The sequence below is a fragment of the Balearica regulorum genome, chromosome 15, assembly GCF_011004875.1.
Source record: "Balearica regulorum gibbericeps isolate bBalReg1 chromosome 15, bBalReg1.pri, whole genome shotgun sequence".
NCBI classification, from domain to species: Eukaryota; Metazoa; Chordata; class Aves; order Gruiformes; family Gruidae; genus Balearica; species Balearica regulorum.
In genome coordinates this window covers 6,313,584-6,385,672 of record NC_046198.1, presented here as the reverse complement: position 1 = coordinate 6,385,672, position 72,089 = coordinate 6,313,584, and the positions used below count along the sequence as shown (strand labels likewise).

The 72,089-nt window shown below is 40.6% G+C and overlaps 1 long non-coding RNA gene across 1 annotated transcript; it reads left to right on the top strand.

Moving 5' to 3' along the window:
* Nucleotides 1-22,932: 22,932 nt before the first annotated feature.
* Nucleotides 22,933-41,393, top strand: LOC142604058 (uncharacterized). Its single transcript, XR_012837958.1, has 3 exons — nt 22,933-23,532; nt 24,318-24,435; nt 41,278-41,393. It is a non-coding gene; the product is annotated as an uncharacterized LOC142604058 (long non-coding RNA).
* Nucleotides 41,394-72,089: the final 30,696 nt, after the last annotated feature.

Here is a 72,089-nt window from a genome sequence, read left to right as displayed (position 1 = left end):
AGCACTTCTGAGACAGTGAGTGTCAGCAGTGGGGCATGGCCAGCAGAACTAAGCTCTGCTCCTGGGAGAATCTGCAATTATAAGAAGGAAGCAACACAAATGGTGTTAGAAGGAAGTAATGATCATCTTCAGGGGGGATAATCTTTCAAAAAATATCCATGGAATTATAAAATTCATCATTAACTCTCCAATGACAGTTGATAATAGCATTGCTTTCATTGGACAGATTATGAAGATCTGAAAAAAAGAGATTTAATATATATTACACAATTTCTAGCAGGTTAAAGGCTGCATGAAAATCTTTTCATTATTAGAAATAATCTAGGCAAGCAACACCTCCTCCTCCCAATTTCTAGCACCGCTCAAGTGCCTACACAGTCCTATTCTTTTCTAGCCATTATGGACGTATTAGGTAAAGGTACACTTCAGAAATAGGAAGCTATATTTAAGGAATCATGTCTCATTTCCTAGCTCTCTGTAGGTTTTCAAAGACAGCATTGCTTATATTTAGTAGCAGTTTTACCAAGAAAAAGAGAAATACTTCTTTGAAGAGAGGTTGTCTTCTCCAAATGTTTTTCAAAATCATTTTCAGTCTTCAAATAATATAAAACCATGCTATGAAGCCATAGCAGTAAATACCCTTGCAAAGGAGTAAATGATGGCTGGAAGGGGCCAAAGGCTAAGGCAGTTCAAAGAGTTAATTAGTTATTAAGTTCACTTCTGTATTTAAAGTGGAGATGACCTGATGGAAGTGATTGCACCAATTCCTTTGCTAGTATGAATTTGCATTGTTGTGCTGAACATTGAGGCTATTGGCATCTGCGTACACACCGGCAGTTTTTCTCTAGAGAGGCAGCCTAAATATTGCATAAGATGCCTCCTTATGTCAGACAGCAAGAAATGCCGGCAGAAGCGGGAGATGGTCTAATTACTGGGCTCTGAGTTGAATCATGTGTGACACTAGCGTGAACTTAAGAGGTTCCATCTGGTTCATGTAACTGTGAAACCCTGGCTGACGGTTGCACGTGCCTTTGAGTGCAGCCCCAAGAAGGTGAAAGAAGGGCAACAGGGATGCTCGGGGATTGGAGGACTTGGATATGCAACGGGCTGAGGGCCAGGATATGCAGTGGAAAGAAAAATCAAGTGAAAACGCTAAGGGCTCTGTGCAGCTGGTGGAGACACAGGCACAAGCTCATTGCTGCTTGTTTTTTGGTTATGTACAAACGGCGCAGTGATGTATAACTTCAGGCAGATCTGCATTTAACAAAGACATAGAAATAATTTTTCTAGCCCTTATTTGGGTTTTTATTTCATGTTGCCAAATTTATTTCTCTCCTAACCTCAGCAATCCACCAAAGGCCATTTTATAAATGCTATTTGAAGAAGCTCTTTCAGAGAAGTGCCTATTACAACATTTTGCTTTTCACTTGTGAAAACGAGGAAAGGATGGACTTTGGGGCACTTAGAACTCCTTCAGTATCATTGATAGTGAGTCTGTGGATTGCAATAGATACACACACACCACCACGCACTAAATATCTTGTCTGCAAAACATTAGAATTTGAAGCCTACACATAAGATCTACTTAAGATTTCATTGCCTTATTATTATGAAATAAAATACTGAGATTCCCTGACATGTATATATTTGGTGAGAAATTCACATTTGTGAGCGAATATAAACTGTAGATATCCAGAACTGGATGTCCCATTAGTCAAAGCAAGCAGCAAGTTGTTAATAAATACATTATGTGTATTCAGGATTCAGTGATGCAGACTTAATATAGCGTAGTAGTGGCACTTCAGATTTTCTATAATAGCTAAGACATCCGGATGGGGCTGGGACATATGACACAGGAACTAGGGATACCCATGTCCCATTAGGGAAGCCAGTGGTACGCCATGAGTACTGCAGTGCACTAACCACAGCTGAGTCAAAGCCACTATGTTTGTTATAAAATTATCTGAAAGATCTTTAACTCTAGCTTTGTTGATGAATTTTGGTAAAAGAAACACCTGCTAGAATTTTTATTAGTTGTGCTTGTTTTGTACAGTGTTAGAGGTGGCTGAATATGATGGGGTTTGTGTCCCAGGGGCCTTCTTCCTGGTTGTTCAGAACTGAATTTTGTGAACTCTAAGAAACGGAATTTTTCCCATCCCATTCAGATAGATGTTTTCTATAGGAGAGCAGGTTGGAGACCTCTAAAGATTTCTTCAAACTTTTTTTTTTTTCTGTGATTCTGAAGTGATGATGTTATGTGTATTGATATCATAACTGTTGAAGTTTTGTTATGTGACGCTACTGAATGATGTCTACTTGAACACATACTTACAATAAAGCCAGTCATGTAAATCCCTATCTGATGCCTGCTACTTGAGCTTTCTAATGGCATGTTAAAATAAAGTAAAAAGATTCTCTGTTAGAGGTCAAGAGAATGTTGTAGGCCGAGATAAGGTCAGGAAAGATCTAGTATAAGAACTGTTTTCTAACACAGATAAGGATTTTGTAAGAAGTGATTTGTGATGTTTATCTTTTCATCTCAGTTGAGTTAAAGATGTTAGAATTATTTTGGCTAAGTTAGTGGTTTATGTTATTTTTGACAGCTGGAACTGAATTGATCCCCCCCCGCCAATAGGAGATAAAGCCTTCAAACAACTCTCCACCTGTTATTTTCATGGTAAAGGAATCCAGGCTTTGACACAAAGCGAAGTGTTAATTATAAAATAATGTTGTCATATTCCAGCCATGAAAGTCATTAAATTAACTTGCAACATCATAACTTGGGGATGTAGTTCGTTCCTGAGGCTGCCAATGGAGTGATCTATCTTCTTGTTATTGCTGCAAGATAGAAACATTATTAGCTTTACTTAGGATAGTTAACACCTAATGTGGCGCGATGCACAAACCCTGAATTCTGTGAGAAGGTGATGATACTGGTATTCAGGAACATTCTCTGGAGTGGGTTTTTGTTGCAGGCTGATTTCATGTTACAGTATTTAATCATTTATAATATGCGATCTCTTACACCATTGTTTTTTAAGCTATGAAAGATAATCGTATCCCAAAGAAGGGATTTATCTCTCTTTACTCTTCAAGCAAAATTATAATGTGAATTTCTGCTGGCTGGTTTCAGGCAATAGATTATTTTAAATCCTAAATAGAGAAAGAGATTTTATTTTCATTGTGAGAGCAGTCAGGATAAATTAGTTGGGAGAGGAAAACCTCAATAAATGATGCTTTTTCAAGGATAATAATCTTTGAGAATATTCAGGATGAGCAAAGAATTATTGACTGAGCAGACTGTTATTGCTTTGGGTTTTGGGTTTTTGGGGTTTTTTTGGTCGACTTTTTTTTTGGGGGGGGGTGAGTATAAAAATATTTCTAGCATTAGATGTCTGTGAACATCTTTAAGACAGACACCTGTTCCTGTTAACACAGAGTGATAACTTTATCTGTCTTTCACTCTGCCCTAAAACTGCCCCTGAAGCCATCATTAACAAGTCAACTTCTTGGAGCTCTTACTGCTCAGAAGGGCAAACCTCATGAGGTGGTCGAACAACTCCTGCCAGGGGCTTTGTGCCCTGCAACTTCTCATTGCCCCACAAAATCTCAACGTAACAGAAAAGCAGCAGAGAATTCCTAGAATAACAGCATGGACAATTGTCTGGGTACCATAGAAACTACCACTGCAGGGAAGAGCTTTCCTTCCTTTGGCTTTGCCATTCAAATACTGCAAATGTAGAGACTTTGTAAAGAAAAAAATTTTTTAAGTGTTATTTTCATGTCATATAATTGTCCATTTGCTGCAGCTTTTGTTTTCTTCCTGTGTGGGATCAGCTCTATGCAATTAACTCTAATGTCCAAAACTTATGTCTCTTATGCTATGCGATAAAATTTCATATCAGAACCTTTCATAGTGTGTTACTTCCCGTCATTTGGTCTTCAGGCAGTCAGAAGACTTGACCTTCAGGGCTTTTCTAGTCACGTGAGGCAAAGCAAGCTGTCTTGTTGGCAGCCCGAGGTGGCCATGAGCTCTGTACCTTCCTCTTTGCTGAATTGCAGTCGTTTTTGCGTTAGATAGCAGGTGTGAGAGAGTCTCAGAGGATGTGATGCCAACCCTTTGTTCCTGGCACAGGGAGTGCCTTTAATAGAAATGTCCTATTTTGTACGCAACGGGATGACTAGCAAAGCTCCTCAACAGCCTGGTAGCTGTCTCCCTTAGCAAAAATCTGTTAATAGGGGTGCAGGGAAACATGCCATCCAGACAGATGGGAATGACTCTAGGCTCCTGAAACGCTGTTCGTGTCCAGTAAGTGTGTTTATTAAGGGAAGGATTCCCAGGCCAGACAGCTGTCCACAGTGTGCTCCCACACCTGTGCTGAGAGGGACATGTTAGAGAGAATCCAGGGCATGTTTCAACAAGACAAATTGCTTCCCAAAAAGAAACCATGGGGTTATGCTTCAGGTCAGCAAGCTCATGATTGGGTGAAGAAATCTGTTAGATGAGCCTTTAATTTGCTGTAGAAGGAACTCCCACACAAATGATAGTTGTCTGATACTTTGCATTGCCCGCTGCCTGATTTCCCCAGGCTATTTGAATTAGCCTAGTCAGTGTTGGATGAGGGATCACCAAGGAATGCTTTTAAGCTGCAGTTGGTGGCTTTCTAGCTAAAATCCTTCAGCAGTGGAGTTAATATGCAGTTGCTATATCAGGATGGTGGGGGGGAGATGGACTGATCAACTCGTGAAACATCTCAGATCTTGTCTTTCAACGGCTTGTAATTTTCACAATGTGCAGAATTTTTTTTAACCCAATATCCTGAGCTAATTTTGAAAGAAAAGTTCTGCCTTTCTAGATTTCCTCCCACATTTCATTTAAATAAGTTATTCTTCACCTTTTGTTCCAGGCTGCCGTGCTCTGTTAAATGCTACTTCAGAAATGACTGCCTTTTACTGATGGGTGAAATAATCTCTGTGCAAAGTCTGGAAATTATTTTCAGTCAAGGAGGTATTTTAAGCTTCTTTGAAGTGAGAAGTGCAAGATAAGGGGGATAGGCTGTGCGTGGGACTATGAAGTAAGTATTATATATTCTTTATTGGCTTCTGATATTTGGTGCTTTATGAGGTTTTGGGCATGTCAATTTCTTATTATTGCCATTTTTTTCAGAAAAGGTGTCACATTATTTTGCCACAACATCTGGAAGAGGTTGAATGGAACAAATATGGTCATGGAATCATGAACCTATTTTTTACTAGCTCAGTGGGACAGGCATGGGTGGTTCCCTGTGTGATCTTCCTTTGAACACGTCTTCTCAGATAAATCTAGCAGGTTAAATTGGAGTAGTGGGCATGCTATATTAACATCCCCCTCAGACACCAACATGTCTTGCTGTTGCACTGAAGGCTGCTTTTTTTTTCTTTGGGTCCTTCACCAGACAGGCATGTAGATGTAGATGTTGCTGTTCGTGACAATCAGAAGACAGTTACATGTCTTTGAAAAAGACCTAGTGATGCAAACATCTAGTTCACCAAATTATGAGTGTATGGGCTTCCACTTCCATATTAATCAACTGGACTCTGCATCTTACTCTAATGAATGATTAATTTTTATTTGCTCTCCAGTGGCCGTGAAGGGATGGATGTAGGTGCCTATGCCCAGAAGAGTGTTTGCTGCCCCACGGGTCAGAGTAGCTGTTCTGACACCTCCATCTCCATCCAGGCTGGGAATGAGGGCTGCCATCTGTTTTTCTCTGCCACTTAGAAGACCATGTAGTTTCTGGACTTACATTAAGAGTGACAGAAACACTGATTTCCTAGCACTGCTCATTTCTGCTATGTCTGTTTTGTGAAAATCCTGACTTGAGGACTGCTCACAGGGGAAGGAGGAAGGGGAGGGCCATGGTCTGTGAAATCAGTGGGGTCTCAGCAGGTCTCACGCAGAAGCAGCACGGGTCTGAATGTCGCTGTGCTCGGTAACTGCTAGCTGAGATAGCTGTATCAATCTGGTCATGGGTTTCAGAGATGGCAGTCATAACCCAGGGATTTATACACCTATGCTCATGAAAAGTAATTTTGCAGTGTGTTTCATTTGCAGCTCTTGTATTCTTAACTCTAATGCTGAGTGAAACACAATGATTTTCAAACAATATAATTCACATGTCCCTGCAAAATCTACGCTCTATTTGCTCTGATTATGGTGCTCGTCTCTTTATCTGGTCTGGACATATGCTAAAAAAATTGCACCAATTCGGTCCTCTTGATAAAGCTAGTGTTCATAAAGTCTTAATTAAATTAAAATGTACTCTTGGTATCGCCTTTAATGCTCCTGTAACCTGTATGACTTTAATCATCTGTGCTGTTTACTGCCAGTTCAGTTATCGGGTATAATAAGTGAGCCTAATGCTTTAATGTTTGTTACTGCCCTACTTTCAAAATCCCTTATAGATGCAAGTTGTATACAATTTAAATAAGAAAAGCTGCATGTAGTCATCACCACTGTTATCTAGAGGAAGAAAATGCCATTTCCTTTATTTAACCTACCAGCCGGTATCCCCCAAGTACATTTCTTAGAGTTAAAACCGATAGCATTCCAGTTTCTAGGTTGCAGTTGCTCATTAGCTTTGGAAGTATACTTGCAAACTGTGCAAGCATACTGTGCACTCTCCAGTCTTGCTCAAAGCAGCCTTACTACTAGTGTCAGTCTTAGCCAGAATGCATATCAGAAAAGTTGGCAGTTTTGCAGTAAAATGGACCAGAAGGAAAGCCAGGCCTTTCTTTTTTTGTGTTCCTCTGAGTATTGGTGTTACACGTTTGTCTTGAAAGAGAGGCTCCTTCTAACACAGTGCAACTTCTGTTTGATCCTACTGCAAATATCTTGCATCTTCTCTTACTCTCCACTCCTGTTATCTCTGTGTCTGTTTTGTTTTGGGGCCTTGATGCTGTGTTTTAAGGCTTGACAACTTATAACCACGCAGCTTGTTATAATAGCCTGTAGAAAAAGCATTCTTGATTCATGTGTATCAAAGCACACGACTAAACCCTCACTGTATATTTTGCTGATGTCTGGTATTAAACTTCTTTATGCTTTAGTCACACATTAAAAAGTGAGGCATTTATTTTCATAACTGAATTCAGTGTCCTAGCACTACACTTTGTAAAAGGAAAGATAACGGAGGAAAGCTAACATTTCTATTGACTTGCTGTGGCGTGTGATCTGCCGGTTGAAAGAATTTAGAGTTTTTTTGTTTATAAAGGGAATGTCTAGAGGGAGGGAAAGAGGATTGTTAAAAGCAAAAAATGCAGCTACTTGATACTCATTTCAAGTCTTTGTCCAGCCTGGTATGAAGTTTAGAGAAAAAGATCTCTTGCCCTCCTTGTATTAAGTTGACTTCACATGTGAATACATTGTACGCTTATGGCAGTTGCATGCACCTTAATGTAATTTTTGGGCTTTGTAGTTTATCTTGGCAGAACTCTTGGGTGGGTACCTATTTCCCTGTTTTTTATTATTTCTAGTTTTTTATAATTTTAATTTCCTACTGTATCACTGAACTTCCAGTTTAGTTTCTAGCCGTGAAAATATAAGAACAGTTAAAACTATTCCAGCGGTTTTTATCTTGATCTAAGGCTCTTGGAAATATCCTTTAGAAGTGCTGAACACAGCACTTTTTCTGATTTGAAGTCAGTGATTCAACATTCGTACCTGACATGTTGATTAATAGCCACTTGTAGAACTTCCAAATACACGTTTGGGTACAATGTGTAATTTGCCTGAAAGGGGCTCCGGGAACTTCTGAATCAACGTGCAAAGCTGAAGGGATGGGACAGTGCCCTTTGCTCAATTTACCAGATCTTCTGCACACTTTCTAGCACTTCCTCACTGCGTTTGAAAGCTTTTTAGCCTTGACGTATTTGCTTTGCCTAGCTCCCGGAGCTGCTAACTAGTGTTTAGTCAGCGGAAAAGGGCAGATGGGAAGGACACAGGGAAAACCAGGGCTGTTATACCTTGGCAAAGCAGCTGGGTCAGCTGGGGTGGAATTTAGTTGCCTTCTCTGCCTTCTCTTCTTTTTGCCACTCTAGCTCGGACCTCATCCCTTCCTTTCCTTTCCTTTCTATGTGATAACTGCCTAGAGCGTGGCATTAGCCTTCCCAATTTCTGACAGCTCTTTCCTGTTTGAACTCGTGTAACACGCTCAGGCGGTGGCTTCAGCTGCTGTTTGGTCGCTGTGGAATAGTGAGTAGCACGCTGCTTCTGCAGTGTGACCTCCTGTCTGGGCCCTTGGAGCACATGAAAACTGGACAGTCTTGACTATAGTTATTTCCCATGCCATGATTCACAGTTCAGCCTACTTAGCCCACTCATTGGCACTTGACAGATGCCACAGGAAAGCACATCCCGACATTGGCTCAGAGCTGTCCCCTCCAAAGGGTTGATAGATCACAGGGCTCCAGCTTTAGCTAAACCTCCTCAGAGACTCGTGCTAGAGAAGAGCTCTGGCTTTCGAAGCTCAAATGGTAATTCAGGAGTATCAAAACTTTGGGATCAGATGGAATCATTTCTGTAGCAGCAGGTACTAGTGGTGGATGCACCAAAAAAAAAAAAAAAAACTAGCATGGAAACGAGAAACATGTGAATTACCATGGAGATGAATACAAACCTGGTAAGGGCATTTTCAGCAGATCTGTCTCCTTGGCAAATTCATCAAAATGAAAACTTTTTGTGGAAACATATCAGCTGACAGGAGGAAGAGCTCAGAACAGACGCTAGCTCAGAGCCCAGGATATTCAAAGTGAGCTATGGAGGAACTAGATTCAGAATATCATCTGAATATCATCTCCAGATCCTTCTCTCTCTCTCTCTGGCTTCCTTTCCTTTTAAGTAAAACATGTTGAAAGCTTTTGAAATCTTGACGTTTTGGGTGGAGTTCATGTTTCCTGATCCAGCTCATCTTCTTGGGAATATTGATAGAAAAACTTCATGTTATCAGTCATTAGCCCTGTCGTTAAATCAAAGGTCTTATCCCCTCGTGTAAATGAATAGTAGTCAGGAGGGGGAAGGGAAGATTCTGCTAGATCACATACATGGGAAATAGAACATAAACCTTTTTAGTTTAACCTGGATCATGCCTAATCATCCTTCTTTTTAAAAAGTATAATAGCAATCTTTAGCATGGGAAATTCCATCCTATCCTGTGCAGTGTCCAGCCCTCTGAGATCAGTGAAGTGAGGGAGGCAGAAACCGAGTGGATATTAGCTCCTTTATATACAAGCTATTTTCTCCCAGTTCCCCTTCTTGTTCTTACCCGAACATGTGTACTGCATGTGGCTGCATCTGACATCCCACAGTGACCAGACTAAAGCCCAAATCACGGGTAGTCTATGCGTGCATTGACTCCCTTATAAAAAGGGACGTAACAGCCATCATTCTTGATTAAAGACACGGAACATGTCGAGAAGCATGTACTTCTGGCAGTGGCAAGGTATTTTCTTTACCAGCTCTTTTAGGGCTCTAATTGAATGTCAGGTAAGAGAAATTGATAATTTAATTAGGTCTCCAACTATTTGGATTGTAAGAAGATAATAATTTTTCATAATGGATTTAAGGGGTTAGTAATACATGCTTACCCCTAATTCTTTGCATAAAAACTCTCAATAATCATTCGGCAGTTTCGCCCTTCAGTGAGCATTTTCATGGGTAATGGAAGCAAGAGGTGTTTTGCCACGTAACATTATCTTTAGTAGCTCATCAGTAATAGTGAACAAGATCTTTCCGTGGTGTTGTGAGCATTTGGGACGATACTCTTCAGAGGGAACTCTGCTGACTAGAAAAAATGGGGTGGGGGGGGGGCAAAAAGCCACCTCTTCAGCTCAGCTAATCTCTGCTCTGGTCAGCTCCATCTGCAGACAAGATGCTGCTTAGAAATCTTGTACGTCTTGTGTTAACAGCACAAAATGCCTCACGTCCTGATAGGGTTAAATGCAACTAAACCACTATTTACTCCCCCGTGGGTTAGTAGGTAGGTAACTGCATTGCTCTTCTGGCCGTGTGTGTTAATCCAGGTATCTGCTGGCACCAGTCTTTCCCAGCGGGTAAACAGTTTAATTCAGCCTCTTTGATTTGCATTATTGCTACCGGTAATTGTTTTGGTCAGGCTTTTGTGAGGGTGGCTGAAAAATCAAATCCTGCCTACTTTGAGGTTTTACAAGTATTGCTTGCCTCCAAGGCAGAGCACATGAAGTTGTGTTAAGCACAAACATCAGAGTACCTGGGTTCCTTCTGGAAATGAATAGGAAACATAGGAACGGAGGAAGCTGTGGGTTTGTCTTTGCTGCAGAGCTCAGAGGAAAGAAAACAGATGAGATGGAAGGGAAGATAGTTGTTTAGGGGAAAAAACTCTCAAAGACTGGGGAGAAAAAGCTAAACCCTCTGGTTTGAAATAATCCTCAAAAAATTTCCAATCTTTTGAACAATTAGTTGAAATGAACTGATTTTTCAGAGGCTTTCCAGATTCAACTCAAGTGATTGAAATGTCAGAGGAAGACAAGGGAATCCACTTTCACCTGGGAGAAAAACTTTGAAAAGTAGTAGAAAGCTCTTGCGTTTGCTTATCCTCAGACAGCAACAGAACAATACTGACAGAAAAGAACATGCTGTAGAAATCTGAGGGTAAAAAATTTACAGCTTTGTGAAGCTGAAGAAGCCTCCAGCCATAAAGGGCTCTGAGCATCCAATGCCAAGTCCTTTTACAGCTCCCGGGAGTGAAGTGCTGCAGGAGTCCTGTTCTCTTGCCATGCTCCAGGGAGAGACAGGCTGCAAAGAAAAAAAAAAAAATCGTGGCAGCTGATAACTTGCATTTAATCTGGGATCTAATAGTAGTGAGAGAACAGCGCTGGATACCAATACAGGCCCCTCTGGGATGACAAATGGCTTTTCTGTGTCCTTTCCGAAAGGTGATGTCTTTATGAGAGAAGTAGGCAGAGGTGCTGCTAAGGGAGCAAGTGAAGTGACGCTTAAGGGAAAAGAAGCTAAACACAGCCATTACGTTCTTTGGTCTTGACTGCTTATTGAGTATACGCGGGGTAGGGAGAAGAGAGATTAACTAAAAATTGAATCTCCAAAGAAATTTTCTTCAATTTGTTCAGCTACATTACTGCATTGTTCGCTTGTTCTGGAGACAGATAAAGAGAGGAGATGGGTTTGTTCCAAACTGAGTTTGATAAAACTTTTTTTTTTTTTTTTTGAGGAAATGTAAATTTAGCAATTTGTAGGGCTTTGGACTGAATGTTGTTAAGTCACCTGGCCAGGGTCAGGTGAATGAAAGTAAGCGTCTCCCCTCCTGCACAGATGTCAATTAAATGCTTCATTTCCAGAAAGCTGAAGTCTTCCCTTAGGAAGAAAATCTTTATTTTCATACTTTTTAAACTCATTTTTTGACTGTCACTTCTGAAATGGTATCTTTCAGGAAAATATGGATAAGTAATGAAAAAAAAAATTGTAAAATTTTTGTCCCATCCTTCTTCACAACACAAACGCATACAGAACCAGAAACACTTCCTTCTGAAGGCAAATGAAAAATTTTATTTTAGACCAAAATAATGTATTTCTTTTTTTCAACTGAATAATGTGGAAAATATTGATTTCTTTTCAACCTTTTCCATGTTTTGTTTTCTTCACTTTGCCTTTTTTTTTTTTTTTTTAAGATGAACTGCCATATAAAATAAATCACAGCTCCTTCAGCTCTCATTCCAAGTTTTAAGGTTAGCTGGGAGACATTTTATTGTCAAGTAAGTCTATGTTCACTAAGATTGAAGTCCTCTGGAAATAGGCATTGAAGTTCTTGGACTCTGTTACTTTAGATAGGTAGTACTGCTTGAAAGAAATAATCCCAGATAATGGAAAGGCAAAATTCATGATATATAAGGAGGGGGAAAAAAAGAAACTGTAAGATAAAACAAGACATAGTCTCCATATTTAATTTGAGGTTTGATTTTTATTTCCTCTCCTTGTGGAAGAAAAGCCTAGTTCTGTTGGTTGAACTGGGTTTCTTAACAGCAAAAAACCAAACCCTGGTTTCTTATGAGTTTGCTTTGGAGTTTGTGCAGGGATCCCTTAATGTCTAAGAAAGACTCGTGCTCATGCCGCAGCACGTAGTGTAATAGGGATTCTCCCGGTACCTAGCCATGTGCTTTGACAATATTTATAGAAATTCAGCGCTTTGAGACCTCTACCAGATTTGGTGACACAAACAACTGGTTTCATATCGAGGGGTGCGCACAACTTTCTTAAGAAACCAGGCAGATACCTCCAAATTGAGGAATATCAATTTTGGAAAGTTGCGAATGTTGAATGATGTGGGAAGTGAAACCCTAGCAGTTAAAAGCAGAAGAGCTCTAAGGCTGCACCACCTTCAGGTACAAATCTAAGTCAGTATCACTTTAAATTATTCTTTGCAGAACCCTCTTTCTTCCTCTCTGCAAGAAGCCCAGGAAGGCTAGTTCCCTAGCTGTAACCTTCATTAAGTGCAGTAAATTTTAAGAAGTGTAAATCCATCCCTGGAAAATTTACTATTTGTCTAACTTTGTGCAGAATTCCACTGAGCAGGATTGATGACAATTTTTCTTGTAGGAGCATTTAAAAATGTGTGTCTTTTCTGTCACCAGTTTTTTTGGTGAGGAATATCTCTCAATAAGTAGCCTGTCTGTGTGGTGGGTGGTCGGGTTTTTTTTTTTTTTAATACACTTACTTGTCCTCTTTGAAAAAGCCACAGAAATTCTGGATTAAAGGCTACGCTTTACTTCCCTGGCATCCCCAGCTAGGAAGAGACAAGCCTTTCTGGGCGGTGAGCATTGTAGAAGATATGAGCTAAGCACTGTCAGGACCACAGCATATTGCTTTGACTGGATTTTGCTTAGATAAATCTGTAGCAGCGTCTCTACATTTGTGTCCATGTGTGCATATGTTTGAGTGAGCAGTAAGAAAAAAAAAAAATCCAAAAGACTGCTCACATTCCTTCCCCTGGAGAGGGGTAATGGCAGATGTTAGTTATTTGTCCTATTGGAAGGGATGAGCTAACTGTTGTGCAGAATCTTCTCATTTCCATGGTAATGAACATGTTCTAGAAAATTTCCTTTATATCATATAGTTGGAGAGTGCCTTTTATTTTAGATTTCCTGGAAAAGGTTTCATTAAGCAGATTATTTTGACACTTGCTTTTGTTGCTGTCTATATTACTGTATCAAAGAACCCCTCGCCACACTGTACGCAGGAAAACAGCAGTATTGTACGTGACTGTACAGAGCTTATATTAATTGCTTGCGATGGCTAGTGTTCTAACTTAATTTCAGGGCCGTTTTCTCTTTGGATCACGTATTTCTGAAGAAGTGCTGAATAATTTACAAGATTTAACATGAGAAAACACCAGGAATCTAAACCCACAGTACTAGCTATTCTTTTGTGTTGCATATTAGTCTGACAACCACTTACAGAGTTTCCTCTGCAAACCTCTCTGCTGTTTAATGTTAAAAAAAAATAATTAAGCAACATTCCTCAACTTCAAGTGTATTTTTCCATTAAAAAAGACTTTGGTTCTTATCGTGAAATGTGCAAGCTAATGTTAACTGAAGATACTGTTTTTGAAAATTTTTTGCTTTTGGGGTATTCTGCACAGCTCAGATTCTGAATGATATGATTGTATTAGTGTCAGCTTGGAACTATACACTTAATGTTCAAATAAAGCAATTTCAGGGGCCAATGTTAGCTCTCACAGTACATGAAGTAATTCCTCTTTTCCCATTCCCAATCCTGCCTGTTTGGGTAAATGCTGCGTGGATCCGAGATGCAAGAATGGCCTTTTGGTATCAGATTGAGATCAAAAGTCACTTCTTTCTTCTGCCAAAGTTTCCTTTGTGTGACCTTGGCTGAACAGTTTAATCTCAGTGAGTTAGCTCTCCATTTGCAGATAACATTATATGATTTATCTTTGAAGCTTTTTCAGCTAAAAAGTGTAAACGAGTGACTTCATAAATATTGTTAAAAAGCTAAACCCCATGGAAACGCAGACTTTGCTTTTCTTTTGTCACTGTGAACAACATCAAAGCTCTTCTTTCACATGTGTACGTGAAATATTACTGAAATGTAATATATGCTGAAATGTAAAATGTACTGAAAGGTGTACCTGAAATATAGGTACGTTGGGTGCGTTGTTAGATCAGGCTTTGATGCAAGTTGTCTTGGTGACAGTAAAGTGCTTTTCCCTTGCTCCCTTCTCATTGCACATCCAGATATGGTATTTTTTGGTCTGTATTGCTGTCTCATAATTTAAGCATCGAGACTTATACACTGGTTCAAAGGCACTGATCTGACTTAAAAGTAATCAGGAAATAATCAAGAAATAAACAATTGTTTGGAAACAGTTAAAAAAATAGAGCAGGAAATTTTGATTTTAAAAATGATATTTTTATAGTGAAAACAAATTTCAAAATAATGTAATATTTTCTGCGCTTTGCATCTTAGAGTTCTGTAAATGGAAACATGCAGCATGAAGGTGCTACCTTGGAGCAAATGGAAAGCAGTGCAGGATATTTAGCAGATGGTGTGATTTAAAGACCAACGTTTGGCTTCAACGCTTCCAGCTTGGGTGAGCCACTTTGCTTTCCCCATACTTTGGTATCCTCCCATAGCTCCTTAGGAAATGGTTTATTTTTTCTTCTGTGTTTGTACAGCGCATATCAACCTAATGTCCGATTTCTTTTGGAGTGTCCAGATGCTAACGGAGGAGGATAATAAAGGAGTAACAAATTAAAATGACACAGGGCATTGTTATTGGTGTCATTCACAGAATGCTGGACAGAATTCAAAAATAATATTGGTGCTATATAAATAATTGATGTTGTAATCTTCAGACCAGTTGTCCTTTCATGCAGTAGTAGTTCAGGGAGCGATGTCACTTCATGTCTTTGTGAACACAGGTTTTTACAACACCTAGCAAGAGGAACAGACTCACTCTGTGTCTTTGAATGTGGAGTTTTGAAATGCAACTGAAGTCACTGCTGGCACAAAGATAATTCATAGCAGGTGACAAGGAATTATTCTAGTATTGTTCAGTTTACAGAGATGGTAATGTCTCTGAGATGTTGCCTAAGAGGATTAAGAGCAAAAATCTCTGCAACACTGCTATGATCTCCATGCACATCATCTGTCTGAATTTCCATTGAAGAGGCACAATGATCCATGGAACGGTACAACATGTATCGCCTTTCTACAGCTGTATTTTCAAGGATGCCTCGGCAAAGTAACTTCTGCTTTGAATGCTGCCTTTAAAGCCCTGAAAATATATTCAGCATTAATGATATATCATTTAGACTTGAAAAATGTAGTAGTAGTAGCGATAGTAGTTATGAGTGTAACTGTGCTCTCCTAAATTTGAGAATCCTCATTGCCTTTGACTCCAGAGAGCTCTTGAAATTCTCAGTTTTAAACTGTGCTGCATCCATGACACAAAACAACCAAAGCCATACAATGCAAATAGTGTTCTATGAGGAAGTGAGCACTGAATTTTCCGAGATAAACAAGTAGCAGAAAACCAAGCTGTAGGAATACAAACAAATGGCAGCTCAAATATTGAAATTACCCGAATTTTGCCAATTTCAAGTGCAGCTGTGCTATTTAGGTTCAATTAGATTAAAAGAAAAGAATTTCCTTTAACACATAGTTCTACAAACATTAGAATGTTGTAATAAATAAATAAATAAACAAGCCCAGCCAGGGAGCACAGATGCCACTTAATGTGGTAGTGTATTAAAGTTTACAGTTACTTCTTTTAGACTCTTCCCTGGGGTGCCGTGTGTCAGCTTCTGGAGAAGGAACTGCAAAGTCTGATTCACTGACGTATTAGACAACATCTGTGCTCGCTGGCTGGGATTAGAGATACTGAATCAAAAAGAGTTTGATCTGCTTTACCAGCAGTAAGCTGACACGAGGTTATACAGCTTTAGCTTCTCGGGTTTTTTTATCTGTTTGTGTTATGTGTTATGAGTCAGCATTGGATGGCTTTTTTGTTTTGGGATTGCCATTTTCCTGGGCAGGGTATGCGCTGTGAAATGGGATCGGCGGTATCTATAACCTGCAGAGGACGAGCTCTGATGTCACGTATTCAGCTGAAGGAGAAGTACAGGGATAACTCATAGGTTGGAAAAGGTGGCAGTTTGTGAGGGCACCAGCTGCTTCATGTCAGGTTAGGATGGGTATAAGGGTAAGAAAGCTAATTCTTAAAAGATCCTGCTAATGTAAGTCCCTCTGGGTCGTTTTCTTTTGGAGCAGAGGCTATATGTTAAGCAGGAGCCGCTGTGTCTGTCCAGCCCCGCTGCCAGCCAGTCATCCTGCGATCTCGCCCTGGCACGGGAGCTGCCCGTCGGCTGCACAAGCAGTTCAAAAGGCACAGGTTGGTGTCCTCTGGTGCAGAGAAAATGGGTTTGTGAGAGCAATTAATATTGCAAAAATACTGGGGAGGTGTGCTTGCTTTGGATTAGGGCTGTACTGTTACTTCTTATTCCATTCTTGTACATAGCTAAACCCCATTTTATGTGTATGTTTCAAGAATTCTATGAAATGTGCACCGAGCTTCCTAAATATGTGGATGGATGTTCCTGGATCCCTGATGGCTTTGACCTCTGCTTGAACTTTCAGACAAGAACAGGAGTACTTGGGGAAATACTTAAATTATTTCAGTTCTTTCATTTCAATTTATTTTAGTGTAAATAACTGCAGGATTTCTCAGGCTAGGAAAGATATTAGAGGAGTGTTATTTTTTTATATATATATATAAATTATATAGATATAAAAATATATAGAGAGAGGAAGCTATTATATATAATAGCTTCCAACTGATGTTGCTTTCTTCTAAATCACCTAAAATCTCACCCAGAAACAGTAAATACGATTTCTAGCCATCATAAATAATGAAAGGATATCCACTTTAAATTTTTGATTTTTTTTTTTTTTCCTGGGTACCTCAATCTCATACTTTCTATAGTCAAGACATAGGGAGCTAACAGGTAGTAGCCTTCCTCTGGAGGATACCATACACACTGGTACGAGACTCGGTGAAGGCAAAATGCAAATGTAAACTAAAGGGGGATATTTTTTTTTTTTTAATTTGATCACCATCATAATTAATGGCTCATGGTAAACCTTTGGCATATAGTTATAATAAGGAGGAGGAGGCTGCTATTATCGTATGCATATGGTGACAAATTACAGGAAGGGTTACTGTTCTTCCATCACCAGAGGATTTTAATGGGGAAACTGGCATCATCTCAAGGCTTCAGTGTGACACTTTCTGCTTTGCTCAAGATCTTCTAACTGGAAACTTCCCAGCCTATGTGATAGCTAGGCTTCTGTGAAAAGATTTAAGAGCCATTTATAACAAAAAGCTGTGTTTCCTTTTGCCTAATTTTGCTTTTGGGAAATTTGACAGTAATTGTAGCCCATTCATGTGTACTGCTGGAATCCATTTACTGGATTAGTGTCTTAAATTAAACACATTAAATTAAGGAAATACCTTAATAATAACCTGCATCCAACTCAACACACAGACATAGCCAACCCGAGACCCTCATCAGATAAAAGTCCCAATCTGTCTGGTCATTCTGGTTTAATGGTGCTTTCTGTGACTGCTTTACAGTCCAGAAAACAGCTTACGTGATAGTTTGATGATTACCCAAAATCTGGTGTTTCTGCTTTCAAAATACATTATTGAAGTTTGAGATTTATGGGTAAATGATAACTGATGATTTTATGAACTGGACATGGGAGAAACAAGCTGCCAGAGACCCATATTTTTGGCTGAGAGTATTCCACTGACGCAGTAGCTATCAAAATACAATCTGGTGCCCATCTTGACAGATACATAGCATTGGTGTGACATAGGCAAATGTCAGCTTGGGGTTCACAGCCAAAACACATTTAGCTCACAAGAGCAGAAAGCCTAGTAAGTCTAACCTTTTGTTCTTCAACTGTAAATATACTTTAAACAATGGATGAACGTAGAATGAATTACAGGGAAAGACAAATAGACGTGTATTAGCGCTCGAACTATCACTGCAAACAGTTTAGCAATGTGTGTCCTGGGCTTTGCAGAGCCGCTCCAAAGGGCTGTGCGCGCATCGGGTAACGGAAGCGGAGATTTAGCTCCTGGTGGTTTTGAGAGACAGGATACGATATCAGGGCTCTATGTTCAACTCCAATGAAATGAAAACTGGATATGTGAAAAGAGAATTTTGTGGTAGCCAGAGTGTTGGAGGGGACGGAGGTGATGTACTTACTGACAGAAGACAAGCAGAATGTGCCTCACATTTATTTATGTAAGAATATAAACCAAGGCACTTAAGGGACTTTCAGGTAATTTATGTGAGTCCTCTCTATTGTATTCTTCCAGGCTTGTGGGTTTTGCTTTCTCCTTTAGAAGATTAGGAAACATAAGGAAAGGCAGAAGCCTCCAAATTAGAAATATTGGGATGCTACCACCTGTCCTTGGAATGCAGTTCTGCCCTTAGTGACTTCACTGGAAGCTGTCTGTGTGAAAAAAGGGTTCTAATCATGACAAAATCTATGCTAGTATAGGCAGACATAGCTATTGCTGTACTTTTTTATATTTAAAAAAGAAAGTAAAATTACACCACTGTCTCCTATTAAATAGACTATTCTTTTAGAAGAATGATAGCCCTTCATTTCTTTGACAAACAAATCAGATGCAAACAACAGCAAATGGGTAATTAACTCTGTGACAGCATCAACAAATCAAGCAAGATACATCTCAGTGCAGTTTTCTCCTGCACATAACTGTGTCTGGTTTTCTGCCTACAAAAGATGAAAAACAGAAAAACAAAAGTGTTATGGGGCTTCCCTAAAGGAAACGGTCCAGAGGAGGAATGGAAATGCAGTAATGCACCAGTCTGGTCTCCCCCAATTACTGTGCGCTTGCCATCTTCATGATCGCTTGTGTGGAGGGCTCTGGTTTGTCTCGGCTGATTCTAGAGCTCTAGATCTCCTAACAGTGGAAATCTTTACAAATTGAGCAAAAGCAGCAGCTCCTCTGGCTGGGAGCAGCAAGATACATATTAGCTGTATCAGGTACTTTTGACACATTTTTAAGGTTCCTAAATTAAAAACAATCGAAATCTCAAAAGGTAAACCTAGAACCAATACAAATATTTCTTTAAACTGCTTAAAAAGGATATTTTTGGGCTTTGTATTTTTTCAGACTTTTTCATACTTGGCATCATGGACAGAAACATTTGTTCCTCTTAGCAACAGAGCCTGCGACTAAAAGCCCTGCTTTTCCCTTCACAGCCAAGGCCTGTCTCATTTCCTCTTTGCTGCGTCTCAGGAAGCTCTTGTTCAAAATACCCAGAGCAGCTGGTGTCTTTTACCACGGAGGACTTGCTTACTGGCCTGAGATGTCAGAGGCGTAATCAGCTTTTTGTTTTCCTAACTTTTTTCCACAGGAAACAAAAGCACGGTTTAGAGAACTTTCTATTGCACTGGGAAATGTAGACTCTTGTAGTGTGCCGTGTGTCTTTAAAAAAAAAAAAAGCCAAAGAAGCAAAGCAGTTTCCCCCCGCCTCCATGATAATCCCCTGTAGTGCCAGGAGCTGTGATGGGAGGTCTGTGTGGTGGTTCTATTTCTACCTTTGATTAATTCCTATCACTGACAATGCATGTGTTTGAGAGAGGTCTCCACTGACCTGGAAATGCAGAAGCTTTTTATCACAGCCCACAGTGAGCTTTACGAGTCCAGTAAGATCAAGGAACACAAGAGAGCATTTTGGAGAGCTGTATGTTGGACCCTTAGCATGTAATTTACTTCCACACACAATACAAAAATATTGTAATATGTTTTGCTTCTGTTAGAGCATTTCTGTCCCCGCATTCAGTTGCTGTTCTTGAAATTCAAAGGCTTGAAGTTTTAAGACTTCAATTTTAAACTTGAAATATGAGTCAATCGTTGAAGTCATCAAGGTTACTAATAGACTGTACTCATTGTGAACGGTAACAGTACTGTCTCCCAGTCACTAGGTTTTGTCTTGTAAGAATAATGGACTCGAATTCTCACTCACTCACATCCATATAAATCAGGAGTGACTTAAATAAGGAGAATTACGTCTATGAAAACAGCCATGAGAGGATGAGATCTGCTTTATTTGCTTTTGGAACAATTAAATGTTTGAAATGGGTATTTTTGGCTATATATGCTCTAATAGGATTTTAAATTGTCAGAATGAGTTAAAATCACTGCTTTCACTATGCATAGGATGTTTTTAATGGTGCACTTACTTTTTTAGTGCCATATGTTCCTCCTTATAGATTTTGTTCTTGAAGAATGTCCAGCCTTCCTGGACTCTTTTTGCCCTTCAGGACTGCCTCCCAAGGGACTCTGTCAACCAGGTTCCTAAACAGGCTGTTAGAAAGAAGGGGCAATTTGGGCTGAATTATACCGCAGGTCTATTAGAAACGTTAATCTATGCTACCTCAGTAGTGTGGATAAATTGCTGCACAAGCTGGGGCCAATATGTTGGTATGAATTCTCCCCGCCTGTGTTTTAAATTTCCTAAGGTTTGTACTTGTGAACTGGAATACCCAAAGGTTTCAGCAGAGAACCTGTGGGACCCCTGGCACCCCAAACCCAGGGAGGGTTGGTACTGCAATGGCCCCTCCATGGGGCACACCTGGGGTGCACAGCGTCATGAGCAAGACCAGCCATGGGAGGCACCAGAAAGATGCTCTCCAGAGCAGCGTGCATGTAGACAGTAAAGAAAAAGTAGGGCTGTACTCACGGAGAGCCTCTACTGGGTGTTAGGCAGATCCCAGTGAAGTCAGCAAAAGTTACAAAGCGCCTTTCCAGGACACCATCAAATCAGTCATTGCTGCCTTTTGCAGTCCACAGCTACTGAATTTTTAACTCGGGTACAGTCAGCTTTTTTATCAAGGTGTGTTCAGGAAAAAGTAGGGCGCAAGCTTTGGCTGCACTAGACCAAGTGGTACTTTAGACACTGGAGCACTAGTAAGGAATATAAATCTCCCTAGGAACGAGGAATATATTATCCATCTGAAACTTTGACAGGATTCATGTGAGATCCGTTTCTGAACTCTGCCTGTGTTTTTAGTGACCCTGATCTATCACGTACCATCGTGTGCCATGTCTGCAGAAGTGGATGTGCTGTCACAGCCATGGGGAACTGAGGAATTTGCTGTGGAGACACTAATTTTTGTCACATTTTAATGAACTCTCTCAGTATCCCTATGTCCTGTCCTAAATCTTTTAGAACTAATAGGGATATAGTCTAGGGTTGATATAGGATGTACTTTTTCCCCCTTACTCTCCCATTAATAATAATAATAACCTGTCAGTGCAAGGCATTTCAGATTTTCAGTTTCATTTCCTTTTAGATTTTCCAAGTCTGTGGTTTCATGTTTGAAACCATTTTTTTTCAACTACGAACTACCAAAATGTACCTGATTAGCAGTATCTGTGATGGAAAGTAAAAAGAAAGACAATACGAAGGGATGTGTGCTCATTTTCTCAGTGATTCCGGCACTGATCCTTTAAAATTGTGGTATAGTACCTGGATGAGGATATAACGGATCTGAGGTGCTTAATGCCACAACAGAAAGCAAAAACAACAAGAAAAAAGAGCAGTTTCTATAGTTATGTCTGGTGAACCCAAAGGTGCTGGTTTAGTGGGAAAAGAATAAATTGTTTTTGTTTCCAACAGTTTAAAATCCAGAACTGTATGAGTGACATAATACGTTTTCCTTATTTCACTTGGCTGGTTTCATACAATGTTGCTTTTAAAATTAATATTGACATTTAATGGCTATGGAAACAACTATTAGCATGCAGAAGATTAAATAAACCTGTAGAAAGAGTGCACAGTAAATAAGTACAGTAAGATTCAACAAATAGAGTAACTACGATGTCCTAATAAATAAAACTCAGAGCAGTGTTTGCTGCTGTGTGCTAGTTCCTCAGCACTCTGACCTTGATACTGGATACAGCATGTGTAGGTTAGCCTATATATTATCCAGCATTCTCATGTGCACTGAGGAAAACCTGTCACAGAAGAGACACACTTTTAAATATTTTTTTTTTTCTTCCCCGAGACTTAAGTTATCCTGTGTTATATTGGCAGTTATAACAGGTATACAGATCCTGGTGTACACGACCTGGCTCATGGCATACAGCAAATAAAGCCGGTGATTGGGCAATAAAATAGCAGATGAAATTCAGTGCAAGCAGACATGAAAATGAGAAGTATTTTCACATGGGAAAGAAACACTACCTTTAATTTATCTCTGTGTGTGTGTTAACTAAAAGCCTCCTGCTCCTCAGGCTCCTTCTCCCCGCTGGTGCTCAAGCTACAGGAGCATTCAAACCTTGCAGATTGCTGCACCCTGCAGCTGTCGTCTTCCTCATTGCTGGTAAAGGGTATGACCTAGTGTTGCTGTAAGTCATTGGCTGTCCTTCAGGATGTATCTGCTGAGGCCTGTACTGTCTGATCCAAAATTGACTGACCCTGGTGGGAATATTTGCCATCAATGAAAAGGGATTTGCATATTCACGAGAAAAATGGAAGTGCAGGCTTCCAGGCTGAATTTGAAGAATAATTCCAATGGGTAGAAGAAAAAAAATGTCGTCTTGGATTGCTGAGGAGACACAAGCAGTATTTTCATGTCTGCTATGTCATCTATCTACCGGTATTGTGCAGTAGTTGAGCTATATCTCAATGATTCATAAAGCTGAACTTCAAAAAGGAAACTGCACTAGTTCTGAATAGCTTAATACAAGAATTTTCAAATCTTATTGCATTTACGGATAAAAAATGCTGCACACTGGGGAAAAAGCCATTGGTATTATATGGACTTAAATTTATACTCTACTAAGTCTTCATGAAGCCTACTACAACGCTAACTGCTTTGTCTTTCAGGCACCTTAGTGGCAGCTTTCAGTTTCACCATCAGGTTAGAGGGCAACATCCTTAACAACAACATCAATCTTGGCTCTTAAATTAAATATAGAGGTGCATATATAGATCTTTAGTATCTGAAGTGTGAATGGAAGGAGAACTGAACAAAGAAAACTGTGGACTAGGAGAATGTGTTTTCAGACTTTCAAAGAAAAGAAACTTGAGTCTTAGAATTTCCTGAATGCCCGTCTTTAGTGCTGGATTTTTGACTGACTTTTTGTACTCACTACACCAAAATGGCAGGTGTAAAATGTAAGTTCTGAGTTACTGTGGTGAATAAATGAGCATTTCACACCTTCCCATGAGTCCTCAACTGAGCATCTGCGTGATGAGGGTTCAGCCTGTCTGTAGCATCTTGCAGAGACCCAGCGCAGCTTGGCCAGCTCCGAGGTGGAGTCCATGAGAATGCAGCGATGTGCCAGCGCCACGCTCGAACAAGCTCACGAAGCTGCCCTAAAGCACAATGTCTCCAGATGAAGCCTGGCAGGTGTTCAGATAACTTGAGTGCAGGTAGGACAAATATAGACCTGTGAAAAAAATTGCACAGGCACGTTTTAAAGTTAGATTCATGTTCAAGTCCAGATAGATTTTACTTGCTTAAAAAACTTTTATCTAGGGGATAGAGATTGGATGCAGCTGTTATTGAAGAAAGGCCTTTTTTTTTTTTTTTTTTTTAATGCTAACACATCCAGACAGATTAGGAATAAGGATAAGATAATTCTCAGATAAGGAACTCTCTATTTATGGACTGTATTGTTTGGTTGCTCTGGTTGTCATTTGAACTGTACCCTGAAACCTGTACTTGCTTTTTGCTTCATATCAGGTCCCAAACTATTATAAAGCAGCACATTCCCTCTGCTTCTTTTCAAGCTCTTGCTGACAGTTACAAGAATAGTTCAGAGCTGTTCTGAGCAAGGGATGCTTTTCTGAAGGAGTCTCTTTCTGTGGGAAGTTTCAGCAGGAACTGAAGGCAGAATGTCCTTGTGTAGTTGCCCAGGATAAAGGGAGGGGTGTTGCTCTGCCAAACACGTACAGTAATTCATGCAAAAAAACCTATCACACGGATATTTTTGAAAACGTATGAAAAATGTATGTGCAATATGTCACCTTTCCAGGCATAGTGCCAGTGTACTGAGTTCTTCTGGGCTTTTGTCTTCTGCAGAACATCATAAATTAGAACAGCAAAGGCAAAACAAGAAAGAGGGAAAAGAAAGGGGAGAAGACTTTTTTTTTTTTAGGTATCTTATATATGCTGCTGCTCCTAAAACTAAGGGTCTGACTTCTCTTTTCTCAAGGCTGCACTGTGCTCTTCCTTGGTGTGGTGTATACGATCAGGCACTTTGCTAAGGATTCACCTATGTGCAGCTGAATGGAGTTTTCCTTCATGTTGATTTTAATCTAGTTGCAGTCATGGTACGTGTTAATCGCAACCTGACCACTGTGCCAGGCCTTGGCGTGCTCTGCATGTGGGGGAATTCAGCTGGAGATGGTTCTCATGTAGCTGATTTTCACAGTCTGGGCTTTTTTTTGTTCTTGTGCAAGAGCATGCAACAGTTGGAGTGGGACGCAGAAACTTGCTCAGAAATTTTTGGCATGAAGTTAATACCTGCAGAAAACATCCTGCTGACAGAGGTTTCCCAGCCCTTCTGCAGCAGAGAAGACTCTTTAAAATTTTTATAAACTATGTCTAATGTCTTTGACTTTCATAGAAGGTGTTTGATATTTAACTGGAAGCCCCTGGGTTTACAGAAAAGCCACAGCTCCTTCTCCCGTGTATTCCAGTTAACTGGGTTATAAGCTATTACAAGTTGCTGTTTCTCTTCCACATTCTTGTATTCCCCAAGAAAATTGTGGTATCTAGCCTAATTAATAAATGAATATGAAACACTCTGAAGAGCTAAAACTTAATTTAGCCAAAGTAGCAGCAGCAACCCTCCACACTGCATAAAGCACACAGCACAGAACCAGGGTAGCCATCCTAATTTGAGGGGAAGCTGCTGGGGTCTCGTCCCATCCATACGCTTTCTGTCCTGCACATGTGTACCCCCGAGTCTGACACCTGTGAGATCCTCCAGTGGCAGTGGGGACAGTGGAACTGAAGGAAATAGCTGAGGCAATATAATTGCAATAGCATGATCTGATTGTTTATTAATTTCTCATTTTAAAAAAATCACAGAATTGTAAATTGAGAGCCAATGGATTTGTCATCATGCCCTCAAAAGTTAAAAATTGCTAGATGTATCGTTGCCTGCTGAACCTTAATTCTTCCCTCCGCATTTCTGATCCAATCTCTAATTCCACAGTGGTATCGTGTTTGTGGTGCTACTTGCAGTAAATTGCACATAGAAACAGATAGAGGGAAGATTTCTTGGGCCTCTCTAGTTCTGGCATGTGCTAACTTTCAATTGGGTGACTTTGCTGCGTCCTTTAATGTAGCTATTTTTGTGTGTGTGTGTGTATAAATTAAAAATAGCTCCATAGAAATAACTTTAAAACCCTGGAGTATTTAATAGCAAGCAATTCCTTTCTATAAAAAATTTATAACAACTTATAAAATGTAATCAACAGAGAATTGTGCCCCCGCTTTTGAATTCTTTAGGTGGTTTTAAAAATACTTTAAGGATGTTGGAAATGGCAGCATGAAGTGTTTCTTTCCTGTTGAATAGCTACTAAAAGAAATGATTCCAACTGTATTAAAAATATGAAAAGCCTACCACTGTTACTTATACTTGAGCTGTGTGAAAACACTTTCGTTTGATGGAATAATTGCATTGATATATATAAACATAATTTATTTTACTGAGATTTAAAGATTAAACACCAAAGTTCTTCAAAATGAGGTCCTATAATGATGTACTGTTTAACTATGCCTACAGTCAGAGGTGTTCATCTCAAGATGAACATTGAGAAATGTTAAATTTTAGGGTTTTATCTTGCCTTTATTTGATGTTACATTTTTATTTTCAGCAAGCATTAAACACTACAATAGAGGCCCAATATAAAGAAGCTGTGAAGAAATATTTTTTTTTAAATGGCATTTAAACATCTATAAATTTTAAAAGGATGATAGATTGTGGGATACCATTTAAAATGCTGTTAAGATAGTAGAAAAAATACCAAATCTGTTGCAACCAGATAAAACTTGATTTAAAGCACTTTACATAATCACTGGAGATGGTAAAAATGTCAACTGTTTTTAATAGTTTTAGGGAAATTAGGATATATTTCCCCAACTAATATTTTTCTGGGAAAATTATGGATGGTTTTTTTTGAGATATCAAAAGGTAAAAGATACTATCCAGCTTTAATTTCTTCATAATGAAGCCTGAAAGTGGTGACCAGAATGAAAATAAGCATTAAAAATATTTGGGCCCCAAAGCAATGTTTCAATCCAAGGCAAAATAAATAATTTTTTGTTGAATAACTCTTTATTAGACTTGCATGTCACAAGAGTATCATCTTTGTCAGACAGAACAGTTGGGCAGAACAAATCCTGGCGTTACACTCCCAAGTCTTTGTGGAGAGCCACAGGGTAAATCTCTAGCAATATAACAGATTCCCACAGCTGTGATGTCTGATTACATGGTGTGCTGCAAAAATTATATTAACACTATGCTTAAACAAGATAACAGAATAAAGTTGGAATACAAAGTCAAACATAGATAACCAATACAAATACACTTCCATAATAAAATATTCTATTTCCCTTTACATGCACGACTTTCTTGCTTTCAAAATATGCATATTGGTAAATAATGAATTTTAACAAATGAATGTTAATTACTGTAGATCAAAACAAGCCTCTGAAAGTTTAGAACTAGATTTTAAGTTGTACTTGTTGGCATTAATATGAGGCATATTTTAGATAATATTCCTTGTGCAGCTAACCTTTGCAGTGTTACTGGCATTCTTGTCCTGCCGTCTATTGCTGCCGTAGTTCTGTGAGCTCTAGGGATGATTTACGTGCTGTGTGCATCTGAGATGGGTTAGAAAAATATGTTCAGCACTGTTGACCTGTCTAAGGTTCTGAGGAAATGCCTTATTTGGGGATGCAAAGGAATGGTTCAACACCAAGATTTGACAAACTGGTACTTGCTCCTCTTACTCTTCTCTTTGGGAAGGGAAACTGTGCTTCAAGCTGCAGTCTTTCCAAAGCCCTCTCCTCAAAGTTTGTTTGCTATCCATTAAAAAAAATAATCACGGTGCCTCACCAAAGGTTAAAGAATAAACACATTTGTCTAGAATCACCATCACCTCAGTTTTGCAGAGCACAATTTCCCCCGAAAAACAGATTCACGTTCCTTTTACAGGCTCTTTCAACTCGAGCACACGATGAGCAGGGTCCTACTAACCCTCTGCTGGCTGCAGCACTCTACAGTCTATCAGTGTGAACATGCTGCTGGCTAGTCCTTCTCCCATGAGTGACAGTCTGCCATAAATCTTATAAGGAAATTCTTACAAATTCTGCATTTTCATTAAACTGATACACTGTAATATACATATCTGATTATGCTGGTCCTGCCAAAACCCCCCAAAATATATAAAAGCATGGGCTTTTCTGTTCTTTTTCTAGTTTCTGCTGTTAGCTTGCAGATAGCAAAGGCTTCTTCCATCTCACATTCAAGCAGATTGGTATCCTATCACCAGGATCAGCAAGATCAGGATTGTGCCACAGCTGTTCTTGGCCTGTGTTATCAGCCTAAAATAACATCAGTACAATCTAGAGATGCCGAGATTCTAGCAGGCTATAATGCCATATGTTTTGTTGGAAATTGATGCTGTGACTCTAGATAAGAATGATGATAATAGTTGTTTGGATGGTGCTGGTGGTGGTTGCACAGTAGAGAAGTGGTGCTCTGAGCCCTTCAGAACTCACTGGGTATATAACTAGCTTGTCACTGATATTGGTTTGCATTTAGAAATCTCCTTATCAAATGCAAAACCAGTATGAGTGGTTGTAAATACAATCTAGGTCAGTTCCCAATAGGCATAATCACAAAACCAGATCACACTGGCAGAGCTGGTACACATAATAGTCTTTGTTCAGAGTAAGGTTTCCATGTATGATGGTGGAGACTGAAAAACCTGTATGTTACTTAGAATGATGTTTTTATATATTTATGTTTTATTTTTAAGTTGTCTGCTGCCCTGAAAAGAGATAAGTAGAGAGAATGTATTCAACAGCCTACATTGACTTAACAGTCGATGGAGACTGGCTGTTAATTTGTTGTGTGTCTCAAAGAATATTACATATCTGGGCTGCTATTCTGATGTAGTTCTCAAGTTCATTCTGTGCCACTGCTCAGTGTGGACAAGCAGTGGTTCTAATCTGACTTGAGATAAATCTTCCTGAGCGCTAGTTTGTACTCTACAAGGCTTGGAAAACCAGGAAAGTAGACACTGGACTTTCTACTTGCCAGGCATGTTCACTGCATGCGTCCTTACTGCACAGAGCACAGACTTTTGTTATTGCTCTTCAAACCTCTGCTATTTATACCAGCTAACACCTCTCCAACAGCGCATGGAAGCTTGTAGTTTGTTCATAATCCACTTGCCATCCTGCACGTCAAGAGCTAAGAGAAAAAGGAAAAAAGCAGAAGCGTTTTATATCAGAGGGTATTTAAAGAATATTATATCATAAAGCTAGTATATCTTTGCTACCATCCCTCTCCTGGATTATTTTAGTGGCTGTGTCTAGCCCTCTACTTGCTGTGCCACATTTTTGTGGTTTATCATAATCATAAAAATGTGTCTATTACCTCTATCCAGAATTTGGCAGGTATATTTATATATATATCTTTATGGCAGCCTTCCAGTACCTAAAGAGGCTACAGAAAGGCTGCAGAGGAACTGTTTACAAGAGCAGGGAGTGACAGGACAAGGGGCAATGGCCTTAAGCTGAAAGAGGACAGATTTAGATTAGTTATTAGGAAGAAATTCTTCCCTGTGAGGGTGGTGAGGCACTGGAACAGTCACTGAAGAAGCTGTGGCTGCCCCTGGCTCCCTGGCAGTGTTCCAGGCCAGGCTGGATGGAGCTTTGGGCAACCTGGGCTAGTGGAGGGTGTCCCTGCCCACAGCAGGGGGTTGGGACTGGATGGGCTTTGAGGTCCCTTCCAACCCAAACCATTCTATGATGTTTAGGGATGATGCATAAAACCAGAATCAAGCGAGTTTGTGTTAGAAATAACATAAAAGCCATCTTTATTGTGTTGTGACCAGTGTTTCTCATGCAATGCCTTCCAGGAGCTGTGGCTTGCCATTTCTGCAGCTCCAAAGCTAAGCCAGACACTTCTGAGCTTCCCCAGGGGAGAGCAACCTTTGGGTTGGGTAAGGCAGCAAGCTATTGGCAGGTTGAGTGCAGCAAAATGTCCTAGTCACTTCTGAGAGGAACACTTAGTGAGCTAGTATCTAAATAAGGTTTAAATTTGTATTTTTTCTTCTTTCCTGCATTCTTTAGTTCTTGCTAGTTTCAGAATCCATTATAAAGTCATTGAGAAAAAAAACAGAACAATTTTCTTTCTGGCCAAGTATAAAAAATACCAGCACAATCATGTGTATTTCACCAATAATGATCTTTCCAAGGAGTTTTAAAAACTAAATTTAAAAAAAAAAATAAATCTTGTCAATTACTTGTCTTCAAGTGATGATTAGCTGAAATGGGCTTTTTGTACGCTGAATCTTGGGAGGAATATTAGGAGGAAGGGAAAGAAGCTGGATAAAGCAGGTCAACTAGATTAGAAAGAATCTTCCCGGGTTTCATTTGTTACCTCTGCGTAACTCTTGCAGGAACTGTATTAATGAAAACCAGGAACTTGCTGACCTAGCAGAGATGTGTAATAGAGAAATACATAACAAGGACACCCTCTGGGACCCTATCCTCAACTGTGGTAAATTGGTATAACTCTGCCAAATTTGTACTAAATTATAATACCTGAGGATCTGCTCTTTATACTTTGCCTACTTGGTGCAGCTACATTTTTGTCTTTTTTAAGTAACAAAGAAGCAACTTATTAGTCAAATGAAGAATATTTTTGATATGTATATTTGCCCCCCTCTGTAAGCAATGGACTAAAAAAAAAATAAATTATGTCCAAAGTCACAAAAGAGAACATGCAAGAAATGAGTAAACTCAGAAGAAAAATGTCTTGTTAGCAGTTGCTCTCCATTCCAATTACTGCACAAGAGGAAACATTACAGATGTGGTGCAGATGAGGGCCATAAAATCCCCAAACCAGGATGCTGACCTGAGATCCATCAGACTTTGTGCTGCATAAATCCTCTAAAATTCCTTGTTCTGGGAAATGGTCCTTCTAGGCATAAAGTTTTAATTTCAGCCAAATTATTGATACAGGATGAGATGGAGTTGAGGATACAGCACCAGGATCACTACATCCACAGTTCTATTTCTAAAGCTGCCAGTTTTTTAATAGGAGCATATCTGAAACACAAGTTACAGAGTTACTATGCACTAATTCATGGCTTGCTTCCAAGGCAGATTACTTCTCCCAACATTTGTATCCTTTTTCTCATATAATGTAACAACAAAGCATTAATCATGCAAATATCAATATTTAATGATTATGTGGTTAATACCTGCAAAGCACTTGAGAGATTAAAAAGTGTTCTATAAATCTAAATGTAGGATATTTACTTCTTGCACTATCTTAGTTGGATACAGAGGGGCTGAGAACCAGTTCATGTTATCTGGAAAGGCAGGTACCTGATACTTCTGGTATGAGGTGTGGAATATCCACTCCAAACTCGCTGAGCTCTGGGACAGTCTTTTATTCACTTCAACCTGCTTTGGAAGTTTGCACTATAGAAACATTTGTATGGTAATGACTATACAGCTCAAGCCTCAAAATATACTAATTAGGTTAAAATTGGGATTGGGAACATTTGGTCAGCTAATTAAAATGTCATAATTGGTGCTGCAGATACCATTGTTACCTCATGCAATTATATAAAGGAAGATTTACTGTCTAATGAGGGACTGAGGAAAGAGGATGGTTGTAGAAAAGAAAAAGTAAGTCTAACACAAGTTTTTCCTGCATGTTAGCATTGCTAAAAAAAAAGTCAATATGGCCCTTTTTAAGTGACGGGTGAGTTGCAGTCACCTTTCCTTAACTACCTCCTTTTTATTGAAGAGTTTCTTTTGGATAGGCTAGCAAGAGTTAAATGGGAACTTATGAAACCGTTGCTGAATGCTTAAGAAGAGCCTTGTGTACGTGAGTACTCTGCTGAGTCTGGCCATAACCAATCCCTGGGTGAGGTGAACTCCTCAAAAAGAAAACGCTTGTTTCTCCCACGTCTTGCTTGCTCCTTTTACTTTCTGTATCTGTGCATTATGGGAACTCTTCAGGTTTAACTAAGAGATGAAACATAGCAAAAGTTGTTTCCTTAGGTATCGTTTTTGTCAACATAATTCTCAGTTGTCTGCTGGCACATAGCATTTTTCTCTGCCATTAGAAAGTTTGGAGAGAAAATATCTAATTCATAAATTCTGGGAGAAGGTTTATTTGGTGTAGGATCCTAGATTTCGCCATCTAGAAGAGGTGATGTTCTCCCTACAACTCTCTGCTTAAAAACCTTTCCCTACTTGCAAACAGGTTTCAAAACCTACCCTGCAAAATATTGAACATGTGTTTACCTTTGAGTTCATGCATAAATCTCCCCAATTCTTCTGAAACTTTTACTGAAAAGGTACAGATGTGTTTTAAAACAGGCCTGCCAAAGCGACAAAGTCTGTATAAAATTGTATGTGCAATGGACCTCCTCCACATGGTGAGGTGGTTTAACCAGAGTACAGTGGCCATTTGCGTTGGGTTTTCAGACAGCAAGTTGCCTGGATTGGTGAACATCTAGAAGCCTGCTGAAGCACAGTCCAAAGGGATAGGAGGGAAGATTACCGCTCAGAATAGGAGCTGGCAGCCCAAAGTCAAAACCGGTAGGGTGGGAATATCTGACCTCTGCAGAATGCAGGACTGGAAAGAAATGGTAACGTGGTTCAGTACGAGAAGACCAGGGTTGCCTTGGAAGGCTGGAGAGCCGGTTGCATCTTGTGGTGTTGCTCGAACTGTGGCTACACAGAGGAGACAGCTGCTGTCTTTGGTGGGTCCTGGTGCACAGTATTGCCACCTTTAGAACAAGACTCTGCACGTTAGCTAACAGAAGCGTGACAGCAGGCAACTGCGCGCTGGCCAGGGGATAAAGGAGAGTATTCAGTGAAGTCTGCCATGAGTAAAAGCACAGCTTTTTTTTTTTTTGTCTCCTAAGTGTGATTGGAAAAAAATCATTATTTGATGAAACCATGCTGAGGTTCATTTCAACCTGACAAGCAGGGGAGCATGAGTAGAGAAGGCAGGTAAGCTATTTTTAGTTTGTTTGAACTGGATTAAAAATGGGGTCTGAAATCTGCTGGGTGATATAATTTCCTTATGGTTTGCAGACACATATAACTACTACTTTCTCTCCAAGGCCTTTGTCCGGAGACCAGCAAGGATAGTGAAGAAAACCTGTCAGGCACGTCAGTACCGGCAGCTAACAGTCTTGCTGTAGGTAGTGGGGAAGAATAACACCCCAAATCAAACAGTGCTCTCTCCATGTTGAATACCATAATATTTTAAATGCAGGATGCCGAGTAGCGTCTGCTTGGACCAAGGGCTGATGTCAATTGGTTATAATTAGCTTCAGGCTCTTCTCCATGCTCAGAACTCAGTGCTCTGGGTGTAGGAGGCAAAACAATTACCAAGAATGCAGGAGGCTACTATTTAAATCTATTTACATAATTTTGCTATGTTTTTCTTAAAATATTTCTGTGTAATCGAAGAACTCTTTCCTGGGTTGTCCTTTACTAGAGCTATCTTGGCAATTTTACTGGAGGATTAGCTTTCAAGGGAAAAGAAAAGGACCTGCTGTGCGGCACTGGTGGAGATGAGCCATTCCCTGGAGGTGAGTGGCACGGTCCTGCCCTGGGCGCCAGCCTGAGCGGGAGCAATGCCTGTCCATGTCCCTCTGCACCAGCACCTCCCCATCCAACCTGAGTATTCCTTCTGCCATAAAATCATTTCCTCTTCGACTAGGACAACTTTGAAAAATGTCTTTGATTTTTGAAAAGTTGGGGCCCTGTGTGAAAGAAGCTCTGTCATTTAGTTACATTGGAAAAAAGAAGAAAGGAATGCAGCATCGCTAACGAGGTGTGCGGCACAAGGAACCAATTAGCAATTAAAAAAAACCCTCAATAACTTTCACTTGGATTTCTACTCAAAGTTATGAATAATTTGTCACATCTTTAAAACAGTAAGCTGCATTAGCATGATCAAAACAACGTATCCCGTTGTCTTCTCTGATGCCTGTTAGAGTAAAGCAGCAATGTACCGTGCGACGCCTGTGCTTCGAGACTTCAGACTTGATGACTTTGGTTCATTCAGAGATACTGTTTTCAAAAAGGTTTTTACTATGATTTTTAGTAGACAGTACTTCAGAACCAGCACTCAGAAAAAAGTGCATTTTATAAGGGAAATTGTTTTGTTATAAGCTGACATTGTCCAAAAAGTAAAATTAGGAGAGTTTGGATGAGCGAGAAGAGAAAAAAAATTCTACCTTTTGTTCGTTGGAGGATGTGCAGTTATGGGACAAAGGAGGACGCATTAGGGATTCAATTCAGGCTCAGGGTTAGAAACGCTCTTTTCTAATCAGAAGCATACAGGTGAGAGACATGCTTTGTGTCTTTTATGCCTACCATCCGAACAGATTCAGGTGCATGCATAATGCATGAGACAAGTACCAGAACTGATGCAGAATAATCCATAAAATGTGAAGGTGATGTTATGAATAATTAAAGCACAAACACACGCAGAAACACCTGCACGCAGCTAATAGGATGGGCTGGACTTGGCCTGTAAGAGTGATGGAAACGTAGAATTGAAAGCATCCCTCCTCCCACTGGGCTGTACCCCGGGCTGTGTGCTGAGCGTGCCGCAAGGCACAGCTGCTGGGACACCCCTCTGGATTTCCAGACCCCTGTTTGGGAAGGGAGGGAACGCCGCGGCTTTCCTCTGCTACAGCTGCAGAGAGGCAGCAGTATCTGTTTTCTTCAGAGTGAAATTACCAGCATGTTTCCTTGTTATAATATTGAAAAGGCTGAACTTTGTCTCCTGGTAAGTAAATGCCAGTTTTGTTTAGAGACAGCGAAGAAAGATGAAATATTTAGCTTTTATCAATAATGTACCCTCTGAGTAACAGTGCCTACATCGACACATAATCTGTGACAAACTTTCACAGATCCCCTGATGCATTTGAGTGAAGCTCAAGGTTTTTTTAACTTGTAGGAGATGAATAACTTCCGAAGTTCCCTGCAGAGAAGAGAGAGAGAAGGGCGAGAACTGAGCTACCAGTATCAGCAGAAGAGAAGGTCATGTAAATTATTACTGCTTGTATGCCTTGTACGCCAACCTGCTCACGTGGTGTTAGTATTCTTACTTAATACTTTTATGATCTCAGTGAAGATCTTGGGTCAGTTATGCTAGACATTGATCACAGACCAGAGGAAAACGTCCTTGTCCTAAACAGTTTGTTTTAAATAGAGCAGACAAGTGGTTCGGATCTTTTCTGAAGTTAGATGGCCATCTTTTTTAAGTTGAGTAAAGCTACGGAAAATGTAAAGATTCATAGCAGATGTTGATTGCACTTTTAGCTGAAACAGGGAGAAAAAAGGTTCTATCATTTTAGGGAGCTTCCAAAATGTGTTTTAATTTATATCTCTGTTAGAGTGATTTCAATGTAACCGAGAATAGTCTCAGGGCTGTGGTTTATTTTTTGTGACTGTGCACATATCAAACTACAAAATACTGGTTTTTATACGGCTGCTTTTATGAAGGAGTTCTAGCTGTGTGCACAGCAATCTTAGATCTTTGTTATTTAAAATATCTTCTTTGGTTTGATGTGTTGGATCCTAAGGAAAGTCTGGCTGTGCTCTCATTTCATGGAGACTACACATTACCGAAAAACACATAGCTTTAAAGCTTACAAAATCACAATGCTCTTGCTGGATCACACAGAGAGTGTGGGCTGAGTGCTCAAGGGATTAGGTGGATATGGTATAGATGAAACAAGAGAAGCTGGACCCATGGGTCTCTGCGTCTGAGTCAGCTAAAGAGACAAAGCACCAAGAGTCCAACAAAAACAGTCTTTACAGTGACAATTTGGATGGCATATGTGTTTACAAGAGAGACAGTTTTCCTGTGGTTTCAAAACTATGAATCAATTTCTAGTTTTCCCATAAACTCACTCTCTAATACTGTTGCATCTGCTTACGTTCTCTATTCTCAGTTAATAGACCTGAAGTGTGTTCCTATTTAAATTAGGCTATAGGCATTAGGCAGAAAGAAGTAATTTTTCAGTTAATTCTATAACTAGGACAACAGCCCCTTTGGAAAACGGTGCCTTTATGAAAATACTACACAAATGAGCCTGACAAAGCACGAAATGATTATGTGTGATTCTCCAGATTATTTTAGGAGGTTTATTTTGCAGAACCAAAAGTTCTGAAATACTTTCTGTGGCTTGTGCCTTGGGTCAGGCATCAGCAAATCACCATTTGCGCTTATCTCTTGAGGATAGACAAGATGCTAAATATTTTAGAATGATTTCTTGCTGGGAAATAGCCAACGACTCTTTCTTCCCTTGTGTCTAGAAGCCATTAGGGCTTGCAATGCATTCTCCAAAGACCTCATTTTTCAGTAAGGCAGACCTTCAGAGCTGTAGAAAGCCTTCAGATACCATCAACTACTCTGTTTAAAGAAAAAGCAAAATGCACCAACCACCCTCAACCCAAACAACCCTGTGTATTACCGCAGAGGAAGTTGAACTATCTCTAAATTCGTACCTTGATTTTTTCAGTTCAGTCTCATTGTTCTCAGTGGTAAATAAATATTCTTCATAACCATGGTGCTCTTCCTTCCCTACACCAGAAATGAAGGAGCTGCAGTGGCACTGGGGCATGGACAGTGCTAATTATGCATCCAGTAACTTTCCCACTGGCAGATTAAGGTATGATTTTGCTTTTCAAGCCCTTCACTGATTTTCAAATTATTTTGTTAGGGAGAAAACTTCCTGGTAGTTCTGGTCTCCTGAGAGTGAGGAACAAATTTTAGAGGGTAGGTTCAGGCTTCCTTTGCCAGAACATCTTTTGACTTTGGGCTGCTAGAAAAGTGTTCCTTCATCACAGACCACTGTAGAATTTCACAGGTTTCCTCTGAAATGAACTGACAGATAAGCTGTTCTTCACATAAAGCCTACTTTAAAAAAAAAAAAAAAAAAATTGTTGCTTACTTCTTATAATAGGCAGTAAATTAATGTAAAAAAAAATTAAAAAATATAATCACTGTCATCCAGTCACAGCAAATGACTATACACAAGTACACATCTTGGCAAGAATAAGGTTGTTAAAAATTATTTTTCTAAAACTACTTTAGTCTTTAAGTTTGTTTTTAGTTACGGCTTTACATCAATTTCAAGAGCTTTTTAACTTCAAACCTGCTTTTAGAAGGACAAAAGTATACTGATGAATTCTGCTGTAAGCACTTTAATACTGAAAAATAATTGCTGTTCACATACAGCAGCTGCTAGAGGGACAGATAAACTAAGCATGTTTGTGAATTATTTTGTCCTCTCAATAAAGAATTGAAAAATGACATGTTGCAGTCCTGTGACCTCTGAGCATGTATCTGCAGGCAAAGAAAAAACATGCTTATTTTACCTTTCACAACTACACTTCTGGCAACATCCACACCGTCAGACGGATCATACAGTTGATGGATATTCCAATGATCTCATGCACATTGTCATTTATATGGAGTGACCTCAAAGCCATTGGACATACCTCCTATTAACATCTGAGATCTAATAGATGAGTCTCTCCGTGACTCATTTAGTTTGAAGGACCCACAAACCTGCTGCCGTAGGAATCTCATATAATGTATGGGCTCCTGTACAATGCCCCGATACTAATACTGTGCGCATGGTTCCAAAAGAGACCTTGCCGAATCACTAAACGGATCTTGCAGAGCACTGAATTTTAATTGCTCTGGGGATACTGAGAGAGAATAGCATTGATTGACTAACTTTACATAAGTTTATTAAAAGTTGTTAATCTAATATCTAATTAAGGGACTTTATTTTACTTTTTGTACAATATCTCTGTGGTTTCATTAACGATATTTTAAATGTCCCTTTTCTAATTAATTTCATGCACCAAAAGGAAATTAAAAACATTACCTTGAACTGAAATGTTTTCTCTCTAGAGCAAATTTTTCAAACATGGTGATTTCAGACAGCTAAATTCAGAGTTAGCCACAAAGCAAGTGATGGTGAGATACACAAGACCTGAAAGGAGGGAGCCTGACAGTTGGTGGCAAAAGTGAGGTTACTTTGTGTGAGAAGAGGTTAGGATTAGGTAGCCTTGTGCAGCGTGGGTTCTTTTTGTCTGTTGTAAGCCTTTCCTCATAAAAATCCCTTTGCAGATGAAGGTAACTTAGTGAGATATCGAGTAGCCTAAAGAAGGGAGGTTAAAATAGCACAGGCATGGAGTCATGTCGAGGTGGTGGGATGCTTTCCTGAGAGTGAGAGATGCAGAAGTACTTTGAAAGAATAGCATCCTAGCGAAATTACTTTCTGTCCTGCAGAACCTACACAACAGATTGTGATCCTGTGAAAAAGTGAATTTTAACATTAGTGTCAGTGGATCAAGATTTGTCATGTCCACCTCTGTGTGTCCCTGCGTCTCTAAGACTGGGACTCAGGATGGGGACAGAGCAGACTGGGGAGAACTGTGAGGATTTCCTTTTTCCTCGTGTTTCCTGAATCAGAAGAGGATCGGTTAGCTTTGAATTTTGTTCACAAGGAGAATCTGCACGCTAAGAGAACATGGCTTTTTATCTAGGAAGAGAAAGACCTGATCAGGTAGTTTTACAGAGTATGTCTTCTAGCCTTGGAACTTTTCTAGTGAAAATTGTAATATTACTGGATATTTTTGGAATACAAATTACTACTGTGGAGCACATGTCATGGTTGGATACCAGGTTACACTAGATCTACCATCAGTTTTTAATGAAAAGGTATAAAATAATATAAATTTCAGACCATGTTCCAGGGAGGATATTTTCCTGAGACAACTATAGTAAAGGACGCTGAAATGTCAGGGAGAGTGAATTTAAAGAGGGGATACAGAGCTACAGAACCACTTCTGGCTACACTGACTGGGGAAAGGACACATTTTTGCATTGCCTCTGGCAAGAATAATGGGTAAGGCTAAATCCCATGTGACAAAATGCTGGACAGTCATTAAGGATTGAGTATTGTCATATAAAAACAGCTGGCATAAGGTGAGTAACAAATAATGAGAAGATTGGCATATCCAAATGATTTATTAATTGTTATAATAGAGCTAGCTAAGGGTAGAGATATTTTGTGCTGCATATATGGCAATAACCTTTGGTATGAAGATTCTAGTCTGTAAATAACCAAACAAGAAATTTAACAGCGTTAAATACTGCATTTCAAGTAGAGAATGGTGATCAACACGTGCAAACTCAAAAATTGGTTATCTGTGTCTCATTGTGTCAGGTACAGCATTTGTAAACCTGCAGAAAATACCATGATCAGATGTCTTGGTAATCAGGACTTTGATTTATGATATGTGAAACAAGTGATTGAAAAATAATTTATTTTTTAGAGACAAATTATTTAAAAACTATTTGCATTTACTTAAATGTGTCAGTGAAGGCAACTTATTTTTAAACCTGCTTGAAAGAGTAAGCTCAAGGATTGGTATCAAGGGTACCATCTTATGCAAGCCTGGGTCAATTAAATGTCCATGACAAAAGACCCAAGCTGTGAGTGCTGTTAGTATCTAGGAAGGCTTGTCTTGTAAGAAAGTTTATTGAAATTCATCTGGGTACTGGCTACCATCCTCAGGATGCCTCCAACGTGTGGCATTCAATTCCAAAAAAGCCTTTCTACTTTGTCTCCACTAAGATATGTCCCTGGTGACCAGACATGCTAAGATTTAAAAATCAGCCTTGGACAAAAATAAAACAAATGCAGAAACCTCAGCAACAGCAAACTGAGTCTCGCCATTCCTACTGTGAGAGGCTGATCCAGTAGTGCTTCCTATGGAAATTTTAAATTGTATTTGTGTGCAGAAGTGTTAGTTGTTAGCTTTTTCTCTGATCTTTTAAGTCATCATGGGTTTTTGATCACAGACTTCGAAACCACATTACCAGGCAGAAAATTTTGTCCCTTGCTTAATTAATAAAAGTTGATTAAAGCTTGTGCTGCAAGGATAGTGATAATGTCATAAGAGAAAAGATGTTATTTACTTCATATAGGCATCCTGGGCAAATAGGCAAGATGTAAAAATACAAGGATAGTTTCCACCATCTGCAAAGTGGTGGAAAAAAGCTGATAATTAGCAGAGTGCAGCCTGAGCTGGGTACATCTGTGTGCATTTGTATTAAATGTTCTAAAAGACTATTTCAATAAAATGCTTCAAATTACTGTCTATTTTTATGGTCCACAAGTCTCAACAAACACCCAGGAGAGTAAATGTTTTTCAAAACAAAGGTGCCATACTCACTTAGCATGGATTTCATTTTTGTAGAAAGAGATGAGCTTAGTAGCGCTAATTTCATCTACTGAATTGATAGCATTTAGGAAGTTTTAATTGTAGACCATAAAATTCCCCTTGGCTCCTGGCTCTGTTACTCTTGGATACAGCATCACAGGGTACAGGTCTGCTCCAGGCACTCCTGCAAACTGTAATGAGGCAAACTGCACAAAGATGATTCTGCTAGCTTAGCATAGATATTTATTTTTTTTTCCCCCTGAAACAAGATAAGGGAAAAGAAACAACACTCTGGGCTCTAAAACAGTCATGGCATGAAATCAATTTTGTAAATGTCAAGACATTGGACTGGAATTTTCCAGGGAGTCTCAGAGTTCTAATGCCATTGAAAACCTGCCCTGTGTACTCTGGACGTATTACAGAAACAGAAGCTCTGTAAAATCAGCTGCCCTGGCAATGCGGGATATCCCTCGGAGAGAAGCCTTTCAGCTGCGGTCAGCCTTGGTATGGGCTTGCAGAGAGGTGAGCTCGCATCTCTCCAAAGCGCCCGGCGATCTGGCCGGCGCTGGATGCGTGCAGGGGTATTGCCACTCCCTGCAAAGCCGAGCGGAGCTGCAGCCACAGTCTACCCCTCAGGCGGTTCGGTAGAAGGGTATGTAGCAAGAAAGATGTCATTTACCCCTTTAAAGCACCCTGGGCAAATAGGCAGGATAAATATGAAAATATTTCAGAAAAAGAACAGCTTTCATCCTTCAGCTGACACTCACCAATGTTCCTTCAAAGCAGTTAAGCGGAAAGAGGACGTGCGTTCGCACAGTCTGTCTTTCAGCATTTTATCAGGCAGAAGCTTCTCAGCTAGGATACCGCCTATCTTCCCTGCTGTAGTGTTTAAAATGTGATCTGAGCAAAACTCCAGGATTCTCTTTTCCTCAAAAATGTATATTTATATATACAAAAATATGTATATAAATACATACGTATATATATATAAAAACAAGGTTTTTTGTTTCTTTTTTTCCCTCCTGAAATTAGTCATAAAACGCTGCTGCTGCTTTGATTTTGTGTTTTACTGCAGGGTGTTGTAGCTCAAGTGTTTCCAACTCCAGCTCTTCCTTTAGAAAAGGTTCCCACCTCTGGCTGCATCTCGTGTTTCGTTGCACGCGCTGGTAGGTGATGTGGGAGAGAGCAAGGACACACTTGAATGGTGTGCTTGCTTTAACGCATGGATGAAATAGTGGTATTTCTTCTCCACCTCCCGAGCACCTAGGGATTTCAGGAATGAGCTGATATGCTTTGTAGGTGCATCTCTACATACTAATTAATGATATGGCCTTGTTCAAATCCTTCAAGCCTTTAAGTTGCGCTAAACCAAAAACAGATCAGCACCTTAATTTTATTTAAATCATACCAAAATCTCAAGCAACGTTTGGTAGCCTTTAATGATACTTCATTGATTACAGCTGAGAAAGTCTAATTGCAAATGGCTAGAAAAGAAAGTTTTAGGCTTGCATTGCAATTAATTTTAAGCGTTGCTCTGTTAAGTGCCACGTTAGCTCCTTACATGGAGAATATTGCTGAAATAGATGTTGTTTTCTCTAATTTTTTTTGTTAATTTTTTTCTTTTTTCTCAGGAAAAGAAGCCAGAATTCTGAATTCAGTAAAATACCCCTGCTGAGTTTGATTGTACGTCTCTGAGAGCCGCGGTTGACTCAGGTTCCTGTTTATCAGCAAAAGAGATGCTTGGATGTGTCCCAAAGAAACATTTTATGCAATTTGTTTAGTGATTTCATGAAGAAATTCTGTTTATGCAGATTCTTAGTTCATCTTCTCACTATAGCGTCTGAGGGCTGGACCTTTATTCCATAGTTATTACTTGTACCAAAAAGAAATATATATTCAAAAACATTACATATTCTGCCTCCCATTCACACAGTGATAGATTATGTTTTGCTGGAGTTGAAAGTGAATTTAAAAGTACGGTAGGATTAATGTTCCTAATATTGTTGCTGTAATGAACAAGTGGATGAGCAGCGTATGCCTGGGATGTCTTTGCAAAGGTGATGTACTATGCCTGTGTGCACATGTGTATTTAAAGACAAGAACTTTGTCACATAATTTTGCATCTAAACCTGTACCCGATTTGTCTGATGTCCATTACGTTTTTTATATATTTAGGAAAGACATGCCCCAGAAACAATTAACATGAAGAACAACCTTGCTCTTGAAGTTTGTATTACCATGGCTTCCTTTTCATCACTTAATCTGTTCCGAAGCTTTTTTTTTATTATTTCTGCTATGAGGTAAGATCTTATGCATGCTCAGTAGCGAGGAGGTAAAATCGCTGTTTGTCTGTAGCAAATGTTTTATAAAAGATGTTAAATGTAATGAGTGAAGGCAGAGTACAGTGGTAGCTGTAGTGTAAAAATATTAGCAAATGATATAACTGTCAAATTAATTAAATTCAGTATGATATAAATTAAGGCACAATTGTATGCAAAATAGGAGTTCAGGCATTGAGCTGGCTGGTTTAGCCTAGTATATCCAACTGATGTCACGTCACAATTTCAGGACAAAGAGCATCATTTGCATCAGTTGTAAACTCAGTGAGGTTAACAGAGCTGTAATTCTGCTCATGAGAATTTGGTCTAAGCTGTCAGCATGAATAAAAAAATACCACCTTTCCTTCACAACAAACCTTTTTGTTCTGGATCTTAAGTTTGCGTAAATTAGAGTAAATCTGCGGAGGCCAAGTATAGACCCTAAGGAAAGAGAGTTGGGTGTGCGGAATGTGGACACGGAGTGTTTCTGTTACCAGCTTTACCCCCTGCTTTTCCAGGCGTGCTTGGTGCATCTCACTGGTAACAAATGTTTCAAGCTCCATCCTAAGCCCTTTCTGCTTTTCACTGTCTCTGTTTCTAGAGCCGTACCATCCTGCTGGTCAGAAACCTATTTCAGGTGTCCAATCTAAATGACCAGATTACAGTCCTTTGTTCCTATGCCAGTGTTTTGCGCTGGCTGCTGTCGCCTTCTTAGCCTTCACTTTGTCAGCTTTGCTGTTCATACACGTTAGGATCTCCTTTCTTCTGGTTGCCACGGATGCTCCCCTCTGTAACTGTAACAGTTGGGTCTAATCTTTCTTGATTTCAAAACCATCAATATTGATATGATGCTGTATTATCTACTTGGCCTGAATATTGTGATTTGTAATACTACCTCATGGCTTTTTGAATGATTGAGTTTGTTAATACTCTAGGCATACCTGTGAATGACATAATCCTTCCCTGCGAAGAACACCAGCGCAGTGAAATATGCATTAGCACAGGCAATCACAAAGTATTTCTTTTCTGGATAGCAAACTCATAGTGTTTTACTATGGTAAGAATTAAATATAACAACAGAGCTAGATACAGCCTGGTTTTAGAAGCTGACATTTATTTGATTGTAATGCAACAGTCTTTTGTGGTTTTTTTCCTGTTCTTCACTGCTAAGAAAATTGTTAATATTCCAAGGGAGGCTGAGAGGATTAGTCTGTGAAAACACGAGAGGTATGAATGGTGAGAATTAACAGCAGTGGCAAGATGATTCATTATTGACAATGTTGTATTGGAAGTTCAGACTTTATCTTATCTCTGACTAGAGTAGATGGCTGTCAGACTGTACCTGGGAAGCTTTTCTTTTAGAGGTCTGGTATTTCATGACTTTGGAGTGCATGTCAGTTGTGTTTTCTGATACACAGGATAAACATGCAGGTGATTCGGTACATAGTTCTGTAGTATTTCCAGATGTTTACAAAATACTTTATTTGAACAGGGGAACAGATTAACTGTTTGCAAAGCACGTGAAGGCCAATAAGAACCTGAGTAAAAGTCAGCATAGTTATTACTAGAACAGTGGGTCTTCAAACCTGTTTAATTGCCTACTATAACAAGGCAACAGATGTCACATATCTTGACTTAAGTTTTTTGGTACTGTCTCTTGTGACTTCTTGTAAGCAAGACAGAGGAGTATGGTTAGATAACAAAAAAGTTAGATGGGATCAAAACTTATTGGGAAATGAGTCTCAGGGAACAATTCTCAGTGATTTGCTGTCAGAATGGAAAGGCATGTTACAACACGTGAGTTCCCCAGTAGGCTGCCCAGGTACTGCTCAACGTTCTCATTAACAGCCTGGAGCAAAAAAAGAGAGAATCTGTTCATTAAATATGCAGGTGATATTAATATGAGGGCTTCTGTGAAGAATGTTTAACATTTAGAAAAAGCTTGATGCATAGGACAAGTAGTTTGCAATTCTGTAAGGACAAATAAAAAGAGTTAGGCTTGGATATGAATGATTATCTGTGCAACAGGTTGGGGAATAGCAGGTTAGGCAGGTGCTCTGAGGAAGGGGATGTGAAGGTCCCCGAGTGAATTGCAATTGAGAAGGGACCACCAGAGTCTCACTAGTAAAGCTCATACTTGGAACTTCAGATAGGAAATTACATATATGAAATCATCATTCCTTCCCCAGCCAGTACTAAGGTCTTGGTGCTGGAGTACTCAGTCCATTTTTGGTCCTGCTCTATCAAAACGTGCGACCCAGCTAGAATATTCAGAGGAGACCATATTATTTGATCCCCTGAAATGAAATCTGGCAGTACTAAACAATAAGAGTCAAAGAATGTGAAGAATGTCCAACATTGTTTGTGAGAGCTTAAGTGACTAAGCTTAGAAAGCATCATCAGATTTGCAACCGTGAAGTTACAGCAAACACCAGAGGGGGTATGTGCTTCTCATGCCAGTACATCACCTCAGTCACAAAAAAGGGCATTGGTTAAAGGGATAGTATCTGCACACCCAGATCTGTAGCAAATACTGCCTTAAATTACTTTTTGTCAACTGTTTTGTAAAATAATTTTGCAAAGACCTAAACTTCCAGGGGAAAAAAAAAAACCAAAACAACCAAGTTTTAAGGCAAGTTGCATCACGTGTTTAAGATAATAAGGCCAAGGGAAAGGTTTCTAAAAGATATAGGGAGTCTCACATCTCAGTATGACTAAATTTCCTAAATCAAAGAGACTTAAGATTCCAGTGTTTTCTATTCAGGACAAATATTAAATGGTTAATATTGCCCTTGCCTGGGCACAGCCATGTGTGGCTGAAGAGCAGCTATGCTCTCTACCTTCCAGTCACCATTTTCATTTCTGAAACTTGCTTCTTTTAAACTGATGAGCTGGTCATTATTTTTACTTTATTACTTCTTATTGCTGATTCTTTGCTTGGATTGTGGATTTTATTGTTCAGTTTTATTTGTAGTATAACTTATATAACCTAGGGCTTAAATCAATATTTTAACAGATTTCCTTGCACAGAATTAGCTTGTTTTTCATGACAAGTTTGTAGACTCCCTCACGATCAGGGAGTCGAAAGTATGTTCAAGCCACGTGGTTATTTTCAAACTTGTACCAAAGTCCTTGCCGTGCTCCACCAAAGAGCGGGCACAACTGTGTTCCTCAAAGGTAACACCATAACAAAGTTATTCCCCCGGTAACAGCAGACTGGCAGGGGTGGTTTTCATCTCTGTGCTATGAAACACATGCTTGCGCCCCGTGTCCCTTCCTCAGCTGAGCGATCGGCCTCCGCAGAGAAGCACCTGCAGCAACTGTGAGAATTTGAATCCTGTGGCTCTTAGCGGGCAATTGTTTGACAAAGAATATATTTTAAATATTTTTAAGCTCACTGTGACTTTAGTTATGGACCTGTAACGCGCATCTCGAAAGCACAGCCTCCTTTGCAATCCCTGTGCACGCTGAGTAATCCTTATTTCTGAGAGCTACACGGTAAACAGTCAGTTAAACACATCGAGCTAGTGGGAACATGACCGTAAAAGATGAAATGCTTCAACAGACAGCGCTGTTCCCCTGGGGTACGATGGCTGAGGGCAGATGGAGGAATCGTGGCCAGCGCTGCACCACAATGGTTGTAGAATTTGACAAGTGTGTATTTATTTGTATTATCTGTAGCGGGGACTGGATTGGGCTCTTTGGGCTAAAACCACAAATGGGTTAGTCATAGTAATGCTGATTGCTGTCATTTCTCATTTTTAGCTTTTCATAGATAAGGCCAGTTAGGTTAAAGGACAAAATAAGGTTTCCAAGAAACTTCCATGGGCGTAGGACTTGGATCTAATTTGACACTATGATTTTATTCATGCTCTGTCTGATACTTGTTGCCTGCCATTGACAATTTTGGAAAGTTGCAAAGTAGTTTAAGGGCAAAAGGATTAGGAGGCTCCTCCAATATTTGCAGCTGCTGAGTTGTTTGCAGGGGGTAGCTGAGGGCCCCGCTGGAGGCCATGGTAGGATGATTATGGATTGCAAAGTTTAATCTGTCTTCACACATCACGCACCAACCACAAACCCTTGCCTACTGACCTTTTGTTGTTTATACCACAGAATTAAAAAAAAAAAGAAAAGAAAAGAGAAATCCAGGGATGCTGTCTAACATAAGGAATAAAGTAGTAGAAAGGGTGGTCCTTTTCCTACCTCTGGCACTGGCTTGCTGTGCAGCCCTCGAGAGTTTTTCCCTCTCTGCTCTGTATTCCCTCCTGATAGCTGGCTCTTTAAACGGGCAGGATCCTGGGAGCAGGGGCTGTGGGTGCTTCTCTAACACAGAGCCTGTGAAACCTGCGTTTGAATTTTGCACTGAAATACCACACATGAGAATAATGCATTCCCCTACGCCTGTCTGCAAACTGAAATGTAAGTCAGTAAAGCTACAGCAGTCATTAAACTGGGAAATAAATATAGAAGTAAACATTTCTATTTCTCAGAAATTAACCAGGCAAAAGATATTGTTCTGTTTGAAGTTTATGGTTTAGAATGCATATTGCCACATGAGAGTGAAGTTATGGTTGACAAAAATGTAGACTTTTAAATATAGTTAAATATTTCAACAAAACCTCTAAATTAGGGCTATATAAATTTAAATGGAACTTGATTATCTTCTCTTTCATGGTCTGATGAACTTCATAGCCTGACATTTCTTTTTAAATAGTGGAACTATGGCAGGCGAAAGCACAGTGCTGCCATGAATAAAAACTACTGTTGTTCCACAATGAGGTTTTGTTGTAAAGAAGCTCTGAAAGAGAAAGCTTAGGAAAGGACAGAGGGAGGAAATGATTACAGATAAAAAAAAAAAAAAAAAAGAGAAATAAGGGAACTAAGGTAGTTACCAGAAATTCTTTCAGCCATTAAAAGTAGCAGAAACATCTTCAATGCTACTGAAAGAATTTCCTGCTTAATGGTTTATTATTTTATTGTTGTTTTCTTTGATTATTATTGCAGCAAGGTTTATGGGTGTTAGGAATCCACCGGATGAGGTGCGTTATCGAAGCAGCTCGCCTATATTCCTGAAGCAGCAGCTGTCCACTTGTACCGTATAATTCAAAACTAAGCCCTGTCGACTTATGCTTTGAACAGTTTCTCTTTTTGACTAGTCTGTAAAACACCATTTACCCCAGGCAAATTTACACACATGCGGCCAGATGTGAATCTGCCAGAGATTTCCCCTAGAAAGGAAAAGAATCCCTTTGCAATTTGGATTCAGGGCAAAATTAATTTAAGAATATTATTATTTAAAAGACTTAAGAGCAGTTAGATGATCAGGATTCTGGCTTTGATCAGCAAATATTCCCTTGACTTGTGCTCCTTTCGGCCTCCTGAAATTTAAACTACAACTAGTACTGAAATTTAAGCTCCGAGCCCAAGGGCCATGGCTCAGCCTGATGCCGTCGGTTTGACGCTTCGGAAGTTCAGCCCTGGGGCTCACTGCGGCTCTGTGCTCAGCTGCTGACACAGGGGAGGCTAAAGCTGTAATTTGGGGGTCTCTCCTATGCACATGTGGATTTTCATTTTACAAAATGACTAGACACTAACTGATTTGAACATCTTGATGTGGAATAGCAGATTATATCGATATAATGCCCAGCAGAAACTGCAAATTGTTTGTTCCATGCGTTAGGAGATGAGTGGTGGTAAATGCCTGCTGCAAGTTCATAAAGGAAAGAATAGAAATATCTGCTTTTCTGGCCAGATGTCAAATACCTTTCTTGGGTCATGTATAAGCTTTCAAGAGAATAGGCACTGGTTTTGAATCTGAACCTAATATCTGGTGAAGAGAGAAGAGGTATGGAGAGATGTTTTTAAAATATTTGAGAGTTGCCAGGTGGGTTCTACTGTCAGTTGTACTTCACTGCAAGAGCTCTGGGCTACTGATTTTATATGTCTGAAGTGTCTGAGGGAGGAAATCCAAAAAGGTTTTATATAAACTATCTGTTGCCTACAAGTTACAAAAGCATAAAAAGTCCTCCAAATAAAAATATTATTTCCATGCTGTTATTTGCTTTGCATTGTCTAAAGGTAAAAGAGATTCCAGAAAGAAGATACTGAAAAAACCAGCTACACCCCTTCAGTCCGTACCCGTTGGAACAGCAAGAGGGAGCAGAAAGGCACTAAACCCCCAGCAAAGCAGCACCAGGGTTCAGAAGAGCCAGCCTGGTAGATTGGAAGCACCAAGCCTTACGCTGGGCACTACGTGTCAATGGGCACATAGATGCCACTCGTCCTTGCAGCGATGTCCAATTAGGGATGGCTAATGTCACCACAAGACAATCAACATTTTTCCAGTTGACAGAAAGAAATTTGCTGCTCTTCTACCCAATCATGCATCTCATCTAAAGGTATGCACCTAAAGTTGATATAGAATTATTCAGCAGAAGCACAGATTTTTGTCCAATACTGCAAAAACCAGGCAGGATGTCGACATTGCAGGGCAGAGTGTGGTGAACCCCATCGATCAGTGTGAACCGGCAGTGGGACATCAGCTACAAGTCCCCCGTGCCAGCAGTATGGATGCATGAGATGCACCTGTCTCTGCTTCCAGGAGCAGCAAGTTGTAGCAGGAGACAAAGATCATGGCAGAGATCATGGCAGTAATACAGTTGAGATGCCAAAATGAATGGGTAGCATCTAACTGAAAACTGGAGTTAGGGCTAGAGCTGATTATGCTGTATTCACTTTTATGGTACGGTATTTTTTGAGCTATGGAGCAGGTTTTAGAGCAAAAGAACTGGTTGTCACAGTGAATGTAATGCATTAGTAGTACTAAGGTGCCACCTCTGAAGAGGACTCCTTTTCTACACCTTTACTCATTGTAGCATGGTGGAGATTAGTTGGAATTTCCTGAGATACTTTTTGATCTCTTGTTTTTTTCTATTTTTATCACTGGAAATGAGAGTGATTCACAGATTTGGCAGGCAGAAGTCAATCAGGGCCATTGCTATTTTAGGCCCCTAAAAATTATCACTCAAAATCAAGAACATAAATTCAGTACATATCTTCTCATTTGGAAAGTGTAAAAGGTTCAAAGACATACAAATGCACATCACTTCTCCATGTGGATTTTGTAAGGCTTGAGCATATTTTGCTAGCAAAAGAAAAATTTAGGAAAGAAACTGTTTAAGTAATGAATCTGTCTGGGAACTCCATGGGAAGTTGTTTGCATTTAACAGCTTCTATTCATGGGAATTCTAAAAAAAAACCTCTTAAACTTCTAGGTTTGAGATATGCATTAAATTTTTTATCTGATGGATTTTAATCCTTTTTTTCCCTGCTGGCTGAATAGGCACGAGCATGTCACAGTTTAAAGAAAATCAGGTTTTTTAATCAAATGTATTCAAGTAATACTGTTCCAGCATAAATTTTTCTGTGGAAATAGTAAAAATTCAATCTCTTTTGTCTGATTTTAAAAGGGTTGCCATTGATTAGAAATGAGTTATTCTGAAGTCCAAGTTTAAAACTGAATGGCTCTTATTGTTTAAAAATAGGGCAGTTGTTTTAATTTCTTTATTGGGTGTAAACAGCACTTTTAGGGAAAAATATTGCACGTGGAAATGTGAAATCTAGTCAATGTAATTTTCCACTGATACAACAGCTGCATTTCCTTTCCACAAAAACTGCTGTCAATGAAATGTTATACCTGAATATTCAGATGAAGAATGCAAACAGGCCAAACTTATGTACTAACAGAGACTGTTAAATAACCACCAAATAGCCAAACATCTCTGATCCCTGTACATCAGAAAGAGATACATGCAAAAATTAATGTGCCTCTTCTAAAGTCAGGGAAGAGGGACCACGTTGCATCGTGCGTTACCTCGGCTCTCACGGGAGCTCTAGCGATGATCAGTTGTTCAGATGACTTAAAGCCATCTGCCATGGGTACCCGAGGATGCTCTCTGTGCTGGTAGTCTCCCACAGGGAAACAGAAGGTAAAAATAGCTTTTCCCCAACAGCTGCTTTCCACTTCCATGTTAATGATGCATGATGGACCTCAGGGAAGGTCATAACATGCGGGAATAAGGTGGGATTGTTTTATTAAGATGTCTGATATTCAGATGTGGAGTTACCACCTCAGGACCCCTCCATCTAGAGAATCGCGTGTTTTGAATCTCATCAAGAGCCATTTTACCTTGCAGGAGTGCCAGAATAAATATACATGTTGTGATTGTGCAGCTAAGGAAAGGATCTAACTCGTACTGTTATCTTGGTATGGTTTGGAAATAGTACAGTGGTGAGCCAGGCCCTTTAGTTTTTATTTGTAATGTTTCCAGCTTGAGCTGGTATTTTGCTACAAAAATAAAATCTAGCTGAGCCAGTCAAAACCCCTTGGCTTGCTGGTAACTGTAAATAGATGCCACTTAATGTAGAACACTGCAATTGAAAGCTTGCAGGCATTCGTATGCAACTCACGTGTTTAATTAATGACATAATAAAAGCAACTAAGAATTCATAGTATCTATTTTAAATATATTCTGATAAATAGGAGTGTATGAGTGTTGAATAACAGCTATTTGTGGACTGCTCAGCAGCCTTTCCTTTTAAATCTGCTAAGGGTTACTGTTCATTACTTCTGTTTCCTCTATTCTACTGGCATCTCCTCATTTTTGGCTATAAACAGGTACCATATGCTCAAAGGGCTGATGGGCTTCACTGTGCTTCTCTCCATGTTATTGGTTCACATAATTGTACAAACTTTGTGGATTTGAATTTTAGACTCTGGTAGTTCTAATGCATTTATAAATTTATTTTAAAAATACCTAATATGGACAAGAATATTCAGTGCTAAAATTCTTTTTCATACTGAAAAATTTCAGTCAGTAAGAACAAAAAGAGGAAATGGAATAAACCAGCCGTGTTAGTATTGATTTGCTTCACACTACTCAAATTACACAATACAATTAACAAGGCTGTAAATGCCATTTCTCTATATTTCAATACATTGCCGAATGTCTAACTGAAGTCTAAAATCCCTGCTCGTTCTCCTCTGGATGATTGTCCTCTGCTGTCCCTTGTCTGTCTGTCTCCCCTCCAGCACCGACCGACAGAACATCCTTCCCAACAGGATGAGGACGGGTCTCGATGCAGGCTGAGGGCAGCGGCACCGGTTCTTCCTGCTGGCAGGTCGTCCAAGCCGTGGCTGCTGGGGCAGAGGGGCACGGCCAGGCTGCTGCCCACGCTGCCGGTATACGAGCCCGGAAAACCAGGTTCAGCCCTGGCAATGTCAGGAGTCACAAGCACCGGCTGCCTCCCCGGCTCCTGTCTCGCTTCTCGCCTCTTCCCCGCTCCGTCTCCGTGGGAGGGAGGGTGCCCGATGGGGCCTGGTGCTGCCGGCATCTGCGACGTTGAGTGGTTACCCCAGTCCTAAGCTGCCTTCTCTCTAATGGCCACCTCTCTGGGGCAGAGGGAGCGACAGCGGGACACTCCAGGAACGTCTCAAGGGGATCAGCCTTCCTGCTGTGCCTCCCGTCAGCGCTGGGCAGCCAGCCGCAGCGGAGCCAGCGCGGGGCTGTCAGTGGTACCACCGCGGGCACCAACCCGGCCCCATCCCCGGCCCCTGCTCTAGCTGCTGCGCCCTGCCAGGACAGCCATTTGCAGGGCCACATGGTGGATGAGGCTGGGGAACGGATCCAGGATAAAAATAAGCCTGATCTGGCTCATCGAATCGTACCTGCGTGGGCTGGGACAGGAATCAGAGGCTAGAGGCAGGGCAGACGACAGAAGCAGCCTGCGATAGCGCTGCCATTTTCAGAAACGTCTGTGACCGGGGCCCTGGTTATCAGCTGCGTGGGACAGCGTGTCGGCACCCAGAGACCTGGCTCCTTCCCGCACATGAGCTCTGTGGGAGAGCATTCATCGCAACCCAGGGTTTCGCTCTCCTTCAGCAGCAGGAATTAACGATTCTCAACAAACGAGGGTCACTTAGACCATGCACTGAAAATGGCCTGCTTCGAATTTGCAATTTTTTCCCTCCGGAGGTGTGCAGAGGATTAAACTGGAGCCCCCACAGAAGCTAAAGGGTGTAGGGATTGGTTTTGAAAGACATTGGGGATCTTCAGTAACTTTGACATTCTTCAGCTGAGTTTTATCGCATAATCCTGCGCACTGGATACAAGAGTCCTGCTCCCTACGAGGGACCAAATGTTGTTAGTGTGCATAACAGGTCTACTAGTAGTCAGAGAAGGTAGCTAAAAAAAGGAACCCCACAAGAATTTGCATTTTCTGATAGTTGAGGTTGCCCTAACTGAATTAGTATTTAAGAAGTTACACTGCGATAATCCATGTGGTAGTTAATTTCAATGTTTTACTGCTCTGGCACTGTAAATCCTAGTAAATTAATTTCTATAATGCTTGAGAAGTTTTTTTTCAGACATTTCCTTTCTCATTCATATTTAATGAACTCTGAAAATTTACATTAGGATATCTGTGCAACTTTCTCAGTTTTTTACTTGTGAGCAAAGGCAACTCTGGCTATTCATGTTTAAACAGAAGGCTGTAAAGACGTTAATAATATTTAGTCAACTATATTCTGTATTTAACTGACAGATCTCTTTTCCTTAGATGGATTCTCTCCAAACTTTTTTTTAAAGCGTCTGCTTTCCCACTTGAGACTGATGTTCATGGCCAAATAATGTAAATGTTGAGGGGGCATATGTTTTAAGAAATATTTTGATGTCATGGTGGCTCTGTTTTTTCCTTTTGATTTAACAAATCAAGAATTTTGCAGACATACAGGTCAGAAGAAAACTCTTCTGCTGAGTTATGTTTATACCCTCTTGCTTAATGCGCTGTCTTGGAGAATCTGCAGTCTCAGGCGGGATGCAGCTGTGATTGCGAGAGGAAAAGAGGGAATTCAAAGATGTGCAACTGATTGTGAATCACATAGATGCTTGCACACTCAGCACCATAAGAGAAACACCCTACTTACACCCTATTTTTCTTACAAATTTGCCCATGAATTGCCTGAAAAAGGGAACAATAATTTAAAATAATTACCCAGTGCAGTTACATCCAATATCACTCATTTTTGATTCTTACATTTCAATCTCCTAGCTCAGGCAAAGAGCACAGTTATAATTGTGCATCACACTCACCTTATTCGTACTCAGATAAAACTGATGTAATATCAATCAAATATTTTGGAGGCAGGATGTAAAACTACATGGATGTAAATTACTTGGAAAGAAAATGGAGCAAATGAAAGTAGAGGTCCTTGGGATGAATGTTAACAAGTTAAAAAATATCTTTATCCTGCGAAATCATAAACTCTGCATTTCCCTTTCATAACTCCATTTATGCAATTGTTCTAGCTGGAAACTGCTAAAATCTGCAGAGAACCATTAAAACTTCATCTCAGATTCATTTCTGTGCAGTGTTATTAAACACTGACATATCCTGAATACGAGAACTGTAGAGGATTTTTCTGCAGAGAATGACCAAACCTCTTGGGATAAAAATAATTTCCACTGATAAACAAAGCTGTATGCTCCATCTTCACAAGATTTTAGAATTTATTTTTGTATTTCTAATGGAGAAAAATATGGTTAACAACCATTCTCCATGCATACTGCCACAGATTTCCCCTTGGGAAAGACGTCCGAGGGATCTGATGTCTCTCCAGGGGTGAGTAGGGAAGAGCACACGAGTGAGAGAAAGCAGAGGGAGAGGGATGGCAGGGGATATGAGGGGCAGGGAGGGCAACTTTGTAGAAGAGTGGTTAGGAAAGAAGGATCACTTTGGGGAACATCATGGGAGAGAAGGTTGCAGTTGGTGGGAACAGGCTAAAAGACAAGGAGGATGGAGTTACTGAGCAGGACTGGACTGAGTTCATTTACAAAAAAGAAGCAGTATTTAATGGTATTTCAGGGAGACAAATGGGGAAAAGGGCGGACAACTCTTCTCTAGGTGTCAATGAATAACTCTGCAAGCAGAAAAGAAGATGTATAGCAACAAGGACTAAAGCTTAAGAAGTACTTAGGCATGTTTTTTTCCACTTGGAGTCACAGGTTGGGGTTTTTTTGATGAAAATTAAATTGTAACATTAACTCTTATGCTCTAACGATAGAGATATTATTTAATAAATTTCCAAAAAAGGATGATAGACTAGACAGTTCATCTGATTCAATAGTAATTGTCCAGAGCTATAGAGACTAGCGCACTGACAGCAACAAGCTCTTAGAGATGTAAAAGGTGTTCTTCCCACCATTCTAACTAGAGAGGCTGAGACCTCTGGCTCTTCTCAATCAGTTGCCCCAATGAAAGCCTATCCAAGAAAAAAGCAAGCATGGACAGGCATTTCTGTAGATGGAATGCTCATGAAGGTGGTCTAAATACTTTGCAATTTACATACTCTCAGTCGGAAGGCTCACCAGAGGAGACTACTTATATTTTCTTCAAAGAGTGGTATAATAAAGCACTGTCATTTTTGTAATGCACCTTTTGAAATGTGTTGTCAAAAAGAATAATTGTTTGGCAAACCTCCTGAAAAGATAATATTCTCAAAAATGTAATTTTTTGCAGAGAGTTTAATGAAACTCTTAATGTCTGCCTTTATTGACCCAATTTAATCAAACTTTGTACTTCCCCCTTTTATTGATTAAATTTGCAATAGAAAACATTACAGCTGGTGATCAATGGTTGTAATTTAGAAAAGAATTCTTCCCAAGCTGCATAACTCACAGGTGTCGCTGCCATCCGTACTGTCATTGTGCAATGGGTATGGTACTTGGTCATATATAATGTTGTCAGAAACAACTTCAAAAACACTTTGGTTGCTTTGTAAATGGGGAGGAGGTTGTCAGGACTCTGAGGGCACTAATGGGCTTTAATTGCCCTGAGCAGCCTCACCTGGATCCTGCAACCCTTGACATGGCCCAGGGGCTCCAGTTGAGTTGAGCTGGGGGTTTGGTCAGTGATTTGCTGTGGGGTTCTTGTCTCCAGCTTGGCCTCCTGAGTTGCTGTTTGGGTTTCCTGGATTGACCTGAGATCTGGCTCATTTCTCTGTTGAGTGTGGGACTGTTGCCGGCCCTGCTGTGTCAACTCCACTCAGGTACTGTGGGGATGCGCCTGGCGGTATGGGGTCACCCTTGGGGAGAAGACCCACTCCTGCTGCTCCCAGAAAAAGTGACCTGCCAGAAAAGGGGTCTTCTAGGGTGGTTTAAGGGTGTAAATAAATGGAAGGGAGGAGAAAAAGAGTCTTGTTCCTAGCTGCATAGGTGGGATAACCGAAGAAGCTAAAAGGAAATAGAAAGGGCTAGAGATATTCAGCTGCTGGGGAAAAAGAAAATGGGAAGCAGCAGCAACTGATAACCCAAGGGAGGAGCTTTCTAAGGACTGGGAAGGGGCCCTCAATGGCTAAGGCCCATCAAAATGGAAATAGAGAGGACTGAAAGTTCATCCTGAAACAATAGTAACTGTGTATTTCTGCACTGCCAAAGACTGTATGGGAACAGACCAGAGCATGATGTGTGTAAAGCCTAGAGAAGAGCACTAAAGTAATTCCCAGTAAGCTTATGTGGGACAAAATACAACTCCTGGGGTGAAGGGTGATGCCTAAGTAGGTACCGAATCCAAACAAATCCTATCAGCTTGAGTTAGAGTACAGTGAGTGTGCTATGCATGGTTAGATACTCATTGGTATGAAGGCATCATGCACTGATAATTACAGATACAAGATGTAAAAAGAGAAAAAGGAGAAGATTAGAAGAAAAAATTGAGCATGGGGGAGCAGAGAGATAAAGTAAGAGAATAAAAACAATTTTATTTCTGAATAAAAAAAGAAACAGGCAGACATATAGTTAGTTTGGAGAGAAGGTAGTAACATAAATGCCTTCAATTGTGTGACTCATTTGGCTCTTTCTTTGTTGGTAGATTATGCTTTAATTATGTCTTTGTGAATCAAATAGTGATGAGCTTTAAAGATGAAAGATGCCAGGTACCAGATAAAAGTACATAATTACCAAAGAGGTGCTAATGTCCTACAGGCACACCTTCGTGTCCACTTCCCATCATGGTATCTAGTATAACAGGAATGACTCCTGGGCTTTGTTTTGGGTGCTGGTGACCAAGTGATGAATTTTCCCTGCCAAAGCTCAGGTGCTGCACTGGCAGCTCTGCCAAGCCAAACGTCTATGGCTGATTCTCAACGTGTGTATTTGATACTACTGGATATAAGGACAAAGCTGTTCTGTTTGCTGAAACATCATGTTGAATGATTTACGGCAGACAAATAAAGATCCATTTATGAGGGTCTCTAAGTAGGACTGGTGTCAAAGGAAAATATTGAGGGGGAAAAAAGATTGCAAGTTTCTAATTAATTTGGTTTATTTATGCACACAAACCTTGAAATATTAATAGCGAATGCATAAGTAATTGATGGGCTACATATAATTTTGCATTATCTTAATGTTGAGACAGGCAGGAAAGTCCTTTGGCAAAAGGCACAGGCACGTTACAACCTCAGAAAAGCTGTAAGTCAGGCCTGAAGCTACCTAGCTGCTGGGAGTGACCGAGCACCCCTTACACTAAGCAACCATCGTGACCTACTGCTATGGCTTTTACCGAGTCTTATGGGTTCTTTCCTAGTCTGGCCAAATATCAAATGGCAGGTCAGTTTTCCATCTCCTATTTAAGGCAATGAACTTGAAAGTATGTTTTCTAAGCAGCTTAACAACTGAAATAAAATAAATCCATAACCAAATGTCAAATAGAAATCCATTAATATACAGTATTAAAAATCTGATAGACTCCAACGTCTGACTCATGTTTTTGTGACTGCTGGGATTGCTAGCAGACACTTGTCTGTGTTGTGAAACAGACTCTCAGAGGGTGCAGGAGGTGGCATGTGTTAGCAGAGTGCGTAGCAGTGTGTTGAGCATGGAACAAAGGGCTTCTTTTATTCTGAGTTAAGGATTTTTCCTCTTAGAAAATGAAAAATAGGCAAAAGGGAAAGTTTGAAAAGATTGAACTGCTAGGAATATTGTCTTAATTCTGCTTCTGTTTAATTTGGTTGACTTCTGGAAGGAGAGGCAAGCTAAAGCCCACTATGCTGTGTGTCCCCCGCTTTGCTTTTCTCAGGTTTTCTGAGCTCACTGTACTGAAGGTATCAAGACTCTCTGAACCATAAGCCTCCCATCTGTGCCAAACTGCAAAAAAGTAGCTGTGTTGCCATACTTACTGTGTTGCGTAAGAGAGACAACCTCAAGAAAACAAGAGTTTCCTGGAATATATCTCTATGGAGAGTTATAAACCAGTTCATGCTCTTCTGCCTTCTCTTAGCTGTTTTTCATTGCTGGCAGTGCCCGTTCTGGCATAGATCAATCTATAGCCTGTTCTCCTTAGCCCAGATGTCCTTCCTGTTGGATGGGGTCCCAGCATCTGTATTTCCAGCTGAAGGAGAGCAAGAAATCCCTTTAATTTTCCTGCAGGCTACTGCCCCTGTCAACCTTTTCAGCTTCCGAATGTTTAGCTCTCCCTATTCTCTGATGTTGGGTATGAATAATTAAAAGACTGGGGAGAAGGGAACACGTGAAATTCTGTGTTTTTTATTTTAAATGCCACTGCTGATTTGATGATAATTTCAAGATTTGCATATCTTGTGGGCTTTGGGTTTGGCTTATTTTTTTGTTTCTTAAGCTGTCCTATAAAAAGGACAACTAGGGCAGTGGACTGGTGGTCAGGAGGCTGACTTCTCTACCAGCACCATATCAGCCTTCCTGTAGTCAATACCTCATTTCCCCTGTTGATAAAACTGGCTGATAGCTCTCTATCAAATGTCGCCATGAAAGGCTATGAGGATCTATAATATCAGAAGTTGTTTCCTCTGGATGCTCTTGATTGTGGCTTATCTGAGGCCACGGATCTGCTGGCGCTTGTCCCGATGGCGGCCCTGACAGGGGCTGCTGGTTTCCTTCCCACAACAGGTTGTGCCAGTGTAACTCTGGAGAAAATTTGTTTAAAACATAAGGATTTATTATGGGGTATTTCTCCAGTTGGTGGAGTCAGACAAGCATTTCCTGAAGGCAATTCATCCCAATTAATCCCTGACAGTGATTAGTTTGTTTAGGCTAAATGTATGCTGATTTTTAAGCATTTACAGTTGGTTGGGATTTGTGTCTGTCTGGCGTACTGGGTTGAAATTAAAATACCACGTTAAAATATTGACTCTCTCCTTCTTTCCTCTGTTTCCTCCTGAATGTCCATGCTCTCATAGGCTTCCGAGTGGAGACTGCAGTGAAACATGCAGCCAAAAATCAGACTAATATTTTGCAAGGTGTCTCTGTTGCAGGAAGCTTATTTGGCCAGTTCTGGGCAGGATGTCTCTTCTTTCGCTTCCTGCTTGGCTTTTGTCGGAAGTGAATTGACTGCAGTGGCTTCTCTCCTCTTCCCTCACCTACAGCATCACCTCATAGATTTAAGACAACAGCTCAGCACACACATGGCAAGGATCCATGTCCACCCTTTTGGGGTACGCTTTGTTTTAACTTGGATATCTGCAGGAAAATCACTGTTAATTCCACAGGAGCATTTAATATAACTGTGTGAATTTTCCTTTGCTTGGTTGTTTAATGGTGTTGCCCATCTGAAAGGTCATGCAAAGTCATTAAGATTTTTCTATGTCTCTCTGGCCTACAAGCTCTATCAAGAACCCTTCCAAATTCAAAGCTCCCATCTAGGCTTTTGCAGTCTAGGGGTGTTGCCAAATTAGCCCTAAATCTGATTATTTAATTTGACCGCTTAAAAGCTAACCATTTTGTACCATGGTTCACTTTTTCCTTGCTTAGGCATTGAGGCTGTCTCCAGAGCGTGTTGTGCTGTGGAGCTGCCCACTCTTACTGCTTCTCTGGTGCACCCTGCATCCAACGGGAATATTTGCTTACCACAGTGTTTTTAAAAACAGATGAAAATCCTCGCCCTGTGTGGCTAAGAGTTTTGCTGTTCACTTCAGTGGGCTCAGGGTTGTACCCTCTTATTTCAAAGGATGTTAGACTACAAAGCCTTTTTTGACAGCCTGGACTAGTGAGCAGATTTAAAAGCGCCTCTTTTCCAGGCTGGGCTGACCTAGCAGGCACCTTTGCAATGCTGGGTAAATACAATGAACTGTTTGATTGGAAAATTATTTTAATAAGCAGCATTTTAGTAAAACCTGTGGTTTGCCTTCTGAATCCTGATTAATAAAAATAAATCTCCATTACCCTCTCACTTGGCTTTACCTTCCTGTTTGGTAGAATTTATTTAATTTTTTCCACTAACAGCAGTAAAGATTCAGCCATCATTGGGCATAATTCTCGTGCAATGCAAATCTAATAGCCTTGATGCACAGCATTTTCTTTAGAATAAAAGTCGACTGCCTTTATTCAGCTTACACAATCCTTTCCTGAAAGAGCCTTTCATGCAGCTCACGTCACGTCAGCAGAGATCGCGGACCGAGTGGTGCTGCATGCGAATCAGTCGGCAGCTGCTGTTTCATTGGGCTGGAGGAGTCAGATAATGAATTTCCCAGTAAGTGCAAGGGCAGATCATATTTAATGCTCGTGGTCTTTCAGCGTCTTGCGTTGCTCGTACCGTTGGGTGCTGGCAGCTGAAGGCAGATCTAGCTGGATCGGGCTGTTACCTTCGCCCTGCCCAGCTAGCACCCGGGCTGCCTCTGTCTGCAGCGCTCCTCGCCCTTCCAAACGCGTGGGGCGGTTGTCAGTACCCTGTAAAACTTCACACCGGTACTTTATGCTGGGAAGTAAAAGGAGAGTTTTCCTGTTGCCCCGGTATTCAGACTTTCCACAAAGTTACAGCATGGGTTACAGCAAGCCGTCTTATCGCTGTAGCTGTGTCTCTGGCTGAGGTGTACGCCTTTTCTTAACCGCTGCGTTTTGTATCACGTCATTAAGGTGGCTGGGATGCTGCTTGAGGTAGTTCTGGGGTTCTGTTGTTCTTCTGCCTCCCTTCCCTCCCACCCTCTCTGAATTTTCATGGAAGTTATGAGTACCAAGCGTTTAGATATGACGGGAAGCAGGTTAGAAATGCAGACTAAGGCAGCCAAGCTGACCCAGGAGTCTGACCCATTCCCTACAGCAGATATTTTGGGAAGGCTGGAGAGATGGAAAAAGTGACAGTGTTAATTTGACAAGCTTCTGTTGTGATTGTAGATATAGATCTGGTTTCAGGAGTGGATAAAAATCACCATTCCTGCTGCATACCATGCAGGTTCATGCCAATGAGAAATGTCTGGATTTCATTTTGTGTAAAGAAATAAAAGATGCTAAAAACTGGTTTATATCTGTATTTTTTTTCTCGTGATAATTTCTAAGCTGTTCCTGTGTGCTTCAAGTTTCACTGGGATTTTCTGTCATGTCCTCGCAGCACGGGTTTCCAGAAGAGGAAGAAGCTACAGTGATTCTCACAGAAAGTAAAGGAAGGGAAAAGATAAGTTATGTGTGGGAATATTATACAGTGCGAACTACCCCAGTGCCTGCCTTCTCTTCTACCAGCCTCTTCTCAGACAAAACCTTTGCCTATACTTTTCATGATGATCAAAACTGTTTCAATATCTTCGTGTTATTTGTTTCCAGCTATATTGTTTCTCTTGTTTTATACTTACACACGGTTGTAATGAAGTAACCTCCTGGACTGGTAATTCTCGATGGCACAGTACAATACCAGTGAATAACTGACAGTAAGTACGGGTTTTAGGATCTTGGCTGGTTCTGGTTTGTTCCAGAAGAAAGGGATGATGAGGAGAGGAGTGAGGGTGTCTTTTGCGGTTCAATTTAAGCATCACTCTAACCTTGTCTAGCTGAGTTCTTGGGTTTGTGTTACGTGATGTCATTTCATGGGCCATACCAGATTGCATAATAAGCAAAGCAGTGCTGCGGGCTGGTGCACCACATTGGATCTCTGAGATGTCTGAAGCCACTAAACACCTTCAGTAAGAGAAAAGTGTCCTGCTGTCTTGCAAGACACATGAGCAGGAAGCAGAAACTGTTTCAGAGGAGATAAGTTGTTTGGGTTTGTTGGTTTTTTATGTATATATTTAGAAAAAAAATAATCTGGAAGTGTGTGTGAATCTCCTTGCTCTGCTTCTCCTTTGGATTCTGTTCTCTTTCTTCTTGTGGAAGATTTCCTTGGTAACTGTTAGAGTGAAAATGCTTCTTCAAACTTCAAAGAACAGTAATGACTCACAAAGAGGAGATTTTACTATTGAAAAATAAACTAAGAGCAGTGCAAATGCCACCTGGGTGTTTCAGGTGGTCGCTGCTGCTTTATGTTGCTCTCAGGGCTCACCCAGCAGCTGCTTTTTCATCTCCGTTCCAAGATGTTGTGAAGAAATGAAGCACTCTTCATTCCCACAACCTGCTTTGGGTTTGCAGATTACTCTCTTTACTGCTTATTTCACCCTTTCTGCCCCCTCCCTCAACCCCCGCAGCCTTCGTGCAGCCTGCCAATCCTTTGCTTAATTCCAGAGAACATATTTTGGGTACTGGCACAATGAAGAAGAAGAGACAAATTGATTTGCATTTCTTATCTGGGAGATTCACTTGCAAAAATCTAGTACAGTTTCACTGACGCAGAGGCAGGAGAGATGATCCTGTAAATCTGACATCTCTTTATTAAGGCTGAGACGAAAGGGAGTGGGAGGATGGTCTGAGCTCCCTGCAGGAAATAATACTGTAGGTAGTCTTGTTTGTTGTCTCAATCCGTGTTTCACTGAAGTTTTCCTGGTTGGTTTGGAGGCGCACTCGCGGTGTCACCGTATGGCTAGCTGGTCGCCATTTATCCAGCTGCGCACAGCCCCTGTGTCCCTGTAGCTCAGCTGGAATTCAGCGCTGGGAACAGCCCCTGGCAGAAGGGCCGTACGCGCGTCCTGCCATTCTAGTTACATCATCTTTATTTTTACATATATGCACATGCTGAGCCCAGTGATTCCATTAGTTCCAGTGAGGTTAAAAGCCGATTTCAGCAAGTTGTGTGAGATGGATCCTCTTTGCCCTTCCCCTGCTGCCTTCCTGCGTCTGTAGGGGCTAGGGAGGCAGAAGTAACCAGAGTAGATAAATCTCCTTATGGAAATGTTTTGGGTCTCCCCCTTCCTACAGCTGCCAGAGCAGCTCCGCTATTGCCTGTCTCTGGCAGTCATCCCGTTCAGGTTTCCACTACATCAGGCTGCAAGCTGCGAGCAGGGACCTTCTTACCTGTCTTAGGGCAACCCACGCTGTCCCGCTGCTGCCAACGTAGCAGTGACGTGCGAGGAGTGGAGGGGGCAAAAGCCAGTCCCCATCGCCGGCTGGCAAAATTCCCTCCTGACTTTAAGACAGGTACTTGGCCAAAGCCCAGCAGCAGTGGTGATGAACGTCCCTTGTCGAGGTGCAGGGGCATGCATCCAAGCAGGACACAGAGGGGTTCTTTAAGCACAAATTTGGGCAAAAAGAAAGTGATAATTGGCTGGATGAGACAGTAACCTCCTTGGTGCCTCTGCGCTCAGCACTTAACGCAGCCTCTCATAGATGAACTATGCGTGCAGGAGGCAGGAGGGTTGCCCACGCCTTGGATCACTGTGTTCTCTGTTCAGGTGCCTCCGCTGCCTCTCCAGGCACGTCTAGAAACATGGAGCATAAGGGAATGTTTTCTTTTTTTTTTTTTTTTAACCTGGTCCTTGAAGCAAGCAGGAATTGCAGATCAGTCAGTATAGATATTAATGTGCTGCTGCAGGAACTCGTTAAGCTTTTAGAGCTTGCATCTGCTCTGCTTGCTGCAGCATTACAGCTGCCCTGCGCTCACTGGGGATACCTTGTTTTACATCAGTGTAAAGAAAGAAATGGACTTTTAAATGTATTTTCATTGTCTGATGCTCCTTTTGCCCCTCTCCTTCCATTCCATCTGCCTTGGCATCTTTGATCTGTGAAATCACAGGATAACAAACTCCTCAAGGCTGGAAGGGATCTGGGGAGATTGTCTAGGGATAGCTAGAGCAGGCTGCTCAGGGCAAGGTCCAGTCAGGTTTCAAGTATCTCCATGGATGGAGACTCCACAACCTCTCTGGGGAACCCGTCCGTGTTTGATAACCCCCGCAGTGAAACGTTTTTTTCTCACGTTTGAACAGACCCTCTGGTGATTCAGTTTGTGCCCGTTATTCTTGTCCTCTCGCTGGGCACCACCAAGCAGAGTCCAGTTCGGTCATCTTTACTCTCTCACATCAGCTGTTTATGCACAATGAGGCCCTCCCGACCCTTCTCTTCTCCAGGCTGAGCAGTCCCAGCTCTCTCAGGCTGTCCTCATAGGAGAGATGCTGTGCTCCCTTAATCACCTTAGTGGCCCTTTGCTGGACTCTCTCCAGTATGTTCATGGCTCATACTGGGAAGCCCAGAACCAGGCCCAGCACTCCAGAGGTGCCTCACTGGTGTGAAGGAGAGAGGAAGGATCGCTGGATGCCAGAGCACGCACTCCAAAATCATTACCAGATGTCCGATCGGTTGTGATAGTTTTGTAGCCATGCCATGGAGCAAATTAACTTCAATGAATTTTCTAATTTTACTTTATACTGTGTCTGCAGAGTTGTTTGCTATTTGGCCCTGCATCTGAGTAATCTTCTCTGAATGGTGAAGCAATCCACGGAAGTCAAGCCCCACTGACGACGATTTGTGGTGCTGGCCTGGTACTTGGGAAATCTGTGTTTTTCTGGTCTTTTGTCTTGGCACTGTTCCACCAACATAAAAGTCATGATGCCAAATGTAGACAAAAGACATTTTTGAAGTTGCATTTTAAGGATTTCTAACTTGGGTTTTCTGCTAGACCTATCTTTGAATTCTTACTAAGGCCAATGAATTGAAAAGAATAGTTTTCAGTTTATTTTAAAATGCTCACATCATTCATGAAATACACGATGACAAATATTCTATAGTCTTTTTGTGAGTGGGCTGCTAGCCTGTGTTTAGAGACGTTTGTGAATTGATATGCTCAAGAAAGAGAGGGCCTCATCAGTGCCACAATATTCAGGTTTTTTCATTGGATTAATCATTCTGTGAAATCCATCAAGTAGCCATCACCCTGGTGATGCTATTTTTGTCACTTCTGTCCTTACATAGAGCTAGACTTTTTTATTATAATGGCAGACTAGAATATTCCAATAGGATTTCTATGAGTAAGGTATTCCATTGTGGAAAGGAGTTTTTGTTACATATATCTCCACAGATTTTTCTATGGATAGAAGACACTTTTTCTGCTTACAGATCACAGGACAGAAAGGTGATGTTCCCATCCACATCCTCTTCTAAGCCTCAGACCAGTTCAGGAAGGAATTCTCTATAATAACTCTATGTTTTAAATTTCATCATACAGTATGTTATCTCCTTGTACCAAATGTAATAAATATATATTTTTTTATTTTAAATACTTCTGTAAAGGAGATAAATACAGTGTGCAAAATCTAACCATAGCTCAGAAGACAAACCCGTGAGGTGTAAGAATCCAACAACATGGAGACAGCCGCAGGATCTGATCTCATTTGTGCCGATCATACTTTCAATTTCAGCTCTGACAAATTGCTAGTGCGTAACATGCTCCAGACTGGGAAAAGCCATCAAGGTGCTAATCCCAGAGATGCTTCCTGAGTCATAAATCCCCTTTTCATTCATCTCTTGTTCCAGGCATAACAGTGGCAAAGTCAGGCAACTTTTGCTTTTGTATTTAGCATCCAGACTGGTATTTGCAGACCGGTGTTTGACAGCTGTGTGCCTAACCAGTTACCAAGTTTCTGCTGGCTCATATGGATTGGGTGCTCCATCAGCTGCATCTTCCATATAACATGCAAGTGAGATGCAAAGTGTCTTTCTGCCCCAGCTAGTACCTTTTTTTTTTTTTTTTTTTAAATGTATGGACTCTGAGATTATCAACAAACCACTTTAAACAACTCCAGTAGCTGGTCCATGAGTTTTCCAAACTCACTGGGAAGTACAATCTGTAAGCACAGTACCTTGACATCCTCATGAAAAAAATTACCTCGGAGCAACTGCGTGAAAGGTTAGAACTGTTGAGTGTTTTAATCAATAATATATGAGCTGGATGAGCAGTATACTGTACTTTGCAGTGCACAATCAATAATACATTTTTATGCTCAACTTTTTAATCCTCAAAAAAACTACATCAAAAATTTCATGGTAGACTGCCCGCGAGAATCAATAATAGAGAAAGGTTCCTTTTTCCCCTTAGTACAGTTTAATGAAAAGCATAATGAATTTATTTACTAAATGATGCTGCAAATCTATTATACATCTTCTGGAAATACCAAATGAAAAATAGTGTTTAATATAGTTATGAATGTTCCAAAACTGGAGACACAAAGATAAGGGTTGTCATTGTAACACTTCAGTTAGTTACTGAAGAATAAAATCTAGGAAAATAGAATTTATTTATATCAAGCTGGATCTATTATTATTATTTACTACTTGTATTGTTGTAGTATGTAAAAACCTCAACAAAGGGGCCATGTTCCAATGTACAGGGCAAATAATTGTCTCTGGTTTCCATTGGCTTTACAGCTATTATCTCTTAGAAATGTCTTGAGTTAGACTGGACTGCTCCTGTGAATGGCAATCTGGCAGGAGTTAGGAATCTGTTTGCAAAACAATGTGTAAAATTTTCAGTGATATTCGCAAAAGTTTTAAACTTTGGTTTCTCTGCTGAATCACATAGCAAAGTTTTACACTATTGAAGTTTTTGTGCATTTATAGAGCATTTGCCATTATACAAAAAGGAGGATCAAGCTTAATGCCAGCTGACCACATTTCTATTTCAGGCTTGAAGTCATTAATTCTTTCTTGCTGAATCACAAAGTGTATTGCTTTGTTAGCAGTACTTTAGATCCCCCTGGACTTCTGCTACTGCTGTACTGCATCACCAATTATTTGTGATGTATTATTAATTATATGTGATCTATACTTGCACCACTTCCATGACTGTTTAGCTCATTTAAACAAGAAGCAGCATCTTCTGTAAAAATTGGCTTTTTTTTTATTTCTATGGCGAGTTGCCAGCTGTGTAGTACAAGGGGATTTTTATTCAAACGGTTATGAAAACACTGCTGTGTGCACATCCATACCTGATGGGCGCAGGCTACTGGACGTGCTCACTCACGTCTGGACAATGACTGGGAGAGACGGTGGGAAATGTGCAAGAGACACCAAACTCAATATTATCTGATTTTTTTTGCTTTCTAGAAAAGAAAATATTGCCTTTGGTACTGAACAAAGATAATTAGGAAGAGAACCAATTTTATTCTCCTAGGGGGGTTGTTATTCTTTCAAGCTAAGGTCTGTGAAAGTATAAAAAATATGCCCTGGTAGAGCTGGGATAGGGGTGTATAGTACGTATAGTGTGCTTACCTTGACGATCTGGTAGTTACCTCAATTTTTTTGGTGCTATTTTGTAAATTGTAGCATTCAGCAGGGACCTTTTGACTCCATTAAAATCAGTAGCATATCACCAGCACAACTTGTAGTCGCTAAAAATTCCCCTTGTGTGCGATATCTATGTGTGATCAGAGGAATGTGTCGGGAATGACCCCGCTGTAGTAACATAAAAAGATGTTTTGTGTATTCAACAACAACAACAAAATAGAAACGGGGCAAGTGAATACTGCAATTTTACCATTATCAAAACCCACAGAAACCATGATGCAAGGATCCCTCAGCTGTGTGTCTGACTAAAAATGTGGGTAGATGTTTTTGAGGTTTTGGCTGGGTCTTGACCAGCTCTGGTGGAAATTTCCCTATGGAAAACTGAAAAACAGAAGTCAACTTTTTCTTCACAAACATGACAGAACGGTAAAAGCCAGTTTCTCCCAGCTTGGTACCTTAAGATAAAGCTGTATTTCCTTATCACTTGCTCATAGCTACCTCATTTCCCATCTATAATAATTTTTTGCAAAGCCCTATAAAATGGGCAACTAAAACACTAAGAAAACAAATGTAAGTACTAAAGGTAGGAAATAACAAGAATTTCTCACACAGTAATTTCCCTGTTTCTCAATCTGCTTGATTGTTGGCTCTGAAACTCCATCACAGGGACAGAATGAAAATGTAGCTTTTTATGCCATTTGTGTCTCTGAGAAAGCATCCCCCAACTGGCACCCTGACTGCAGACCCATCCGGGACAGGCTGATGCTGATAGCTCGGATACCAACAGCAGTTAAATCATGGGAACAGAGTTGAGCCCCTGCCAGCAGCTCTCGACCCCATGCTTTGCAGCCTAGACCTGCCCTGTCTTACTGGAGGTATCGCTCAGGGAGTCACTGCCGTGCCAGTTAGGAGTGAAACCCTTGGTTTCCTTTATGTCACTGGAGAGACAAACACCCCCGGAGTATGACTCAGTCTCCAATCTGCTAATTTTCTGGAGGTGTCTGCCTATCTGCATTTACTATTGAGGGAGTATAAAATGACTATTCTCCTAAATTAGGTATTCTGCTCAGATGTTTCAAGCTGGAAGAATGAATCTGCATTTAAGTCCTGAACATCCTTAAACAGGCTAGGCTGAACTTCTTGCTGTTATTATCCAACTTAGTTAAAGTCAGCCTTAGCGTGCCTGTATGTCAGGTCTGATTCCAGCATGGAAAACGCAAGCACTAACAGCCGCGCGCCTGCGGCTGGACACAGGTAGCGGTGACAGCCATGAAAGAGTGCAAAGTTGAGAAAAGGCGTGTCTTCTGTTGAAGTTGGCAGGGAGGCAAAATTCTGGCACCCTTGCATAGGTAAAGTGGGTAATTCCCAAGAAAGAGATTCTCTTGCATGATTACTTTAAGCAGTAAGTAAAATTTTGAACTTGTGTGGTGCTGAGCCTAAACCCATACCCCCTGAAGTCAATGGAAGTTAAAGTCAGCTGGCACCTTGCAAGACCTTTACCAGGTGCAAGGAATTAGCAGTGATTAGTTAAAAAAATGATAAACTTTGCTATGTGGGTGCTTGCTCATGGTCCATGCAAGACTTGCACCGCCTCTTTTTTGAGAGGAGGAGAAACTCTTACAATTAATTGGCTATATAATGCTTTAAAAAAAAAAAAAATCTTTGATGCATCTCATTCTATAGCCAAATGGAGGTAAAATATGTCTTTAAATATTGTAATACAAACACTCCTCATAATCTTGCAGGCTAACCAAATTAACTGGATTTTTTTTGTCACTCTTGGTTTTTGTATGAATTGTAAAGTCAATAACTAACTCAGTTGGTCAGGCTGGGTGGAAACTTGTGACATCCCTTGGTGCTTTGCACAGAGCATTGCATGGCCGATATCTAAAGCATTTCCTGCCCTTAAGTAATGCTAAATTTCTCTCTTTAGTTTCTGTTTTCTTCTTTCCCCATCCCAGCTGTTTTCCTGACTGCACTTGTTATTTATATTCATTCCTTACCTTCTTAAAAATGTTGACAAAGGAGCTTTCTCTTGATTGATATATCTCTCAAGTGACTCCCTACAGTGATTATCGTGGAATTAATCATTTGACTCCATCAGTAGAAAGACCCCTGTGTTGACTTTCAGCAGATGTGTGTCATCATTATTATTGAATGCCAACAAATTTATTTGGGTCTGAATGATAGCAGTAGATGTCATCTAGACCAGCTAGTTTGCAATGGCGTTGCTTTTGTTTGATTGCTATAGTGTTGGTTAAAATTCCTCTCGGCAGCACTATCGCTTGATTGCTGGGTACTGCAAAATGAGGAGAATTAGAGCTGTTTGAGTGTAGTGGATAGACTGTGGTGATTCAGCAGATATTCTGCCTTTGTTCTTTTCGCAGCACCCCCACATGAAAACCTACTTTTCCCACTTTGTCCATGGAGAGACAACCTATTTTATTTCTTTTAACCACCTTCAAATGACGTCTCCTGAGACCTGTTGGGAGGGGAAAAAAGAAGAAAAAAGACCTATTATTAGTTATAACCCACTCTTTCTGACATATTTTATGAAATCAAGGGCTGATAAAGTCAGATGACTTCACTTACTTCTGCCTTACTTTTCAATCCTAGCTTTACATCCCCTAAATGAGAGGGGGGAGGAAAGGTTGACTAACGTTGCCTCAGGACTTAGGCAAGTAGGAATACGGCATTGCTGGTTCCAGAATCTTTCTGCTGTGTTTAGGACATGCATGCTGAACCTTGACTTGTAACAAGTGATGGCTTTGAGCTCAGTTTCCGATCAACGCTTTGTTATTTTAGGGAGAGATAGGTGCGTGGTCCCATCTTAGCTTCTAACTTGGAGTAGGATTTACCAGTTGCCTTAAGCCAGTCTAAATACATGGTACATGTACATGTCTGGTGCAGCTCTGCGCTGGCCAGTACTCCTTTCCTTTTGTCTGTGTTGCTTTAGTGACTGGATTATTCTGAAGTGGGTCAGAGCAGTTCGACGACCTGGCTGAAAATAAACCCCGTGCTTCGGGTTCGTTTTCAGAGGTCACTCACCCCCGTGCAAGGGAAGAGGTGATGCTCTGCAGGCTCCCCTGTGCGGGAGAGGGAGGGCAGCCTGCCCATTCAGCAGCACCGTGGTCTTAGGTTTGCTGAGACCATGTGAGAAATCATGAATTTAGGTGTCTGAAGTGGGATTTCTGACTTTAAATAGCTGGTAGGTGCAAGGATTCCTTTCAAAGCTTTTCTAGTGTAACTATCTTCAGCAGCAATCTATTAATAGTCCACTAATTTAGAGAAGTACCAGCGGCAATTAACATTGTGTAGTGACACCCTTTCAAGGGTGGAAATGCTTACTCCTGCAGTGATTATGTTATTGCATAGCACAGCTTTTGCTGGTATGTGTTTGTTCATGCAGCATTGGACTTAATCAGGAGCTGTGCAATCTGTAGCAAGTGAGGAATTTTGTTAAAGCACTGGTGTTCCTTTTATTTTTAATGGTTGCTCCACAGTAAAGCTGTGTGGGGTAAGGGGGCTGGGCTGCTATGTAACACAGGCAAGCTGCCCTCCACTCCTCCCCAGGGAATCAGGGGTGCTGGGCAGCAGGGCTCCTTCGGAAGCCCTTTGGGAGATCTCCCCTGCGTGCCCGGGGCTGCACAGAGCCGGTGCCGTGGTGCTCCGTGTGCTGCTCCCACAGGTACTCACCCACTTCACATACACCCTGATCCTCCCCCCGCTCCCACTGGCTTGTGTTACTCTCGGTGAAGTTGTACAAGCGCGGAGACCTCGGAGCTGACTGGCAGGCCAGATCCGGATTACAATGCAGGCCAGATTAAAGTACTTGGAAGGATCAGTCTGGCTCATGGGCTATATTTTTGACATTCTTGTCATAGAAAAGTATTAGGAGTTGTAAGAAGGACTAATGTGAGCTTATATTTTACAGTTTGGTGTTGTAACTGCTTTGTTAGGGAAAGCAGAATTTGAAATAGTTATACTATTTTTGTCATTTGGTTTTTTTGTTGCAGCAAATGGCTGTTATGTCTCCTGCATTGAAAAGCAAACCCCGTTCCCCCCATTATAACCATTCAATTAGTCTCATCTCCTCTGCTCCCATTTTCCAAGCAACTTAACAAGATGAGACAAATCCTTCAAATTGCGCTTATATTATAAACACTGCCGTTGAGTCTTGAGCAGGCAGGAAAGCTAATGGGACGATCTCAATTTAAAGAAAGCTGGTTAACAGCAAATGCATTTCAGTTTATAAATGAACGATGGCAGGTAAAGGCGTGTGTCTGCATAATATAGTTCTCACCTGTAAAATGCTTTCCATCTAGAGATCTCAATGTACCCTGCAAGAAATGTGAGTAACGTTCTACTTCTGCGGCACAAGGAAAGTGAAGGACAAGCCTGGAGTAACTTCCTAAGGACGTGCTGCCATCAGCGGGAGAATTCTGTGGCTAGGAGTCAGATTTGTTTGTCTTGGGCATCTTCCATCTTAACTACCCGTGGTGAATCAGTCTTGAACAGATTTATAAAATGTTGTGTCCTCTTTGCAGTAAGAAGGTGTTATTGTCCTCACTGTGCACATGTGAGGTAGAACTTCAGCAGAGTGTAGGTATTGAAGAAAGCCCCATGGAATGTTTATTCTCCAGCACCACGTGAATCTCGGGCTGGAAATGTGAGATGTGTTTAGGAACAGTGCCCAGCCTGGGAGAGAGGTGCATCCCTCCTGCCAACGTACCACTGCAGTCCGGGTAATGTCTCCTTCCCTGCACAGGCATGGTCTGAGCAGATCTAATATGTGCTGCGCAGGAGACCTGATTTGAGTTCATAAGAATGCGAGGCATGGTAGAGCTACAAAACCCAGTGTGACTTAAATACCCTGGGTTTGGCCGGTTTGCAGAAGTTGGACATTCACTGACAGTACCTGACTGCATCAGGTACTGTCAGGCACAACCCGGTTCCATGAGAGTTCCCATTGCTTTGGAGTTTTCTTGTTACTCTTGTAGATATAGATTTCTAGATTAATTATCCTAGGAAGATTACTGATGACAAATCCCATGCAGGCTCTGATGAGAGCTTTCACATTGTAGACAGTGTAGTATAGGAACATAAAGGAACAACTGTAGCCTGGTGTTCCCTATCAAAATAGTTTTTGAGGGTACGGCAGATGCCAGGAGCAGTTTGCTGGTCTGCACACCTATTGAAAGTGCTTCAACACGTGTGGATGGGCACACAGGTGCCCTTCAGTTCAGTTTCAGGCAACTTGCTAGAAGGTGGGAGATGAGTCTGACACCTGAAGTTGGCTTTGCTGGGTCTAGGATTTTTCCCTGCCAAATATCTCAACAACTGGTTCTGTTCATTTTAGCAAGAAGTTTGATGATTGATGTAAAAGTGGTGGATTTTAGTCCTTTGTTTAAGGAAAAGATAGAGGTAAATGCCACTCATGCAATATCAGGCACCCAATGATTCTCTCCATTACCTCCCTCATCTGAAGGCACCTTTCTTTACCTCCTCTCTCTCTGTTTTCTAGCTAAAGATTACAGCTTCTTGGGGAGAGATTTTTTTTTAATTTTTTTTTTTTTTTTAATACCTTTCAATATTTAATTGGCTTGGAGTGCTCTCCAACTGGTTAATCAGCTAACATGTACATCCAGCTGGTCAGTGTATATATGTAGCCTGGATTATCTATAAGAT